This window comes from Cervus elaphus, chromosome 21 (assembly GCF_910594005.1).
Source record: "Cervus elaphus chromosome 21, mCerEla1.1, whole genome shotgun sequence".
Lineage (NCBI taxonomy): Eukaryota > Metazoa > Chordata > Mammalia > Artiodactyla > Cervidae > Cervus > Cervus elaphus.
In genome coordinates this window covers 74803393-74875481 of record NC_057835.1, presented here as the reverse complement: position 1 = coordinate 74875481, position 72089 = coordinate 74803393, and the positions used below count along the sequence as shown (strand labels likewise).

Sequence of the window (72089 nt, the reverse complement as noted above, 5' to 3'; positions counted from 1 at the left end):
TTTTCCCACATTTCATCCTCTGATTGATTTCTAGTTTCATCATGATATGTAGATGATACCACTTTAATGGCAGAAAGTGAAGATGAAACAAGGAGCCTCTTGATGAAGCTGAAAGAGAAGAGTAAAAATGTTGACTTAAAACTCAATATTCAGAAAACAAAGATCATGGCATCCAGTCCTATCACTTCATGGCAAATAGACAGGGACACAGGGGAACATGCCATATTTCCTGTTCTTGGACTCCAAAATCAATGTGTACTGTGACTGCAGCCATGAAATTAAAAGACAGTTGCTCCTTGGAAGAAAAGCTTTGACAAACCTAAACAGCATATGAAAAACCAGAGACATCACTTTGCTGACAAAGTTCTGCATAGTCAGAGGTATGGTTTTTCCAGTGGTCACGTACAGATGTGAGAGTTGGACCATAAAGAAGGCTGAGTGCAGAAGAACTGATGCCTTCAAATTGTGGTGCTGAGAAGATATTTGACAACCCCTTGGACTGTAAGGAGATCAAACCTGTCAATCCAAAAGGCAACCACCCCTCAATATTCACTGGAAGGACTGGTGCTGAAGCAGAAGCTCCAATACCTTGGCCACCTGATGTGAAGAGCTGACTCATTGGAAAAGCCCCTGATGCTGGGAAAGATTGAGGGCAAGAGGAGAAGGGGATGACAGAGGATGAGATGGTTGAATGACATCACTGATTCAATGGACAAGAATTTGAGCAAACTCAGGGAAACAGCGAAGGACAAGGAAACCTGGTGTGCTGCAGGACTCTTCATGGAGTCAAAAAGAGTCAGACAAAGCTCAGTGACTGAACAAAAATATTGTTGTCCAAAAAAAAGCTTGGTATAATTTCTGTCTTCTTATTCATTGAGATTTGTTTTGGAACATAGCATGTGATTTAGCCTGAAGACTATTTCATGTACCCTTAAAAGTAATATGTATTCTATTATTTTTGGATGGATTTCCTATAGATATCTCTCAAGTACATCTGGTGTAATGTTTCACCCCTATTTTCTTATTGATTTTCTCTCTGGATAATCTGTCCATCGATATAAGTGGGGTTATAAAGTTTCTTATTTTTATTACATCATTGTCAATTTCTCTCTGTGTGCCTGTCAAAATTTGTTTTATATATTTAGGTGCTCCTAATCAGGTTCTGAGAAAAGAAGAGAAGTGAAAGGCAAAAGAGAAAGGGAAGGATATACCCATTTGAATGCAGAGTTCCAAAGAAAAGTAAGGAGAGATAAGGAAACCTCCTTAAGTGATCAGTGCAAATAGAGGAAAACAATAGAATGGGAAAGGCTAGAGATCTCTTCAAGAAAATTACAGATACCAAGGGAACATTTCATGCAGAAATAAGGTCAATAAAGGACAAAACCAGAAAGGATTTAACAGAAGCAGAAGAGATTAAGAAGTGGTGGCAAGAATATATAAAAGAGCGTATGAAAAAGGTCTTAATGACCCAAATAACCACGAAGGCATGGTCACTCATCTAGAACTAGACATCCTGGAGTATGAAGTCAAGGAGGCCTTAGTGAGCATTACTACAAACAAAGCTAGTGAAGGTGATGGAATTTCAGCTGAGCTATTTCAAAGCCTAAAAGATGATGTTAAAGCACTGCACTCAATATGCCAGCAAATTTGGAAAACTCAGCAATGGCCCATGACTGAAAAAGGTCAATTTTCATTCCAATCTCAAAGAAAGGTAATACCAAAGAATGTCCAAACTACCATACAATTGCACTCATTTCTTATGCTGGAAAAGTAATGCTCAGAATTCTTCAAACTAGGCTTCAACAGTAGATGAACTGAGAACTTCCAGATGTACAAGCTGGATTTAGAAAAGACAGAGGAAGCAGTCACCAAATTGCCAAAAAATGTTGGATCATAGAAAAATAAAGAGAATTCCTGGAAAACATCTACTTCTGCTTCATTGACTACACTAGAGCTTTTGACTGTGTGGACCACAGCAAACTGTGGAAAAATCTTAAAGAGATGGAAATACCAAACCACCTTACCTGCCTCCTGAGAAACCTGTATACAGATCAATAAGTAACTGTTACAGCCAGACATGGAACAACAGACTGGCTCAAAATTGGGAAAGGAGCACGCCAAGGCTGTATAATGTCACTCTGCTTATTTAACTTATATGAAGAGTATAATGCGAAATGCCGGGCTGGATGAAGCACAAGCTGGAATCAAGATTGCCAGGAGAAATATCAACAACCTCAGATACGCAAATACCACACTACTGGCAGAAAGCAAAGAGGAACAAAAGAGCTTCTTGATGAAGGTGAAAGAGAAGAGTGAAAAATCTGACTTAAAATGCAACATTCAAAAAACTAAGGTCCTGGCATCCTGTTCCATCACTTTATAGCAAATAGATGGGGGAAAAGTGGAAACTGTTACAGATATCATTTTCTTGGGCTCCAAAATCACTGCCGATGGTGACTGCAGCCATGAAATTAAACAACACTTGCTCCTTGGGAGGAAAGTTATAACAAATCTAGATAGCATATTAAAAAACAGAGACATTACTTTGCCGACAAAGGTCTATATAGTCAAGGCTGTGGTTTTTCCAGTAGTCATGTATGGATGTGAGATTTGGACCATAAAGAAAGCTGAGTGCTGAAGAATTGACACTTTCTAACTGTGGTGCTGGAGAAGACTCTTGAGAATCCCTTGAACAGCAAGGAAATCAAACCAGTCAATCCTAAAGGAAATCAACCCTGAATACTCATTGGGAGGACTGATGCTAAAGCTGAAACTCCAATACTTTGGCCACCTGATGCAAAGAGCTGACTCATTGGAAAAGACTCTGATGCTGGGAAAGATTGAAGATGGGAGGAGAATGGGACGACAGAGGGTGAGATGGTTGGATGGCATCACCAACGTTTTAGACATGAGTTTGAGTAAGCTCCAAGAGTTAATGATGGACAGGGAAGCCTGGCATGCTGCAGTCAATGGGGTGGCAAAGAGCTGGACACAATTGAGTGACTGAACTGAACTGAAGTAATTCCTTGATGGCATGTTATGTTAAAGCTTAATTGAAGGACACTCTAAGTTTGATTCTGAAGCTTATCTCAGTAATCTATCATTTAAATGCAAATCTGATGCCCCATGACCTGCAACCAGGAGACATGCATGTTGGGAAAGACAAAATTTAAAAGACTATCTCCAACCTGGATAGAAGGACCCTTATCAGGTACTCTTAGCTAGCTCATGCACAGTGAAACTGAAAGGAATGGACTCTTAGATTAATTTTCACTAACAAAAGACCCCTTCACTGTACTGGCCTGTGAAGAGAGTGACTGAGTTCAAAATCACCTTAAAACAATGCTCAACCAAAGGAGAAACTATACTCACACCATGATGAGAAGAGGACATCAGAAATAGACAGATAGCCCAAGATCCTAGACCTGACTCATGATCATTTATTATGTTTCCTTGACTTCTTGGAGCTTTGCACGTGAATCAAATGTGGGCATGATCTTATGCTAGTTTTAAAAATCAATCCAATTGTTGAGTTTGTGGCCAATTACCTGTGTCTAATATTTATGGATGACCTTGGTGGATTTCTCCACTCCAAGGCTCTTAGGAAATTTATTCTATAATAAAAGAAAGAAATTATAGTTCTGTTTAGGCCAGTACTGATATTGCTATACGGAATCCCCTCCCCTAGCCAATCGTTAATGCTTACTCTGATGCTAGCCATAAATGTGAATTTTCCTCTATTACTTAGGCTCAATCAGAGCAACAAGAGAAATTTCAGCTAAGAAATAAGACCTCCCACAATTACGGGGTATATTTATGTAGTTAACACCAGGCTATGGTAATTTAAGTTTAAAGGCTCCTCTATGTTGGGAACAATTAAATAATACTAAGGTTAACAGTCTAGAAACACTAGGACACTGGGCTGGGTAGTGATGGACAGTACTAATATAATATTTCCTTAAATGTAAGAATTGATGCAGAACAGGCAAAGTCAGATGACGTGGGACATATGGACCATATCTAATGGAAGTTCTTGGCTTAATGCTTACTTATGACTTTTCTAATACTGCTAGCTATGTTGCTTGTATTTCACCTGTTTTACAGAATTGGTGGTTTCTTACATTGCCAAATTGTGTGATTAATCCTCTGACAAAATGATGATATATAGTTCCATGTAAGCTCAATGATGATAATACTGTAATTCTAGATATAGGAAGAAGCAACAAGAGGGAATATTCTTCTTGACCATAAGACAGGAGGTCCAGAGACTTTTTGGCAACTGTTAATGAGGCCTAGTTCAAAGATAGTGAATTGAGTAGTATATTAGAAAAATTTTCACCTGGCTTGGGAATGAGCATTCCTAGCACCATGGGACAAAATGGTCATGAAATGCCCCCCAAATAATAGTCAAATTTACTACCATGAAGGGGGCTCTCCTGATGGAAATGGGCACTTTCCATCTGCCTTTATACAGATTAAACCATGAGCTGCTGCAGCTGCTTGCCTTCAATACCCCCCTGAAGGGAGTTCAGGGTGGAGATCAGGAAAGTCACTACTCTGTTCTCTGGGGAAAACTAGCAGGACAGGCCTTCAGATAGTTACATATTTCCAGGAGAAGATATTATGAGCCCAAATTTTGCATCTTCTCATACCTAGAGATACACTAAGATCATTAACAGTGATATCTTATTTGGCTATTAGGTAGAATATTACAATTAAAAGTCAAAATGGAGTAGCTATGGTTCAGACATTCAAGGAAATAACAGATGATACTATGGGTGTGATTTCACACAAGCCTTGTATGGCTAAGAACTTGAGTCTTCTGAGCTGTGTCAGACTTATACTGAGAGCTTACACCTTGTCTTGGGATCCAGGATGAACCCCCAAGATGACAGATGAAAGCTTATGGTGTTCCACCAGATTCGTGGTCTCTGAAGGAGAAGCTTTAACTCCAGGACCAAAGACAGTCTCAGTCACTCAGAGCTTTGTGTAGTAGAAATTCTACTAAAGTGCTAGTGACATAAAAAAGCTTCTGACATAGACATCAGAAGTGGGTAGAAGGATTACCTGCCTTGCTTGTTTTAAGCAGGGCATTGTATACTTTTCTGCTACCTGTTGAGAATAGAAAAAAAAATACCTCAAGGCTGTGAAAATTTTGCCCAGATCCTTTCTCATAACATACATCCTGGGATGACATCAGCATGAGATTAGCCAGAAGGTACAGGTTAACCCAGAGCTCAAAGCTGTGGGAGTTTTACTTAGACCTTCTCCCATAACACACATTCTGAGGTCAAAATGTCAATCCTTGAGCAAGAGATACTGCTGCCTATGGGGCCTGTATGTCTGAGGCAAAAGAATGTGAAAAGGAGAGCATGTTCACCTCCTCCTTAAAGGGGCCTTAGGCTTGGACTCCTTATCAACCTGTCTGAGTTAACTCTCAATATGACATTAGTCATTCTCAGAACAGTGTCTGCTGGCAGCTGGTAACTGCAACCTTACTTTTTACAAGTTTCTTTTCGTAACTATGTCATTTTTAAGTGATGGAATTGCTTTAGATCATACATTAACAAAATGAAGCAAGTATGATGAACAATAGCATCTGTTATCTATGTGCTAATATCACATTAAAAGTTAAAACCTAGCTAGATAAAACTGGACAGGTGGCTTCCTGGCTAAAGGTCTCCCCAGCGTGCCCAGTCTGGACTGAGTTTTAGGCTTATTCTCCTGAAAAGAAATGAGGGGCTTTTTTTAGTCTATTAAAATTCCAACTGTCACTCCTCCAACTACTTCTATTGCAGGTCTGTTACACCAAAATGAGAGACCAATAGGTTGAGGTTTTAATCATACGAGATTCAGATCCAGGGCTTGGGACTCAGAAATATTTCCAATTCAGTGTCAAGTTTCCCAACTGAGGCTGGACTGTGCCCTATTTTTTAGCAGGAAATGGCCAGAGTCATCCCCACCCCACTCCTTGAGTTGAAAGGGTGCAGTCCACTTGGGGTTCCAGAACACAAACCCTTTCTGTGCCACTTGTTTCTTGCTGATAGAATATGGACTTCATTCAGCTTCGTTGACCTTCCCTGAGCTCCACAGGTCAAATTCAAAGAGTTATTCATCAGGGAAGGGAAGGAATACAGGAATAAAGGAGGAGAAATCAAATGGTGGGACAGCCTTGGGGCAGGGTCCTGGTTCCTCCTCAAGAAGCGTGCATAAGAATTTGTTGCAGTTCTTCTGCAGAGTTGAGGTCCCCACCTCTCGAGGATGGTAACTTCTGGCTGAGTTCAAGATTCCTAGAACACCACCCTATTCCTAGAGCACCTACCTGCCCAACAGCCAATCAGAAGATAGTCACACACCCTGAAACCCTCACCCCAAATTTTGCCTTCCTTTCCTGGGCCCCGTGATGATCATTCTGCTAGGCCTCATATCTGGCCTCTGTCTGTTTCAACTACTTAACGAGGTTCATCTCTGACAGGGTCCAACAATTACAGGCTAAATTTTCCTATGAGGGTGAATGCCAGTTTCAGGCACAGAACATCTCAACCTAGATCAAAAAGAGAGAGACTACAACTCCACTAGACAGGACTCCGCCCACTCTCATCAGGGAGTATTAATAGTTACAGAAGAAAGAAACAGAGGTATCTTGAGTATGAAGTCTCTCAGGGTGGAGTTGTTAGGTGAACCAGCTGAAACCACCCACCCTTGCCAGGCCCAATAGTGACTGCTTGCATAAGTTATCTTAAACAGGAGGTCCTGGTAAGGAAGGAGGAACCCATAAGCTACCACCAACCTGAATCGGAGAAAGGTCAGAAAGAGAAAGGAGACTACAGATTCTACGCCCTCTCAGATTCACAGAATTCTTCTTGCCGGAAGCCATCTTGGCTGAGGCATTGATGCGCCACCAAGAAGGACCCTGATTTTGGAGAAAACCCAGAAACTACCCCAATGACCATAAAACCAAGGCCTGGGAGCCTGTGACAGTGCCATCCTCCTGGGCTCCCCTGCCTTCCTGCCCTCCACCCGGGCGGCCTCCCCAGTAGCTTCTTGCTTTGTCAGCACGTGTGTCTCCTCGGACAGTTCACTTCCGAGTGTTAGATAGGAGCACGGTCTCAGGCCCTAGAAGTGGTCCCACTTTCTGCAACAAAGGGATAAACTGGATCACAGATCTTGGGGATAAAGAAGGCTAATTCAGATCAACATTTGAATCAAACGTCAAGTTTTGAATCTGGTGATTGATTGAATAAGGAAGAAGAGACCACATAGATTAAAATAGTATCTTGGATTTCTTCTTTGGTTAATTAGTTAGATGATGATGAGATGTTCTTTAGATTTGGTAACGTAAAAGCTTAGAATGAAGAAGAAAATTGTAAAGATGGATACTAAGATCTGTCATATATAAAGGAGATAGATATATATATATATATATATATATATATATATATATATATGGCCTTCCTTTTCTGGACCCAGTGATGATCATTCTGAATATACTAATATATACGTGTGTGTGTATATGTATAGGAGAAGGAAATGGTGACCCACTCCAGTATACTTGCCTGGAGAATTCCATGGACAGAGGAGCCTGGCAGGTTACAGACCATGGGATCACAAAGAGTTGGACGTGACTGAGCAACTAGCCACACACACACACACACACACACACACACCCTTTATAAGTGTCAATACCACACACACACACACACCCTTTATAAGTGTCAATACCACACACACACACACACACACACCCTTTATAAGTGTCAATACCACACACACACACACACACACGCCCTTTATAAGTGTCAACATGAAAAGACACATGCCATGTAAGAGCTGTGAGATGGGTCTTCCTGGGAACTATAGTCTGAGACACAGCCTCTCAGGTAGCTCTGAAAAACTGAAGTGATAGGAGGGGAACCACTATATGTAGTATAGTCAAGATCTCACTGAAATGTTACCACTAGTCACAAGGATCAGCTATCTCATTTAATAATTGCAGTGCTTTGCTAAGTATGAGAAGATGCAAAACTTTGGGTACATAAAAATTCCTCCTAGAAATATCTAACTATCTGAGGACCTGTTCTGTTAGTTTTCCTTTGACCTGAATTCTTTTCTAAGGTATGTGGTAGGTCAGTGACTACAATGACTAATTTCTCAATTCTTGTAGAACAGGATGGTAGAAAACATTCTCTGTTTTACTTGTGAAAACATTACTCTTTAAAGATATGTAGTCATAACAACAACGAACAGACAACCTTTTTCAAACACAAGTCACTGATCTAAACTAAGTGAACTACCAGTGCAATTTGGAAGCAATTTATTAGCAATGCAAATGTCAAGCTACTTCTGAATTTCCCAAAAGCAGGATAAACAAAATAAATGTACCATCAAGTAGCACAGGTGAGACACTCAAGCTTCAAGAACTCTCCTTTGATTACTTTAAAAACCAGAGAAAGGCAGCATAACAAGTTTCCACTTGATCAGACTATGTTTATTCATCCTGATGCAAGTCAGAGGAAGCAGGCCTAATAGTTTTGAATTGCTATAAAAGGTTGTATGCACTTGCCAGATTTATGCATTTAGGCCATAAAAGCAAAAGAATCTTACAGAGGCACTTTCTTAATTAAGCAATTTAGGTATAAAATCAGGGAGAAAGAAAAATATATATATTACAGCACCTGCCCCAAATGACCTCACTATCCTTTTTTTATCCAAAGATTTCCTTTTCAGCTCCCCACACTAGTTCAAAGATTTCTGCCTCAAGTAAAACATCTCCTGAACACCTCCACCCATCACTTCCACCAACTAAAGACTTCCACCAACTTGTACATACTTCTGTTGGAATACTAATTCACTTCATAATCATTTATCTATGTCCCCTTGTTCTGTGGTGTTTTCAAAGGCAAAGCTCAGGACCTTTCACAGAAAGATTTTAACCATATATGATCACAACCAAAATCTGGAAGAGAAAAGAGGGAACCCTAATCCTTTAATTTAGAGAATTTTTATTGAGCTCATTTATATTAGCTTATAAATCTGATAATATAATGTTATATTACTATGTTAAAGAATAATTATCTGAAAGGGGTATAACCAAGATTCTCATGAAGATACAAAATGATCACATGTAAAATATTTCATTTAGCTAATTATTAATGAGGAAATTAGGTATATGTTACAACTGGTTCAAAGGAAAAGTCAAACAAGTACAAATTTTTATGGAGTAAATGTTCCTTGGTGAAGAAATGTAGAAAAGAATTTACAAATTAATATAAAAAACTGACCCCCCCCCCACCCCGGGAGGAAAGGGGAAGAGTCAATTGAACCTCCACCAAACAGAATTTATTTGCATGTCTAAGAACAAGAATTATTTTGCATTGCTATCAGTTACCGGCAATTCTCAGAGTTGTAAAGTAGCTCAAAGGCAATGAAACACTAGACTGCTAGGCCCAAAAACTCAGGAGCTGTACTCTAAACAATGAAAAAATTTCCATTGGATATAGTGATCTTCTTAGTTTATTGCAAATTGGCTTACAATTATAAGCAAAAGATGGGATGGGGGTTCCCTGTTCTCTGATTAAAGATTAACCCATCATCAAAACTTGGTTTCCTCAGTTTGTAAGAAAATATTTCTGACCTCCCTCACAACACGTTCAGTTATATCATTAACTATTCTTTTTTGATACAAAAATGACTACAAAATCTAGCATCTGTTGAGTACACACTACTCTGGATAATACAAACAAGGTACAAAGATACAGTATACAGCACAGAGCACACAGCCAGCATTTTATAGCAACTATATATAGAGTATAATCTATAAAAATTTTGAATCATTATGTTGTACACCTGAAACATATTGTAAATCAACTATATATTTAATGCTGAGTACTGCTATAATCTTACACTGGATTGGAAAAGCAAAATACAGCTATAGAATTTTTTTAATCTATTTATTTAGAAATTAATGACAGGGTGGGGGGTTGGCCAGATGGTGTGATGAGTGCTTTACCTACAGAATTTCTTTAATCCTCATGTCAAGTTGATAAGGAATTCTATTATTCTTATTTTATAGAAGAGGAATCTGAACATTAGTCAAGGTTTTAAATCCCAGAGGTAGCATGTGATAGCTCTGGATCTGTGCTGTCCAGGATGGTAGCCAATCGCTATGTGTGATTATTGAGACTTAAAATGTGGCCAGTTCAAACTGCTATGTGCTATAGGTCTGTTGACTAACATATTGCACAGCCTAAAAGCTGAAAATTATGTTTACCCAGCAGACATCCTGAGGACTTCAAGACCAGGACACAGCTTCTCAGATCACTCTGAGAGACTGTTCTGAAGAGGCAAAGGAAGGAGTCAGGATATATAGGAGTTTTGCAACAAAGACTAGGTAGTTAGACCATCAAAGGATTGCTGTTAATTAAAGAAAATCAATACCTCAAGATGGGGAGAAAATGTAAACAGTAACAGACTTTGTTTTCTTGGGCTCCAAAATCACTATAGACAGTGACTGTGGCCATGAAATTAAGACACTTGCTCATTGAAGTGGAGACCAAAAGAAAGCGGGAGAAACAACACTTATATCAGATAAAACAGACTTTAAAATAAAGACCATTACAAGAGACAAAGATGGACACTACATAAAGATCAGGGGATCAATCCAAGAAGATATAACAATTATAAATATACATGCACCCAACATAGGAGTATCTCAATAGATAAGGCAAATCCTAACAACTATTAAAGGGGAAATTGACAATAACACAATAATAGTGGTGGACTTAATACCCACTCACACCAATGAACAGGTCATCCAGACAGAAAATTAACAAGAAGACACAGCTTTAAATGATACATTGGACCAGTTAGACCTAATTGATATCTACAGAGCATTCCACCCAAAAACAATGGATTTCACCTTTTTCTCAAGTGCAAATGGAACATCCTCCAGGATAGCTCACATCCTGGGCCAGAAATCTAATCTTGGTAAATTTTTTTTTAATTGACCACTTCAATCACATTTTCTGATCATAATGCTGTAAGATTAGATATCAATGACTGGAAAAAAGTTATTTAAAAAAAAAACCCAAATATATGGAGGCTAAACAACATGCTTCTGAATAACCAACAGATCACTGAAGAAATCAAAAAGGAAATCAAAATACACATAGAAACAAGCGATATTGAAAACACAAAAACCCAAAACCTATGGGATTCAGTAAAAACAGTGCCAAGAGGGAAGTTCATAGCAAGACAAGCCTGCCTCAAGAAACAAGAGAAACATCAAATAAACAACCTAACCTATACCTAAGCAACTAGAAAAAGAAGAACAAAAATCCCCCAAAGTAGTAGAAGGAAATAAATCGGAAAAATCAGAGAAGAAATAAATGAAAATGAAATGAAGTAGACTATAGCAAAGATTAATACAACTAAAAGCTGGTTCATTGAGAAGATAAACAAAATAGACAAACCATTAGCCAGACTCATCAAGAAAAAAAAGGAAGAAGACTCAAATCAATAAAATTAGAAACGAAAATGTGGAAGAAGACACATGTATCCCATTGTTCATTGCAGCAGTATTTACAATACCTAGAACATGGAAGCAACCTAGATGTCCATCGACAGATGAATGGATAAAGAAGTTGTGATACATATACACAGTGGAGTATCATTCAGCCATAAAAAGGAACCATCTGAGTCAGTTCTAATGGAATGGATGAACCTAGAACCTATTATACAGAGTGAGGTAAGTCAGAAAGAGAAAGATAAATATTATATTCTAATGCATATATACAAAATCTGGGGAAATGGTACTGAAGAATTTATTTACAGGGCAGTAGTGGAGAAACAGACATAGAGAATAGACTTATGGACATGGGGAGAGGGAAGCAAAGGATGAGATGTATGGAAAGAGTAACAAGGAAAGTTATATTACCATGTGTAAAATAGATAGCCAATGGGAATTTTCTGTATGGCTCAGGAAACTCAAACAGAAGCTCTGTCTCAACCTAGAGGGGTGGGGAGGGGAGGCAGATGGGAGGGAGGTTCAAAAGGAAGGGGATATATGTATACTTACGGCTCATTCATGTTGAGGTTTGACAGAAAACAACAAAATTCTGTAAAGCAATTATTCTTCAATTAAAAACTAAATAAATTTTTTTAAAAGAAATGAAAATGGAGAAATTACAACAAAGCACAGAAATACAAATGGTCATATGAGACTACCATGAGCAACTATATGCCAATAAAATGGACAACTTGGAAGAAATGAACAAATTCTTATAAAAGTATAACCTTCCAATACTGAACCAGGAAGAGACAGAAAATTTGAACAAACCAATCACAAGCATGGAAATCAACTATAATCAAAAGTCTTCCAAAAAAATCAAGTCCAGGACCAGATAGTTTCAGAGGCAAATTCTACCAAAAATTTAGAGAAGAGATGGCACCTATCCTACCCAAACTCTTCCAGAAAATTGCAGAGGAAGAAAAACTCCCAAGCTCATCCTATGAGGCCATCATCACCCTGATGCCAAAATCAGACAAAGATGCCACACAAAAAAGAGAAAACTACAGGCCAATATCACTGATGAACATAGATCCAAAAATCCTCAACAAAATTCTAGTGAACAGAATCCAACGGCATAATAAAAAGATCATACATTATGATCAAGTGGGCTTTATTCCAGGGATGCAAGCATTCTTCAGTATTCTCAAATCAGTCAATGTGGTACACCATATTAACAAACAGAAAGATAAAAACCATATGATCATTTCAATAGATGCAGAAAAAGCCTTTGAGAAAATCCAACACCCATTTATGATAAAACCTCTCCAGAAAGTAGGCATAGAAGGAACATACATCAACATAATAAAAGCCAGATATGACAAACCCACAGCAAATATTATCCTCAATGGTGAAAAATTGAAAGCATTTCCTCTAAACTCTGCTGAACAAGACTTCTGAGAGTCCCTTGGACAGCAAGGAGATCAAACCAAAGATTTCCAAAGTCAATCTTAAGGGAAATCAACTCTAAATACTCATTGGAAGGACTGATATTAAAGCTGAAACTCCAGTATTTTTGGCCATCTGATGTGAATAGCTGACTCATTGGAAAAGTCTCTGATGCTGGGAAAGATTGAGGGCAGAAGGAGAAGAGGGTGTCAGAGAATGAGATGGATGGACAGCATCACTGATGCAATGGACATGAACTTGGGCAAATTCAGGAGATGGTGAGGGACAGAGAGGCCTGGTGTGTTGCAGTCCATGGGGTGGCAAAGAGTCAGACATGACTGGACAACTGAACAACAACCTCTAAAATCAGAAAGAAGACAAGGATGCCCACTTTCACCACTACTACTCAGCATAATTTTGGAAGTCCTAGCCACAGCAATCAGAGAAGAAAAATAAATCGAATCCATATTGGAAAAGAAGAAGTAAAACTCTCACTTTTTGCGGATAACATGATCCTCTACATAGAAAATCCTAAAGATATCCACCAGAAAATTACTAGAGTTAATCAATGAATATAATAAAGTCACAGGATATAAAATTAGTATACAGCAATCCCTTGCATTCTGATACACTAACAATGAAAAATCAGAAAGAGACATTAAGGCATCAATCCCATTCACCTTTGCAATGAAAAGAATAAAATACTTAGAAATAAATTTACCTAAAGAAACAAAAGACCTTTACACAGAAAACTACATATTCTCTTAATAGGGAAAGAAAAAGAGAATGTTGGCAACCAAGGGGAGCATAAATGAGTTTTAGAAAGGACGAATGGTCATTAGAAGAATAGATGGGGGACATGATAATTTGTGACAAAGTCTGTCTGAGTGTGATGTCTATTTCTAGTGTCCTCTTCTGTGGTAAGAGTCAATCTGCTAGAAAATTCCTTCTAGGGAATTTATGACAATTGAGTTCCTTTTGGAGGATCTGTCTTTAGGTAACAAGGCAAGTTCAGAAAAAACATTTCCCTGAATATGTTGTTTTTATACCCAGGTTGGTATTCAAGAGGTGAACTGAAAATTTGGAAGTTTTTAAACTTTTTTTTTCTTTTCTTTCTTTCCTCCTTTCTTTTAATTGAGGATGTCTCAGATTTGCATTTTCTCATCCATAAAGGAGAAAACTTAGCCATTAATGGCTTCCTTACCTGCTTGCATTTAGACTTTCTTACATGGAATTTATGCATTTTAAAGAGAAATGTAAGATCAGATTCTGAACTTTTTCAGTGACTTGAATTTTCAGTAATTATTCTTTTGTTCTAGGAGAAATGACTAGGTGGTGAGCAAAGTCTTTATCTATAATACTACATAACAGAGACTCTTAAATCTTTACTTCTATGAATGACCTGATGTAGAATATTTTATTTTCAAAGAGAATTCAATAATAAGAGGAATGAATTTCCTCCTTAATATGCTATTTTAAATTTTTATTTATTTTTAAGTCTGCTTTATGCTTTTTGGGATAAAATCAACTTGTTCTAATTAAAAACATCTCCTGTGTCCTCGATGCTTGAACATTTTATTTCTTAACATCTGCATATTTTTAGGGCCTAATGTTCAACTTCATGCTCTGTGAGAATACCAACAGATTGTAGAAATATGCATTAAAATAGTGTGAATTGTCATTTCCGTGTCCAGACAATGCTGATAGAAGCACTGTGCATATGGGATGGCCAATATGACTTTTAAAATAATAATAATGACATATACTATTACCTAGCTAGGAAAATAATATGGATGATTTTTCTTATTGCCCTTTGTTCTATTTTGTTTTAATAAGTTCACCACTAAATATTAGTAAAAGTGCTATGGCTAAGAAATCATGGATCCTCTATTTTAATTTCTTTATTTAAAAAAAAAATTTTTTTAATCATCCATAAAAAGCCTTGCAGCTTCTGTTAATTCTTCTGAAGGATTCTAAGCCTCAAATATGTTAGAAATGAAATTGATTAGATCTTCTTTTATTGGCAGATAAGTTATAAAGTGATGGCAGGTGTTCTTAAATCAAACTCACTAATTTAGAATTATCAGGAAAATTACAAAGCGAGTCAATTACCAAGATGTAATGATGTGGTTAAAACAATCAATAATGTCTTTTGTTATGTTTCTATTCTTCATCTGATGTATATTTTATGTGGATATAATCTTTATCTCTACTTAATATTATAGCCATTGTGAAACTTACTTTTAAGCTTTAGTACTTACGTTTTATTGTCCCCTGTCCTCATCATTAATAATGGCTAACTGCACCTGTTTTCCTTTAGCCAGTTGAATGATTTCACTTTATTATCATTATTTTTTGAAAACAGCACTTTTAATGCTATACCGAGACCAGGAAAAAACCTGCCTCAGATAATTATGGAAGCCTTCTGAAATTTAAAATTTTTTTAAAATGTCCAAGTATTGTAATATTTATTTCAGGCACGTATTCACAACCATTTTTAAATAACAAATATTAAGTAAAACACATTTACTGAAACAAATTTTTTTTAATCTGAAATCAATTTTTTTTAAAATCTGAAATGAACAAAATCATTGAAACACTTAACACTTAGGGGTTCCCTGGTGGCTCAGATGGTAAAGAATCCACTTGTTAACGCAGGAGACCTGGGTTTGATATCTGGGTTTGGAAGATCCTCTGGAGAAGGGAATTGCTACCCATTCCAGTATTCTTACCTGGAGAATTCCATGGACAGAGGAGCCTGGCGGGCTGTAGTCCAGGGGGTTGCAAACAGTCAGACACAGCTGAGCACCTAACACTCTCACTTGGTGTTCTAACTCTGTTATTCTGACCAGACCCCCAGTTAGAGCTAAAGCTCATTATTTTTTCATATGTCCTCTACTTTTGCTCTTTCTTAAAATTTAAAGTAAACTTGGAAGTAAGGAGAAAAATGAACCATATTTTGCTACTTAATATCAATGATCAGGACTAACGTCTACACATTTTGTCTCTGTTTACAGAGTCTCCTAATGGGCAACTTTTTCTTAATATTTTGAATTCTCTAAAGGTCAAATTTGTGTTCTATGGCACCAAATAATGCCTTTCAGCTCTGTATTTCCCATTGTCTCAAGTCTTTTTACTCATGGCTTAAGATTTGTTCCTACTCACAGCACTTCTGACACCAAAAATGTAGAGGTTTTCTTCCAAATCAACCAATTCAACAACTCTCCAGACACCACTGAGTATCTTACAATTCAATTCAGATCTGACCCCAGCTACTTGGATTTAGAACAGACCCCCACATGTTAAATGATCAGTCCCACAAGATTTCCCTCCACTTCAGATGCCAGTTGCAAATTCTGCACCACATGTAATTCTGACCAAATAACTGTAAACCAGGAGTTCCCATGACTGCCTCCTCTGTAATTTGCTAGAACGGCTTACAGAACTCAGGAGAACAGTTTACATACTACTACCAGTTTATTACAAAGGATATAACTCATCAACAGCCAAATGGAAGAAATGTACATTATAGGGCAAGGCATGCGGGAAGGGGCACCCAGCTTCCCTGCCCTTTCTGGGTAAGCCACTCTCCCTGCACTCCAACACATGCTTCAGCCCAGAAGCTCACCCATCCTGCTGTCTAGGTCTCTTTTTATGGAGGTACCAGTTCATGATCGTGTAAATCATTGGTCATTGGGGATTAACACAATCTTTAGCCTAGTGCCCCTTCTTGGAGGTCAAGTACATAGAATTGAAAGTTCTGACCCTCTGCTCACATGACTGGCTCCTCTGGCAACCAGCCTCCATCTGGAAGCTATCTAGAGGTCCACCAAGAGGGACCTTATCAACCCAGGACCTTAAACCCCAGTATGATTGAAAGCACTCACAGCACTTCTGTGAGTTTATTATAAATAAGGAAGAACTTTCCTCTAACTGTACCACTAAGAAATTTCAAAGGTTTTAGATGCTCTGTGCCAGGAACCAGGGATGAAGGCCAGATACATATTTCTTATTATATAACCATATCATATACATTAAACATTTTAAGGAATAGGTAGACTAAAATTTCCAAATTAAAAGTAAAAGCCATAGAAGTTTCAGAATTACACTTTGAGCACCACTGGGCCCCTGATAGCTCAATTGGTAAAGAATACGCCTGCAATGCAGGAGACCCCGGTTTGATTTCTGGGTAGGGACAATCCACTGGAGATGGGATAGGCTACTCACTCCAATATTCTTGGGTTTCCCTTGTGGCTCAGCTGGTAAAGAATCTGCCTGCAATGTGGGAGACCCGGGTTCAATCCCTGGGTTGGGAAGATCCCCTGGAGAAGGGAAAGGCTACCCACTCCAGTATCCTTGCCTGCAAAATCCCATGGACAGAGGAGCCTGGTAGGTTCCCAGTCCATGGGGTCGCAAGAGTCGGAGACGACTTAGCGGCTAAACCACCACCACCATTGGGCCCTGTAAATCCAATCTGGTAAGCTGATGCACTCTGCCTTATCAATCAATGGGGCTATAATACAACTCATTTGATGTTATGTCATATCCTGCTATCCCCAAACAGCCACACTGAACTGATCAAATATGTCTACTATTTTCCTTTCTATTATTACTGCTATGAATGTTATTAGGCTTCCCACTTGGCACAGTGGTAGAAAATCTGCCTTCCAGTGTAGGAGATGCAAAAGACATAGGTTTGACACAGGTTTGATCCCTGGGTTGGGAAGATGCCCTAGAGTAGGAAATGGCAGCCCACTCCAGTACTCTTGCCTGGAAAACTCCCTGGACAGAGGAGCCTGGAAGACTGAAGTCCATGGGTCTGCAAAAGGTAAGACATGACTGAGTGCGCACACACATGCACACATACACACACACACATGCATGCACATATTAATATCATTATTACTCTTTTCAACAAAGACATTCATGACGAGTATATGATGTGTACTAGGCAATCGCCTAGTTTCCATTTGAAGTTAAGCCTGATAGTCTTAAGTGAGAATCAGAGGAGAAAATGGAGCTGTGCATCTAGAAAATCTAGAGAGCTTTTAAAAATTGACACTATAATTCTAGTGTTTTATAGACAAAATCTATGTCTATAATTATGATTATAATTGCAGACTTTCATTACTCATTTTGAATATTCTGACCTTCCACAATTATTTTCCATGACTCTGATTTGAAAGGTCTGGGATTGGGTCCAGGAATGTATAGTTTTGAAAGCTCATCGGGTGATCCTTCTGTGCAACTAATTTGCAAACCCTTTAATCACACAGGTGGAGGGATTAAAGCCAAGAGGGTAAAGTAACTTATCCTTTTGAGGTGAAGTTTCACCATTACAATTTACATGTTCAGAACTTCAAAACTTCTACATCATTAATATTTTAACGGAATATTTTCAAGAATGGCTGTGTCAACTAAGGACAGGAAGATCAAGGAGTAAAACTCAAGATATGTAATTAGGGAGAGACGAGATTCCCAGAGGAACAAAAATAATGAGATTAATTCATTTTCACTTGCATTATTGTCTTTCAGAGAGCCAATGACCCAGAAAGGAGGTAAAACAGGTAGTCTTTGCACTGTTATAGGTTATAAAGATAAATATAAAGATACCGTAACTGAAGGTCTTAACATTTCAGTGACTACCCGCAATCACACAATTTTGTTGCTAGAACTCTGTCATAAACCCCAAGTCAGTACATCAAACACCACATTCTTCTGACATTTGACGCTGAAGTGAAAGAAAGTGGAGTCACTCAGTCGTGTCCGACTCTTGGCGACCCCGTGGACTATAGCCCACCAGGCTCCTCCGCCCATGGGATTTTCCAGGCAAGAGTACTGGAGTGGGCTGCCATTGCCTTCTCCAGGGGATCTTCACGTTGCAGGGATTGAACCCAGGTCTCCCACACTGTAGGCTTCTGAGCCACCGGGGAAGTCCATTTGATGCTGATTGTGTAATTTCCAATTTTACCTCAGGTTGAACACTGTAGTGGGGAATGTATACATAAGGGAGCTCATACTGGAAAAAAGAAAAATCTTAAAGAGCTCTATCTGTACCTTGTAGAAATCTTAAAATATAATGTGTTTTAAAAATATTTGATATTTCATAGCTGCAAAAGGGACTTCCCCAAGGGCTCGGTTGTGAAGAACCCTCTTGCAATGCAGGAGAGGAGGGCTCAGTCCCCAGGTTGGGAAGATCCCCTGGAGGAGGGCATGTCAACCCACTCCAGTGTTCTTGCTGGAGCATCCCATGGACGGAGGAGCCGGGCGGGCTACAGTCCACGGGTGGCGAAGAGTCAGACGTGACTGAGCGACTGAGCACAGCACAGCACACAGATGTCAGAAACGTCCCATAAGCGTCTTCAGCGCAGCCTCATCCTTTGATTTATTTTTTGCTGTCTTTCCTTCAAGCAAGTTTACTTTAAAACTGTAACCATATTATTTGTCAACTTTTCTCCATAGCATGGATATTGTGTTTATTTTTAATACAGTTTCATGGGTACTTTATTTATTCAATCCCACTCCCAGTGCATCCTACCTTCCCTCTCCACCTCAGTACCCATATGTTCCTTCTCTGCATTTGCTCTCTACATCTCTCTACTTAGGCTTTGCAAATAAGTTTATCTGTATCACTTTTTCTGGATACTATGTTAAAAACCAACCTCTATCCCATTGGCATGCCATAATTTAGAAACCAAAACAAATCCTAAGCATAAAATAAAGGAATAAAATGTTTTTTTATTGTATTCTATTTTCTTTTCTAGCAGAATATGTCAGGTAATAGCAATAACAGGGTAGAACTCCCAAAAGCGTTCATAGAATTTCTTAGCCAGAATCCTTAATCTGACATTCAAGCCCTCTATGATGTGTCTCAATACCTTTATTTCCAAACTTCTTCCTCACTGCTCTTCTCATATCTATCACTTTCCCCTCATGAACTGAATATTTGTGCCCCCCACCCCAGTCATATACTGAAACCAAATGCCCAGTGTGATGGTTATTAGGAAGGTGAGACTTTGAGAGGTAAGGAGCATTCAGTTCAGTTCAGTTCAGTTCAGTCGCTCAGTCGTGTCCGACTCTGCGACCCCATGAATCGCAGCACACCAGGCCTCCCTGTCCAACACCAACTCCCGGAGTCTACCCAAACCCATGTCCATCAAGTTGGTGATGCCATCCAACCATCTCATCCCCTGTCGTCCCCTTCTCCTCCTGCCCCCAATCCCTCCCAGCATCAGGGTCTTTTCCAATGAGTCATCTCTTCACATGAGGTGGCCAAAGTATTGGAATTTCAGCTTCAGCGTCAGTCCCTCCAATGAACACCCAGGACTGATCTCCTTTAGGATGGACTGGTTGGATCTCCTTGCAGTCCAAGGGACTCTCAAGAGTCTTCTCCAGCACCACAGTTCAAAAGCATCAATTTTTCGGTGTTCAGCTTTCTTCACCGTCCAACTCTCACATCCATACATGACCACTGGAAAAACCATAGCCTTGACCAGATGAACCTTTGTTGGCAAAGTAATGTCTCTGCTTTTAAATATGCTGTCTAGGTTGGTAATAACTTTCCTTCCAAGGAGTAATAGATGAGGTCATAAAGGTGAAACCCACATGATTGGGGTTAGTGCCCTTGTAAGGGTCACAAGAGAGTTTGTTTCCTCTTTCTACTCTCTTCCATATATGAGACTACAACAAGTCAACAGTTTGCAAATCAAAAGAGGGTTCTCATCAGAATCCAACTATGCTGGCACCCTGATCCGGGATTTCCAGACTCAGAAATACAAGAAATAAATTTCTGTTGTTTATAAACCTCATCTATGGTGAATTAAGACATTTCACCTGAGCAGTTCAGGCTACCCAGGTGGTACAGTGGTAAAGAATCTGCCTGCCAATGCAGGAGCAGAAAAAGACACCCAGAGATCAAAAAAAAGAAAAGAAAAGATTCCACCCCTGGGTAGGGAAGATCCCCTGGAGAAGGAAATGGCAATTCACTTCAGTATTTTTGCCTGGAAAATTCCATGAATAGAGGAGCCTGGTGGGCTACAGTCCACAGGGTTGCAAAGGTTGCAACTGAACATAGGAAAAATGCACCTGAACAATTCCGTTTTCCCATGTAGTTCCTGGTCTTTTTACAAGAATATTTTTCCACATTCTGTTCATCTTCTCAATTTCTGGGGTATTTAAATGCTCCCTGTCCTTCCAAGTGTGTTGCAAGCATCACTTCTTTATTTCCCTCAGTGAAGGCTGTTCTCTTCCTCTTATATATGACATTCATAATTTCTACCCTAAACTATAGTTCTTTCTGATCATTGTTTCTCTTACAGAACGCTGCTTCATACAGTTGTCAATTATTCCTTGAATAAATTACTGAATTGATGAAATAACTAGGGGCCAGATTTTTAAATTTAGGATTCAAATTTAACTTTGTTCATTATTAAACATCTTAGTATAAACCCCAGTTTCCATGTCTGCCAAAAAAAAATTTTGCAAGAAAGTAAATCTCTTTGATTTCTGACATTTTTTATATATTTTTTTTCTTAAAGTGATTACTATGAAGGTCACTAGGACCTATTTTTTAAGACCATAAAGAAGAGAGTGAGCAATTCGTTTTGACAGTTGTGGTACTTGAGCCAATATTTTCCAATTCGCTTTTCCCATGCCTGTATTCTAAATTAACTAAGCACAAGGAGATGCCTCAGATATAGCACTTTATTTAAAATAAGACACTGCTGTCTTAATAATTAGTAAAATGCAATAATTGTCCCTTGTTATGGTTCCATTTTATTTAAATATGATAAAAGATGCAGAATTATCTCACTCAAAATAAAAATTGAAAAAAAGTACTTATTTTAAAAAACTTAGAAATTCCCAGTTATTTTTCAACATTTTCTCTTAATGATTTTTCTTTCTGAATCTGAAATTGAGGGAGATATGTTTTATAAATATAGCGTGTTTAAACAGTTATTTGTCTAATGTTTAACAGTTAGTTACAAAAGGAGCTAAAATTATAAGGGTGTGTATGATTTTTTCTAAACATTCTGCATTCGCCAAGAAATACCTTAAATTGTGTTTCTAAGAATTTTCATGATAAGTGAGAATCTTAACTTTAAATATAAAACACTAAAATAAGTTAAGAAAATTAGAGGAGAACAGAGAAGCCTGGTGTGCTACAGTCCATGGGATCTCAAAGAGTTGGACATAACTCAGTGGCTGAAAAACAAGGGCGTCAGATAATATAACTTGTTATATTATGTTGGGAAAATACTGTGCTGGTAGGGAAATTGCTGCTGTGTACTTAGGATTCTTTTGTCAGTTTTAAGTCAGTTTAGTCACTCAATTGTGTCCAACTCTGCAACCCCATGGACTGCAGCATGCCAGGCTTCCCTATATATCACCAACTCCCGGAGCTTACTCAAACTCATGTCCATCGAGTCAGTGATACCATCCAACCATCTCATCCTCTGTTGTCCCCTTCTCCCACCTTCAATCTTTCCCAACATCAGGGTCTTTTCCAATGAGTCAGTTCTTCACATCAGGTGGCCAAAGTATTGGAACTTCAACTTCAGTATCAGTTCCTCCAATGAATATTCAGGACTGATTTCCTTTAAGATTGATTGGTTTGATCTCCTTGCAGTCAAGAGTCTTCTCCAACACCACAGTTCAAAACCATCAATTCTTCAGTGCTCAACCTTCTTTATGGTCCAACTCTCACATCCATATATGACTACTAGAAAAACCATAGCTTTGACTAGATGGACCTTTGTCGGTAAAGTAATATCTCTGCTTTTTGATATGCGCTCTAGGTTTGCCATAACTTTTTTCCAAGGAGCAAGCGTCTTTTAATTTAATGGTTGTAGTCACCATCTGCAGTGATTTTGGAGACCAAGAAAATAAAGTCTGTCACTCTTTCCATTGTTTCCCCATCTATTTACCATGAAGTGATGGGACTGGATGCCATGATCTTAGTTTTTTGAATGCTGAGTTTTAAGCCAGCTTTTTCACTCTCCTCCTTCACTTTCATCAAGAAGGTCTCTTTGCTTTCTGCCATAAGGGTAATGCATCTGCATATCTGAAGTTATTGATATTTCTCCCAGCAATCTTGATTCTGAAAATATTTCTCCTGGCAATCTTGATGATAAGTTTTAAGTTATATTTAAATAAACTGATGGAGTGGGGTAAGTATCTGTGTGTAAACTAGAGTATGTCTTATTGATGCTATGGGATAAAACTAGTTATGTGACAAATTCTGTAGTAATATTAACATGAAAGTGAAAGCGTTAGTCAAAAAATGAAGTAAATAACAGCAGGCCTTAAATCAAAATGCCAATTTGTTTCTACATATTTATTCTAAAGAAAAAAATCCCAAATGTGAACAATGATTTAGCATCTCGGCAACATTTAAAAACTCAACAATGTTTACCACAGGAAAAAACGGAAGCAGCCAGTCGCTAACAAAAGTAAAACCTTTAAATTATGACTTCTATATAATGGAATAGAATGCAACATAATGGTTCTTCCCAGGTGACTCAGCAGTAAAGAATCTGCCTGGCAATGCAGGAGATGTAAGAGACACAGGTTCAGTCCCTGGGTCAGAAAGATACCCTGGTGGAGGAAATGGCAACCCACTCCAGTGTTCTTGCCTGGCAAATTCCATGGACAGAGAAACCCGGTGGGCTACAGGCCATGGGGTCACAGAGTCAGACATGACTGAGTGACTATGCGTGCACATGTGCATGCAACGTAAGATCACAGAGAACTGCTCATGTTATATCAAGTTTAAAATCAGATTCTACTTATATTTTCCTCTAAAAGTTTTATAGTTTCTGACCTTACATTTAGGTCTTTAACCCACTTTGAGTTTACTTTTGTGTATGGTGTTAGGGAGTATTCTAATTTCATTCTTTTACGTGTAGCTGTGTGGTTTTCCCAGCACGATTTATTGAAGAAGCTCTTTTCTTCTTTGTATATTCTTGCTTCCTTTGTCAAAGATAAGGTGCCCATAGGTACATGGGTTTATCTCTGGGTTTTCTATCTTTTTCCATTCTATGTTTCTGTTTTGTGTCAGTACTATCCTGTCTGGATCACTGTAGCATTTTAGTATAGTTTGAAGTCAAGAAGGTTGATTCCTCCAGCTCCGTTTTTCTTTCTCAAAATTGCATTTGCTATTCAGGGTCTTTTATGTTTCTATAAACATATGTTCTAGTTCTGTGAAAAATGCCCTTGGTAATTTGATAAGGAATGCATTTAATCTGTAGACTGCTTTAGGTATTATAGTCATTTTCATAACAATGATTCCTCCAATCCAAGAATCTGATATATCTCTCCATCTTCTTGTGTCATCTTTGATTTCTTTCATGAGTGTCTTATAGTTTTCTGTATACAGGTCTTTTGTCTCCTTAGGTAGGTTTATTCCTAGATATTTTATTCTTCTTGTTGCAATAGTGAATGGGATTGATTCCTTAACTTTTCTTTCTGATTTTTCATTGATAATGTATTGTAGTGCAAAGGAATTCTGTGTATTGATTTTGTATCTTGCAAAGTTACTATATTTATTAATTAGCTCTAGTAATTTTCTGATGATTTCTTTAGGGTTTTCTATGTATAATATTATGGCTGCAAGCAGTGAGAGTTTATGTCTTTTCAAATCTGGATTCCTCTTATTTCTTTTCCACCTCTAATTGCCATGGATAGGACTTCACATCCTCCATCTTCTAGAGTAATGAAAATAAAAGCAAAAAAAAAAAAAGGCAACCTAGTTAAACTTAAAAGCTTTTGCACTACAAAGAAAACTATACACAAGTTGAAAAGATAACCCTCAGAATGGGAGAAAATAATTGCAAATGAAACAACTGACAAAGAATTAATCTCCAAAATATACAAGCAGCTCGCTCATCTCACTATCGAAAAACCAAATACTCCAATAAAAAGAATCACTGGAGGAGATAAAGACATTTCTTCAAGGAAGACATGTGTGTGTGTGTGCGCTAAGTCACATCAGTCATGACTTTGAGAAGCCCAAAGGAAGCATATAGATAAACAGTAAACACACAAAAAAAGTCTCAACATTGCTCATTATTAGATAAATGCAAATCAAAACTACATATGAGGTATCACCTCACACCAGTCAGAATGGCCATCATCAAAAAGTCTACAAAAAATGAATGCTGGAGAGAATGTGGAGTAAAGGTAACCCTCCTGCACAGTCGGTGGGAATGTAATTTGACACAATTTTTATGGAGAACTGTATTTTCATCCCAATCCCAAAGAAAGGCAATGCCGAGGAATGTTCCAACTACCGCACAATTGCACTCATCTCACACACCAGCAAAGGAATGCTCAAAATTCTCCAAGCCAGGCTTCAACAGCATGTGCACTATGAACTTCCAGATGTTCAAGCTGGATTTAGAAAAGGCAGAGAAACCAGAGATCAAATTCCTAACATCTGTTGGATCATCGAAAAAGCAAGAGAGTCCCAGAGAAACATCTACTTCTGCTTTATTGACTATGCCAAAGCCTTTGACTGTGTGGATCACAACAAAATGTGGAAAAGTTTTAATGAGATTGGAATATCAGACCACCTGATCTGCCTCTTGAGAAATCTATATGCAGGTCAAGAATCAACAGTTAGAACTGAACATGGAACAACAGATTGGTTCCAAATTGGGAAAGGAGTACATCAAGACTATATATTGTCACCCTGCTTATTTAACTTATATGCAGAGTACATCATGAGAAATGCTGGGCTGGATGAAGCACAAGCTGGAATCAAGATTGCCGGGAGAAATATCAATAACCTCAGATATGCAGATGATACAACCCTTATGATAGAAGTCAAAGAACTAAAGAGCCTCTTATGAAAGTGAAGAAGAGAGTGAAAAAGTTGGTGTAAAGCTCAGTATTCAAAAAACTAAGATCATGGCATCTGGTCCCATCACTTCATGGCAAATAGATGGGGAAACAATGGAAACAGTGACAGACTTCATTTTCTTGAGCTTCAGAATCACTGCAGATGGTGACTGCAGCCATGAAATTAAAAGACACTTGCTCCTTGGAAGAAAAACTATGACAAACCTAGACAGTATTAAAAAGCAGAGATATTACTTTGCCAACAAATGTCCGTCTAGTCAAAGCTATGGTTTTTCCACTACTAATGTATGGATGTGAGAGTTGGACCATAAAGAAAACTAAGGACTGAAGAATTGATGCTTTTAAACTGTGGTGTTGGAGAAGACTCTTGAGAGTCCCTTGGACTGCAGGAGATCCAACCAGTTAATCTTAAGAGAGATCAGTCCTGAATATTCATTGGAAGCACTGATGCTGAAGCTGAAGCTCCAATACTTTGGCTACCTGATGGAAGAACTGACTCATTTGAAAAGACCCTGATGTTGGGAAAGATTGAAGGCAGGAGGAGAAGGGGATGACAGAGGATGAGATGGTTGGATGGCATCACTGACTCAATGGACATGAGTTTGAGCAAGCTCTGGGAGTTGGTGATGGACAGAGAAGTCTGGCGTGCTGCAGTCCATGGGGTTGCAAAGAGTCAGACACGACTGAGCGACTGAACTGAACTGAAAGCTGCAAGGGAAACTGAAAATATAATAAACTTTACCTGGGAACTTATGTGTCCACTTAAAACGGGAGAGAACCACTGGTCTGTTACTAAAGTGAAAATGAGGAAGAGAAGAATGGGTTCTGCAAACATGTAGAATTTTGCCAAGAGTTGCATAAAAATACTATTTTTATGTATCAGATAGTCATAATACTTATGGCTAGATGATGAGATAACAACTTATTTTTAGATTTTTTTCCAACCACTTTATTTTTCCAATTTTACTTTATGTTATTGAATATTTCTCTAAAACCCTTCTGAAATTCCTTAAGATATCCTTTTGGGTCTCAGTCAGTCCAGTTCAGTCACTGAGTCGTGTCTGACTCTGTGACCCCATGAACTGCAGCACGCCAGGCCTCCCTGTCCATCACCAACTCCCGGAGTTTTGTGGAAAATAATTGTAAATGGTTCATATGTGCTGTTAAAGAATATGTTTTCTACTAATTGGGTTCATATATATCTTTTTTCATGTATATCTGGTGTATCAAGTTTGGTATTATGCTTTTCAAATCTTCAGTTCCTGTACTAATTTTTGCTTAAGAAAGAAGTACACAAAATCTTCTACAAAAATTATGAACTTAAACGTTTTTTGTTACCATAACATAAATATTTGTTTTCTATATTTTGAGGCAGTGTTGTCATTTCAAATACGTGTATCATTGCTTTATACTCTTAGTGAAATTTTTCTTTTGTCATTATGTACTAAGACCGTTACTATTAATGGTTGCATTTAATTCTTTTTTGTCTGAAATTAATATTGCTACACAAACTCTTTTGCCTAGTATTTGCTTAGAAAATATTTTTTTTATTTCTGTATTTTTAATGTTTCTAAGTCATATCGCTTTGTATGTGTGGGTGTGTGTTGCTCAGTCACGTCTGACTCTGTGACACGGTGGACTAACCTGCCAGGCTCCTCTGTCCATGCAATTCTCCGGGCAAGAGTACTGAAGTGGGTTTCCACTTTCTCCTCCAGGGGCTCTTCCCAACCCAGGGATCGCAACCAGGTCTCCTGCATTGCAGGCAGATTCGTTACCATCTGAGCCACCAGGGAATGTAACTTTATATATGTAAGTGTATATACACATATATGTGCATATATCTTGTTTGCTATGTAATTTCTTTTCTTACATAATCTAATTTCTGATAAGTATACTTCTATCAGTTTTTGTCTTTTATTTTTCCTTGTATTGTTTCTTTTTCTGCAATCTATTGGATTGAGTTGCTGTTTCTAATTCTCCCAAAGGACCCACTTATTCAGAAATGGTGTACTTCCTATTCTTTATCTTTTTTCACGTCTCTAATAGATAAGTAGGGTCTTTTAGATCATCTTTGTTTCCACAAATCAATTTTGGTAAGCAGATTGCTTTGATCTATTGAATTTAGCAGCATTAAATTTTTCACAACATATCACTTTTCCTTGAAATGTTTGTGGCGTTTGGAGAGGGTGGAACTCTAACATCCCAAGCACCTCTCAGCAGCAGGTATCTTAATTGTGCTCTGAGCTTCTCCATAGCAACCACGACCTGGAAACACAGCTTAGTCCCACTTTCCATTCTTTAAGCAGCTAAGTTTAATTTTTTAACATGGATACTTAACAATGTTTGGAGTTAATCAATATCTTTATTGTCCTGTTGAATAATAAAATGACCTTCAAGTCCTGCGGCACTGATTTTCCATCCTCAACTACTTCTGTATCATTGCAACCCAGTAAGCAACGTAATCTATGTCTGAATTTTAAAACAGAGTTTTCCCAGCTCGATCTGCCATATTGACATGAGGGTTATTTTAGAAATCTTCTCTCATAAACTTTTATATTGTACAACAAAAAAAAGTAGATTATTTTATAGGGAGAGTTCAGTTCAGTTCAGTCACTCAGTCGTGTCCGACTCTTTGCAACCCCATGTACTGCAGCACACCTTGCTTCCCTGTCCATCACCAACTCCCGGAATTTATCCAAACCCATTTCTATTGAGTCAGTGATGCCATCCAACCATCTCATCCTCTGTCGTCCGCTTCTCCTCCTGCCCTCAATCTTTCCCAGCATCAGGGTCTTTTCCAATGAGTCAGCTCTTCACATCAAGTGGCCAAAGTACTGGAGTTTCAGCTTCAACATCAGTCCTTCCAATGAACACCCAGGACTGATCTCCTTTAGGATGGACTGGTTGGATTTCCTTGCAGTCCAAGGGACTCTCAAGAGTCTTCTCCAACACCACAGTTCAAAAGTATCAATTCTTCGGTGCTCAGCTTTCTTTATAGTCCAACTCTCACATCCATACATGACCACTGGAAAAGCCATAGCCTTGACTAGACGGACCTTTGTTGACAAATTATAGGGAGAAAAGACAGTTAAATAAGATTTTATAATTTGTGAGAGTCAAGAGATATAAGACAAAAGACAATATGTCTTATGTGAATACGAACTTTCAAATTGCTAGTACTAATTTTAGACAACTGCTTAAGCAATCAGTAAACAGCAAACAATTTGAAGATAGAAAATGTTAAAATTAGAAAAGGGTAGGGTGTCTCTCTTTTTTGTTTTTTGTTTTTTTTCTTTTTCTAGAAGATAAGTGTCAAAGTTTTGTTTCAACTATGATCATCATTCTTACTTCCTGATTATCTTATAAGAGTATACTTTGGAGCATGATTTATAGATTTCAAGGCCTAAAGCTGAGGATCATGAAAAAGAAGGAAGAATCTAGAAGCTAAGCCTCCCCATCTCATCTCAGCTGTATTTCCATCTAACCTCAGAGCTTAAGCAAAGGATTGCCTACTGAAGCGACATTGTTGAGAGGTTCCAAAAGCTCTGCCTACTACCAGATCTGCCCATTCCCCATTCAGCCTAAAATCTAAAAAAAAAAATCATCGAAACACTTCACTTCTATCATTTTGTTTCAAAACACCAAGTATGTAGTGGCCCAACATAAAACATATTCTGCATATTAATACATAGAATATAATTCATAATGTTTTCTACTTATCGTCATCTGGGTTTAATCAATACATTCATTTTTCTTTTTTTTCCCTAGAGTTCCTTGTCAAGAGAGCTGAGCTGGAGTCCACTATGATAATCACAGTCAGGAATCAATTTACATCTGAAAGGTATATTTACTAAAGTCGAGAACCTAAAGTAGAGTATGTTTCTGGTAATATATAAACTAAGACTACATAATTGAGATTTACCCTTTTTGACTGCAGCATTTAAGATAAACTTCTAGATATCTCAATAATGATGATGATAATTTTAGAGTCATTTCTGTGAAAGTATAAGAAATGGCATTTATATTCATCACATTCTTATAAGTGACTACTATAAGGCCATCTTACAGGGGAAGAAATTGAGACTATGAGAAAACATGTAACTTGCACAATATCATACATTAAAATATGGCAGTACTGGAATTCAGTCTTCCTGATTTCAAAGGTATGCATTTAGCAATTAAACTAAGTTACCTCCTTACTCTGAAATGTTCACACAGCATCTATACCTTTCTCTGTTCCATCCCCAAAAGGACTCCAAGAGCTCATCCCCTTTGTTTGCTTTTCCTGTACAAAATACATATGATACAGCAAGACCATGGTGTATAATTCTCACATATGCCTCAACATGGGTGCAACTGAAACCTTCTTTAATTACTGTGAGCACCCTCTAAGTGATACTGTTCAATGTGAAAGGCGATGTTGAAATCAAAATTGTCACCAGGTCTGAAATAGCTGATTTTGTAACAAGTGTAACATGAGCAGTTGGTGGCAGCTTTTGGATCTTTTCCAACACAGAGGGCCCCATGCGAGTGGCAACTTCTTGTCTATTGCTTACTTTAGATAGCAGTCAGTAAGAATTTGGATAGTTAAAGAGTGTTCAATTTTTTCTTGGCATTTAGCAAGTAGAAAAAATGTCAGCACATTTCTTGACAATACCAATTTTATCATCCTCAAAGGGCTAAGATAGTCTGCTTTTTGTTGAAATCATTTGAAAAGAATCTCTAGCACTCTCAGTTTAAAGAAAAATACTTCTTTTTCACTTCTTATGTAAAAGAGTTACTGAGTGAAAGAGATGACGTTGTCATTTTTAAGACTGTCTTTTGCCTCTTTCCCAAGTGTTAGCAAGAATCAACAATAAAAAAATATTAAAAAGTAAACACTGTTTAGAAAAGACCTGCTTTCTAGCACTACAATGGCGCATATTTAGGACCCACTGGATTCTTACCTCTCTTCTCATTGTTCTCCTTATCTGACTTCTTTTATATTTTTAGCCCACTGATTACCTAGCATATTTCTGAATAAAAATATCCATGTATACAAATACCTGGATTTCTTTTTACTTCCTTAAACATCAATACACAAATATTCAAAGCAAGTGCTGTTAGCTTCTCTTCAGAAAATGTTTGTAAACATTCAAAAAATGTTATGCTTCATGTGTAATCTTATATTAGAAAAAAAATTGATGACAGTAAATTCTATTTTCTCTTGTGGATAAAAGGATTCTTACTCTTAGCATTTATTAACAAAGGTGTCCAATGGCAATAAAGTGTTATAACTCGTTCACACAGAATTTCATTCTCATAATATATTTGTTAATTTGGTAAAGATTAAAGAATTTTTTAAGGGAAAAGCTTATTTTCAAGGAGAAGCATTATACACAAAATGCTTCAGTGAATTAGTGCTTTGTAGTTCAATGACTGCCATAAAAATTGCTGGAATATGTTAAAAATTAGAGAAAAGCAGAAAGTGTTTGCTATGGTGAGAAGGCAACTGTTCAATTAAATAGTTGGTTTCATAGAAACAGAAGCTTAAATAAATCAGTTCATCTTTTCTAATAAACTCTGTCCAACTCAAAACAGTTTGTTTGGTCAGGTTTTTTCTTATATTTAGAGAAATTAGAATAAGTTCTGAGATTACGTTGAAATATGAGAACAAGGGAAACATCCAACCAAAGCAGAGCAGGTGACCTAATCTAACATATACACAGACGCCCCTTTGCACACAAGCATACCCTCAAATGCCCCACAAATGATTATGAGTCTAAAATTCAAATAATAATCAAACATATGCATGCTTCCCAATCTTTGATAGTCAATATTTAAAAAAACAAAGTAAATAAAATATTAACGTTTCAAAATATACACAATGAAAAGTACAATATCTGGCACACTGGTAACTACAAAAATCATTCACATATTTGTCATATTTGAGAAATTAAGCTCAATAACTAGGAGATCTATGAATGACTCATGATGTCATGTATTTTGACTGTACAAATGAACAAAAACCTTGAAATGATGCAAAAATAATCAGCCTACAACTGTTGTGATGTCTGCTCCTTTACAAAAATTTGTGACAATTCAGAAAAATATACTGGTGTCCATTTAGCTCAACTGTCATACGACCTAGATGGTTACTAAGCAGTAAAATTAATCCTCCCAAGATAGGACTACACAGATTGTCTTATCTGCTTCTGCTGTCTGGGTTACCCTTTCAAAAATATTCTGACTGAAAGAAAAATTGTCAGTTTTTAAGATAACATTTGATGCAATTGTTTATGGAAAGTATAGATTTTTTAGGACGTTCGTTCAGTTAAACAAAAATTGCATGTTTTCAAGAAATAACAATTGAAGGTGAAATATTTGGAAATCCTTGGGAGTTATCTAAAACAAATGTAATTACTGACTCTTGAAGAATGTGTTTGATTCTGTGCAGTATAAACTGGAGTGCCTATCTTGCCATTATCCACTAATTTGATCGTGAGGCTATATTGTGATACCCAGACAGATCAAACTTGGAACTCATATTTTCATTCTTGGCAGTGACTCAGACATTTAGAATTGAGAACATTCTGGCAAGGTTTCTGGATGAGGCCAAGCTGTATCTTTAAATGACAGACATAGATTTAAACATTTTTAAATCATTCAAAGTCTTTTAAATTTATTTTAATTTCATATTTAGAAAAAGTGAGGAAGTCACCTGTTGGGTATTGCATTACAGAGAAGAAACAAGTAGCCAAAGCTCTGATGTGACGTAGGAAAGGGGAGTACAGGTTTTGGAATTAAATTTGGGTTCTAACCATGACTCACTTCTCACACTTCTCACATGTAATATTATACCAGTCCTTCAATTTCATTAGATTTAATTCACTCTCAGTGAAATGGCAATAATAGCATATGCCTTAGAGAGTTCAACCAGCTATAAAGGGAACATGTTAAGGATAAGCATTAGTCTTCTAAGGTGTTTGATAACAAATAGCTTGACTTTGCTGTTTTCATTGAACTGATTTTGGTCAACTTCAGGAAATTCCAGCCAAATCGGTTCTTGAGATCTATATTAACACAGATTTCTTGGTTCCAGGTGCTCTTCTCTAAGTTTTTATAATGTTGTTTAAGTCATGTCTCTTTTGTGACCCTATGGACTGTAACCTGCCAGATTCCTCTCTCCATGGGATTTCCCAGACAAGAATACTGGAGTGAGTTGCCATTTTCCTCTCCAGGAAATCTTCCCAACCCAGGGATCATACCCACAGTCCCTGCATTGAATTTTTTTACCACTGAGCTATCAGGTTTATCTAATATCTGAAGGTAAATAGAACCAAAGCCCAGATATGTATATTGAATGCTAACAGTTTCAATTATTTTTAATATTCATTCAATGACAGAAACAAAGGATACTCAGCAGATACCAAGAAGAGAACTAACTTGACTTTTATAAATTGCAGTGCTATATTTTAGAGCCTCGTGGTAGCCACATGGCCAAAGTTAAAATTTTCAGCCTTGCAAGAAAGTCAGGGAACAGGCTAGATAGAAGGGTAGCTTTTTGTGGTTTTGTTTTTGCCTGGCCACGTGGTTTATGTGATCTTAGTTCCCCGACCAGGAATTGAACTCTGGTCAAAGCAGTGAACATCCAGAATCCTAACCACTAGACCACCAGGGGACTCTAATAAACAGGTAATTATAATTTCATTCCAGGAATAACACTCACTTGAAATTAAATACTAGTCTACAAACTAAACTTTAAAATGCAACCAAAGACATCACTATGAGTCTGGAAGAATACTTTAACATACAATTTAAAAATATAATTATGGTTACATCAATTTCGATTAGATAAAGCAATAGAAAATCCAGCTTTGTTCTTACAGAGGAGCCAGTCAGGCAAAAGAAGTGTGTTTTAGTTAAATGTTGTATTTAGTGAATACAATTAAAGTATCTGAACATTAATAAGCACCTACTTGGATTTCAGAAAGATTTTGCATAGAAATTTTCGTATGAATTAATCCTGTTGCCAGCTGAGATATCAATTTCAAAAAACATATTAAAAATAAAATAGTTCTTTCAAATAGTGGAGAAAAAACAATTTGCATACAACCAAGACAAGTAATGATATAACCAATTGCTTTGGAAATCAATCAGCCCTCTATATTTGTTTAGCAAATGTTGCTATATTTTAGCAACGTTGCCAAAGCTTCCCAGATTTGATTTCAATCCAAAATTTTTAGCAGAACTCAGCACTTGAGAAACAAAGGGAAAAGGTAAATCCAGTGCAGATGTACATTTCTACAATATTTAATGCGTAACAGCATAGTTACAGCATGTTAGTCATCAAAGCAATCAGCCTACCAAAAAATACTAAAGAAACCTGAAGGCAAGCTGAATATTTCTGTCCCGTCCTCTCACAACACATATTACAAAGGCTTAAATATATATAATAAATATACTCATTTCATGAGTATTAATAGTTATATTGGAATGGGTGGTGGTGGTGACCAGTTAATCAATCGTCAAATACTTAACCATACCCCCAACAAACTACTAAGCTATTTGAGTGGGAAAACAGAATAATATGATTAGTCTCTTATTTCAGGGACATAACAATTATATTGTTTTTTGTCATTCATTTCAGTTCAGTCACTTGATGGTATCTGACTCTTTGCAACCCCATGGACTGCAGTACACCTTGCTTCCCTGTCCATCACCAACTCCTGGAGTTTACCCAAACTCATGTCCATTGAGTCGGTGGTGCCATCCAACCATCTCATCCTCTGTTGTCCCCTTCTCCTCCTGCCTTCAATATTTCCCAACACCAGGGTCTTTTCTAAGGAGTCAGTTCTTCACATCAGGTGGACAAAGTATTGGAGTTTCAGTTTTAGCATCAGTCGTTCCAATGAATATTTAGGATTGATTTCCTTTAGGATTGACTGGTTTGATCTTCTTGCAGTCCAAGGGACTCTCAAGAAAAAACATCAGTTCTTCATCACTCACTTTGTAGTCCAACTCACATCCATACACGACTACTAGAAAAACCATAGCTTTGACTAGACGGACTTTTGTTGGCAAAGTAATGTCTCTGCTTTTTAATATGCTGTCTAGGTTTATTATAGCTTTCCTTCCAAGGGGCAAGCTTTTTTAAATTTCATGGCTGCAGTCACCATCTGCAGTGATTCTAGAGCCCCCCAAAATAAAGTCTCTCACTGTTTCCATTGTTACCCAATCTATTTGCCATGAAGTGGTGGGACTGGATGCCATGATCTTAGTTTTCTAAATGTTGAGTTTTAAGCCAACTTTTTCACTCTCCTCTTTCACTTTCATCAAGAAGCTCTTTAGTTCTTCACTTTCTGCCATAAGGGTGGTGTCATGTGGATATCTGAGGCTATTCATATTTCTCCTGGCAATCTTGATCCCTGCTTGCATTTCATCCAGCCCAGCATTTCACATGATGTACTCTGCATATAAGTTAAACAAGCAGGGTGACAATATACAGCCTTGATGTACTCCTTTCCCAATTTGGAACCAGTCTGTTGTTCCCTGCCCAATTGTAACTATTGCTTCCTGACCTGCATACCGATTTCTCAGGAGGCAGGTCAGGTGGTCTAGTATTCCCATCTCTTTAAGAATTTTTCTCAGTTTGTTGTGATCCACACAGTCAAAGGCTTTAGCATAGTCAATAAAGCAGAAATAGACGTTTTCCTGGAATTCTCTTGCTTTTTCGATGATGCAACAGATGTTGGCAATTTGATCTCTGGTTCCTCTGCCTTTTCTAAATCCAGCTTGAACATCTGGAAGTTCATAGTTCATGTACTGTTGAAGCCTGGCTTGGAGAATTTTGAGCATTACTTTGCTGGTGTGTGAGATGAGTGCAATTGTGCAGTAGTTTGAACATTCTTTGGCATTGCCTTTCTTTGGGATTGGAATGAAAACTGACTTTTTCCAGTCCTTTGGCCAGTTCTGAGTTGCTGTCATATTTAGTGCCAAATGCTGGTCACTCCCCTTCATAAGTTACATTTCAGTAATCGGCAATCTTTCAGGAAACGTTTATTAAATAGCTACTATGTGTCAGACTAACTACGTAAAGATGCTAAATAAGACATAGCCCTTCAAGCGTTTAAAATTCAGTGAGCGAGGACTCCCTTGGTGACTCAGTGGTAGAGATCCAGCTGGCCATGCAGGAGACACAGGTCCAATCCCTGTGTCTGGGAAGACCTCACATGAAGCGGAGCGACTAAGCCCATGCTTACTGCAACTGCAGAGTAATTCCCACTCGCCATAACTAGAGAAAAGCCCAACAAGGAATGAAGATCTAGCACAGCCAAAAACAGATAAGTAAATAATTTTCAAAAATTCAGTGGGAGAAACAACTCAAAAGGGATAATTGCAGAATTATCTATTGATAGAGATAGAGACATAGAGATATACAAGAGGAACTCCTCCTTAAATGTGTCTACACAGATCTCAGTAATTTCCCCAGTACCATGTGAGGTAAACAATGGGGTTAGTCATCCTGCCTTAAAGATGAGGAAATTGAGACTCAGAAAGATTAGGTAGTATGCCCGTGGTCATATAAGCCTAAAGCAGAAATATGAGTTTAACTTCCTTTCCATTTTATGCTTCATGAGCAACACTTCTCCGCATAGCACAGAGGACTTAGGAAGCAAAGGTGGGGCTCTTTCCTACTCTGTATGGATAGAGAACTATTATTAGTAATTGCTCTCTGCTCTTCCCCAGTAGAGCACCTTTTCACGGGGTTCATGGGGTTATCATGGCAAGAATACTGGAATGAGTCACCACATCCTTCTCCAGTGGATCACAATTTGTCAGAGCTCTTCACTATGACCTGTTTATCTTGGGTGGCCCCGCATGGCGTGGCTCATAACTTCATTGAACTACGCAAGCCCCTTTACCGCAACAAGACTGTGATCCATGAGACACAGCTCCAGAAAGAATTAAGTGAGGAACAAGGCTCAGCTGTGGGTGTGTCTGGTGGTGAAATTAAAGTTTGATGCTGTAAAGACCAATATTGCTTAGAAACCTGTAACATTAGGTCCATGAATCAGGTAAACTCAATGTGGTCAAGCAGGAGATGGCAACACTGAACACTGACATCTTAGGAATCAGTGATCTAAAATGGACAGGAATAAGAAAATTTAATCCAGATGACCATTATATCTATTACTGTAGTCAAGAATCCCTTAGAAGAAATGGAGTAGCCCTCACAGTAAAAATAATAATAATAATAATAAAGAAGAGTCTGAAATGTAGTATTTGGGTGCAACCTCAAAAATGACAGAATGATCTCAGTTCACTTCCAAGGCAAACCATTCATATCACAGTAATCCAAGTCTATGGCCAAACAATAAATGACAAAAAAGTTGACTGGGTTCTCTGAAGACCTATAAGACTTTCTAGAATTAACACCAAAAACATAAGTTATTTTCATCATGGAAGATTGGAATGCAAAAGTAGGAAGTCAATAGAATCCTGGGATAACAGACATTTTGCCTTCAACTACAAAATGAAGCAGGGGAAAGGATAACAGAGTTTTGTCAAGGCAGCGTGCTGGTCATAGCAAACACTCATTTCCAACAACACAAGTGATGACTTTATACATGGATATCACCAAATGGTCAATACTGAAATCAGATTGATTATATTATTTTCAGGTAAAGAAGCTCTATACAGTCAGCAAAAACAGGACGAGCTGACTGTGGCTCATAACATGAGCTCCTTACTGGAAAATTCAGGCTTAAACTGAAAAGAGTAGGGAAAACCTAGGCTATTCAGGTATGACCTAATTCAAATCCCCTGTGATTATGCAGTGGAGGTAACAAAAAGACTAAGGGATTAGATCTGATAGACACAGTACCTGAAGAACTATAGATGGAAGTTTGTAACATTGTACAGAAGGCAGTGACCAAAACCACCCCAAAGGAAAAGAAATTCAAGAAGGCAAGGTGGTTGTCTGAAGAAGTTTTACAAGTAGCTGAGGAAAGAAGAGAAGTGAAAAAACAAGGGAGAAGGGGAACGATAAACCCAACTCAGTGAAGAGTTCCAGAGAATAGCAAGGAGAGATAAGAAGTTCTTCTTCGATGAACAATGCAAAGAAGTAGAGGAAAACAATAGAAAGAGAATGACTACAGATCTCTTTAAGAAAATTAAGGGTATCAAGGAAATATTTCATGCAAAGATGAGCACGATAAAGGACAGAAATGGTAAGGACCTAGCAGATGCAGAAGAGATTAAGAAGTAGCAAGAATACACAGACTTTTCAAAAAAGTCTTAATGATCCAGATAACCACTATGGTGTGGTCACTCACCTAGAGTCAGACATCCTGGAGTGTGAAGTTAAGCGGGCTTTAGGAAGCATTGCTACAAACAAAGTTCATGGAGGTGGTGGAATTCCAGCTGAGCTAGTTCAAATCCTAAAAGACGATGCTACTCAAGTTCTACACTCAATATGTCAGCAAATTTGGAGAACTCAGCAGTGGCCACAGGACTGGGAAAGGTCAGTTTTCACTCCAATCCCAAAGAAGATCAATGCCAAAAATTGTTCAAACTACCAGACAGTTGCGCTTACTTCACAGACTTCAAGGTTATGCTCAAAATCTTTCAAACTAGGTCTCAGCGGAATGTGAATCAAGAACTTCCAGATGTACAACATGGATTTTGAAAAGGCAGAGGAATCAGAAATCAAATTGCCAAGATCCATTGGATCATAGAAAATTCAAGGGAATTCCATAAAAATATCTACTGCTTCATTAACAATGCTAAATCCTTTGACTGTGTGGATGGATCACAGCAAACTGTGGGAAATTCTTAAAGATACAGGAGTACCAGACCACCTTACCTGTCTCCTGAGAAACCTATTTGCCAGTCAAGAAGCAACAGTTAGAACCAGACATGGAACAATGAACTGGTTCAGAATTGGGAAAGGAGTAAGATAAGGCTGTATGATGTTACCCTCCTTATTTAAATTTATGCAGAGAACATCATGCAAAATACTCGGCTGGATGAATCACAAGCTGGAATCAAGATTTCTAGGAGAAATAACAAAACAACCTCAAATGTGCTCATTAATGGCAAAAAGTGAAGAGGAACTCAAGAGCCTCTTGATGAGGGTGAAAGAGGAGAGTGCAAAAGATGGCTTGAAACTCAACATTCAAAAAAACCATGATCATGGCATCCAGTCCCATCACTTCATGGCAAATAGACAGGGAAACAGTGGAAACAGTGACAGACTTTATTTTGGCGGGGCTCCAAAATCACTGCAGATGGTGACTGCAGCCATGAAATTAAAAGATGCTTGCTCCTTGGAAGAAAAGCTATGACCAACCTAGACAGCATATTAAAAAGCAGAGACATCACTTTGTCCACAAAAGTCTGTATAGTCAAAGCTATGGTTTTTCCAGTAGTCATGTATGGATATGACAGTTGGATCAATAAAGAAAGCTGAGCACCAACGAATTGATGCTTTCAAGTTGTGGTGCTGGAGCAAACTCTGTAGAGTCCCTTGGACAGCATGGAGATCAAACCAGTCAATCCTAAGCAAATAAACCCTCAATATTCATTGGAAGGACTGATGCTGAAGCTTCAATACTTTGGCCACCTGATGTGAAGGGTTGATTCATTGGAAAAGACCCTGATGCTGGGAAAGATTGAAGGCAAAAGGGAGAGGCAGAAGATAAGATGGTTAGATATTAGCACTCACTCAGTGGACATGAATTTAGCAAAATCCAGGAGAAGTTGGAGGCCAGGAAAGCCTGGTACACTGCAGTCCAAGAGGTCGCACAGAGCCTAACAGGACTTTGCCACTGTTTAACACCAGATAGAGAAGTAGGGAGAGAAAATGCATTAATTCAGAGAATTTCATGCACTGCTACCAAGTATTTTAAGTATAAACTTAAAAGCCATACATTTATGACAGACATAAATAAAAATAGCCAAGTTAGAAACTTAGAACATTAACTCGTCTACTTATCAAGAATATAGTAGTCTCTTTTAAATAAATTGAAAGTCATCTGAAGGTACCTTGTCTCATTACTGAATACTTTTTATGGTCTTTCATTTCTCAGATTCAAAAGAAAAATGCTACTACTTCAGGAATCAACAAACAAGCCCTCCAGGCATGCAGGAGTACCTGAACCCAAGTCCAGGTTCCTCTGAGGTGAGTGAAGTTAGGCCATACAGGACCAAATAAAAGACAGGGGGAATCATAAGACTGCAACATTCTAAGTCTCATTTTTCCTTAATAATTGACTGCAGTTGTGTCAGCTTCTCAGCTTTTAAAATCCATTCTAGCAAACTTCATATTCATGAAAAAAAGTTGCTCTTATTAAATACAGTCTCCTACCCAAGCAGACACTCCTTCCACGCCAGTTTGATTGAAGAATGCACTCTCAAACAGCTTTGCACTCAAGTTTCCAACAATCAACTGCAGATTTCCAAGAGAGCCTTAATTTGTAGATAGACAAAAGAGTTTTGTGTGTTTGTGTTCATGTGTATGTGTCTGCCCTCTAAAGTAAAAACAGACATGGTAAATTATGAAAACAAGAAAATATAAAGATGTTTCATTAATAGTGATATCATTATTTTTCATTACTTAATGTTAATAATACATGTTTTATTCTAATATAAAAATTCAAATGAAAGAAGATATGCTCAGTAGTAAATCCAGAGGTCCTTTGCACTCAACAACTACAACCACAAGTTCTCTCCCTCTCCATGACTTGTACTCAGCTTTCTGTTCTACTAATCAATACTTTTGCACACCTATATGTGTACTTACACATACGTATCTTCAGAGGTTTTTTTTAATAAATTAATCATCCTTACAAGTTTCTCTGCAACCTGTGGTTTCATTTTAACAATGGTTTTAAGCTCTTACTTTATCAATGGGTACAGATCAAATTTTTGTAAGGATTGCTTGTTATTCAAAGTATTAATGACTCATAATATATTTGCTTACTTAGTAAGTTCCTTTTATGGTGCCACTGCAAAGTGTTTCACAAAAAATCTGCCATCTTAGATCGGTTTCTTTTCAGCTCATGACTCGCCTTTAAATAATTTAAACACCAGTGTTTGACACTAGAAAAACATACTAGTAAACTAGGATGGAAGTTTCTATTTATTAATCTCATATTAGTACTGAGCTACACAGTCAGACAAGGTTTAGTGACAGAATAACAACAACTGAGCTACACATTTATAGGAATGAAATCTGTGACACCTGAAAAAAAGCCAATAAAAAATTCATGTGTTTTAATATGATTGATCCCTAATTTTCAACTAAAGTGGTACATATAAAGAAAAAACAATATCATGACCTATTCTCCTTGAAATGACATTCATAAATTACCACTGAGAGTTTTATTGCTAAAAGGATTACAGAGCATGTAATCATAACCATTATAAACAATGAATTTTCCTTGGGGTTTACATTTCAACATTTTACAAATTTCTTAAGCACTCTCTCACAGCCAAAACAGCCTTATTTTTTATTTCTATTGAGAAATCATGTCAGGACTATCTCTGCTTTCATGCATTTGTGCTCAGAGGGGGATAACCCTCCAGTCCCAATAAATTGTCATCATTTGAAGTTAACATACAAGACTCGCTAAATGGGAGGAAATTAATGATTCACAACCAAACCCCTATACCACGCTCTTTCTAGTCCAGAATTTAGTCTCAGATCTCATCCATACCAAAGAATGATCATAAATTCTGCATTGAAGAAATCTTCACAATTATACTCAGAAAAACAGAATGATGTATTGAGGGTAACAGACGGTTGGTTGACAAGGCGCTGCTTACTTTTTAAAGGCACATATTTAAAAAAAAAAAAAAAAACAGATCACAAGATCAGAAGAACCGATTACTAAATTGACCAGGAACAAGTTAAATGGCCCAGCATGATCAGTACACAGAGCTAGAAAAGTCATTAGACATGGACCTTGTTTAATTGCCTCAATTCTACTTTTGCTAAGAATTACACAGAAATGACAAATCTTTATTTAAATATTTACTATGGTAATATTGTGGTTTAGTTGCTAATTCATGTCCAACTCTTTGCAACCCCATGGACTGTAGCCCACCAGGCTCCTCTGTCCATGAGATTTCCCAAGCAAGAATACTGGAATGGGTTGCCATTTTCTTCTCTAAGAGATCTTCCCGAACCCACATGTCCTGCATTGACTGGTAGATTGTTTAAGATTGCATTTCTGTGAAATATAATACTGCTTTGCTGTCATCTTTCCCAGAAAAACATGAGAGGACTGAACACAAATGTAGGTTAATTTGTCCCTCCCTCCATCCTTCCCTTCCTCTCTTACCTCCTCCCTTTCTTCATTCTTTCCTGCTTTCCATTCCTCCTGTTGCTTTTTCTTTTTTTCATCCCTGTAGCACACGGTTTGTTCATCTCAACACTACTGGCATTTGAGACCACATCATTCTGTCTCGTAGGAGCCTGTCCTGTAAACACAGGAAGTTTAGCAACGTCCTTGGCCAATACCGACAAGGTGCCAGCCGTCCCTCTTCAGTTTTGGCAACAAAAATGTTTCAAGACATCGTCAGATATACCAAGTAAAATCACCCCAGTTGAAAACCACTGTTGTAGCATTTGTGAAGTATGAATCTCCTACAGCAAATTCTTAATCCTACCCATTCTATCCACATACCTTGCAGCCCATAAACTGAGGTAACGCCTCATTGCCCACTGCACCAGGTGACGCTGCCTTAACCACTGTTCTCAACATCCTCCTCACCCCAAGGAGTAGGAATATAGCAAAACTATTAATAATAAAAATAATCATCAGCACCTGTTCTAAGAACTTTAATATATTTTAACATAATTTGTTTGAGTCAGTTTTCTCTGGTTTAAGAAGGAGATAACAATACTCACTACCTAAAGGATCTTTGTGAGAACTCAATGAATTAATGTAGCTAAAGCTTAAGTTGAGCACTTATTAAATGTCACTTTAAGTACTAATGATCTTTATTTTTACTGCTATTATCATCTTCTCATTCAAGTCTCTCAGCTGCCCTAATAAACAGAAGAACTGGAATGCAAACATGAATCTGTCTAATACCAGAGCCTGGGCTTGTAAATATTAATGTTGTTAAAAGATGAGGCACTAAGAATGGCATATTAAGACAATTAAATCTGTGATTTAAATTTTTTTTTTAGGATTCAGAGTTTAAGAAGTAAAAAGAAACAAGAGAAAATAATTTTATAATAGCTATTTAATCAGGTACATCAAAATACTGTCATTTCAATGTGTAAATAAAATTGTTGATGATACTTCTTTTTTTAAGTGCTCAAAGTCTGGTGCTTGCAGCTCATCTTAATCTAAACCACGCTTATTTCAAGGGCTCAATAGCCAAATGTGGCTAGGGTACTCTATTGAACAGTGCAAGTTTAGACTAAGGAATGTCAAGGATATTATGTTTGTGCAAACCTCACTGCCTCCTCATCACATGTCAGTCATGTGGTTGAAGGTCTTGCCTTCCTTGTTCGGTTAGATCTCCTTTAGTGAAGAAGACTATAACTTGTTAATAATAGTGTAGCACACACAACTGAATGTGCTATTTATCTAACAGAAGCATGAACCAAAAAATAAGCAAGCGAATGAGTGAAATAAAATGAAAATCAAACAGCAAAACTGCATATTTTTTATTCAGAAGCATGTTATTTAGCCTCCATATGTTTGAATTTTTAATAGTTTTTTCCTGAAATTGAGATCTAGTCTTACTGCATTGTGGTCAGAAAAGACGACTGGAATGATTTGAATTTGTTTGAATTTACCAAGGCTAGATTTATGGCCCAGGATGTGATCTATTCTGGAGAAGGTTCCATGTGCACTTGAGAAAAAGGTGAAATTGATTGTTTTGGGGTGAAATGTCCTATAGATATCAATTAGGTCTAGCTGGTCCATTGTGTCATTTAAAGTTTGTGTTTCCTTGTTAATTTTCTGTTTAGTTGATCTATCCATAGGTGTGAGTGGGGTATTAAAGTCTCCCACTATTATTGTGTCATTGTTAATTTCCCCTTTCAACTCATTAGCATTTGCCTTACATATTGTGGTGCTCCTATGCTGGGTGCATATATATTTATAATTGTTATATCTTCTTCTTGGATTGATCCTTTGATCATTATGTAGTGTCCTTCTTTGTCTCTTTTCACAGCCTTTATTTTAAAGTCTATTTTATCTGATATGAGTATTGCGACTCCTGCTTTCTTTTGGTCTCCGTTTGCGTGTATTTTTTAACCTCAGAGAAGCAGAGAGTTTGAAAATCCACAATATCTATAGTAAGAATCATTTGGCTGCTGAGAGAAGAGTGCAGAACTATAACAGATGCACAACTCAGATCTCCTGCTGTCAATCTGATAAAACCCTGAATATTTTCACATTAAAAATGCACTTTAATTTTTTCTGTATTCACATCCTGCCTGTAGAATTGCATGATTTTACACAATTCTTTTTAAACTTTCTTAAGAACAGAATTTAAGCAAAGTATCTTTAGAAAAATTTACAGAAATATTACAGAAGAATGGACAAGTGATACGAATACTAAAGTCTGGATTGTGCATAGCATAGCATATCCATTTGTCAAAGGATGACTAAACAGTCTCAATTGTTTGATCCATTTTGAGCACTAATCCTTAAACACTGTTTTTTTCTTAAAACATGAAGCCCAAACCAAGTATAATGTTCTGGATAAGTGAACAAGCACAGATACAACGAAAGTATTAACTCTCTTAATAGACTTTGCGGTTATAAACCTGTTCATTACACTACATTTTAAATCAATCTTTGTCCGATTTCTACATTATATATATGGACATGAGTATACATACATAAAATTGAACTTTAACATAGAATCATATGAGTTCCTTTTAGACCTTCTTTTCTTAAGTTTCTTAAGTCATATTTCAAAATTTTTAGGTTAAAATTCATTTTAATTCTAACATCTACTACATTAACTAACTTTCCTAGTTTTATGACAACGACAAATCTGATCACCACATTGATGTCTTGAGCCAAATGTTTATGAGAATATTAAATGACAGCGTTTGGAAGTTCTGTGGAGCACCACCAGTTGTAGTAGTTCTCAAAATTCAAGTGCAGAAGAATTGCCCTGTGGAGCTTTAAAATAGACAGCTAGGCCTGCCCTCCATTAAATCGGATTCAGTTGGTCTGGATGAGGGCCTAGGAATACAAAGTTTTAAAAAGCACCCGCAAACATAAATGCTCTGGAGAAATGAGAAATAGCAAAGGAGGAAAGGCATGCTCTATTCATTCAGAGCTTACTACACCGAGGCAGTCAGCCCTGTCTCTCACATGTAACAGAGGCAGGCGTGGAGGATAAAAGGCCTTATAATGAGGGGGAAACAGAGAAAGACGTCAGGTGTTACGGACTGTGTATTTGTGTCCCACCCAAAACTTCTATATTGAAATTCCAACCAGGAATATGATGGTTTTAAAAAGTGGGGACTTTGGGAGGTAAGTAGGTCATGAGGGTGAAGCCTTCAGGAAAGAGACCCTAGGGAACTTTCTCACCCTTCCTAGTGCATGAAGACACGAAGAGTCTGTCTGCGAACCAAGAGGCGGTCTTTCACTCTGAATCTGCCAGAGCCTTGATCCCAGCCTCTAGCACTGTGAAAAATAATGTTTATTGTCTAATCTCCCCAGTCTATAGTGCTTTTGGAATAGCAGCTCCAAGAGCCTGAGAATTCAAACGTGGCCTGGTTGGAGGCTGTTGGCCTAAGGAAACTGCAGGCAGGGTAAGCGGACGTGGGACGTCCTATGTGACTGGTTGGGTGCTTTGACTTTCTCCTGTTGATCCTAAATTGGAAGCAGGGGCAAAATTAGGTCAGTTATTGACCAAGTCCTGGTTACCTGAAGCCAATTTTTAGAAGGGCTACTGTCTGGCTTCCTGGACTGTCTGACTATAGGCAGTAGTCTGACTTCCTGGACTAGTTACTCTAAGTAGGAGGTTGGCTTTCTAGGCTGATGGCCACACATTGTGGATCAGAATTCTATTTTTATATGTAGTCTAGTCATTGTCCGTATGTGTATTGTCTTTCAAGCTCCAGGAAATCCCGATACAAGAGTTTCTGAAACCGTACATGCTAGACATTTAAAGACCTACTCCTTGGTCTCCTGGTTGACTCATTAAACTTATGGTCTCAGAAAGCTGACATTTCCTTGTATGGCCCCAGTCCATAAAGATATTAAGACCTAACGACCAATTGAAATACAATCTCTGACTTGTGTAACTGTTCACAATTTACAGTATTTCACATTCTTTTTCACATTTAATCTTCATATTGCCTTTCTTTATGGACATGATTGTATTAACATGTGATAACTTGCAACAGGCTACAGATTACACCAATTAGACATAAATGAACAAAAAAAAGCACAGAAAGTTTTTCTAAACCTATTTTGCCACCAGAAGGAAGAGGTATGTGTTGGGGGGGAATTTATCCCAATACAGTCACAGAGAAGAAAAAAAAAAAATATATATATATATATATAATTTGGTGAAATTTTTGATGACTACATACCTATTAGAATGGCATAAAGAAAAACAAACAAATAAAAAAGCCTGACAATTCTAAGTAACAGAGGGAATGAAAAGTAATCGGTGCTTTCACATGTTGCTAGCGGCAATGAAAACTGGCCCAGGCACTCTCATTGGCTTCCACTTTGGAAAAACTGTTCAGAAATTTCTTGTAAAATTAGATATACACCTACCATCTGGCCCAGCAACAAAACTACAGATATTTACCCTAGAGAAATGAAAACTTATATTCATGCAAAAACCTATATGTGAGCATACATAACAGCTTTATTTATAAATGTCAAGAACCAGAAACGACTCCGATGTCCTTTAAAATTAGGGAATGGATAAATAAACTGCTCCATCCATGTGATAAAATAATACTCAGCATTTAAAAAAGAATAAACTAATGATTCAAGAAACAACGTGGATGTATCTTAAATGCATTTTGCTAAGTGAAAGGCCACATAGTTTATGCTTCGATTTGTTTGACATCCTTGAAAAGGCAGAGTTATAAAATGGAAAAATCAGTTCTTGGCAGGGGGTTGGGGAGTGGGAGGGAGAAGTAAACTACAGAGGTGCAACTGAAGGGCGTTTTGAGGATGATGAAACTGCTCTTTAAAAAGCGATCGTGTTAGATACACGACTCCGTACATTTGTTAATCTCCGTAGAGCTGTATTCCACAAAGGATAAATTTTACTATCTGCAATTTTTCAAGTAAAACAAGATATAGAGGGAATCCAAGACAGAAAGAAGTCTGTGAAAAATGAATTTAAATGTGCTATAAATGAACAACACGGGGAGTGGGGAAGAAAGGAGCTGACCCAAGTAACTTTGGGGGAATGGTGGTAGGACTGGATACTGTAAAGTCAAGGATAAAAAGAACTGCATATAAAAATTTTTGTTGTTCCGTTGCTGTGTCCAATTCTTTGTCTTCCCACGGACTGTAGCACGCCAGGCTCCTCTGCCCTCCAATGTCTCCCAGAATTTGCTCAAAATCGTGATCCTTGATTTGGTGATGCTATTGGACCATTTCACTCTCTGCCACCCCCTTCTCCTCCTGCCCTCAATCTTTCCCAGCATCAGGATATTTTCCAATAACTCAACACTTCGCATCAGATAGCCAAAGTATTGGCGCTTCAGCTCCAGCAACAGTCCTTCCAGTGAATATTCAGGACTGATTTCCTTTAGGATGGACTGGTTGGATCTCCTTGCAGTCCAAGGGATTCTCAAGAGTCTTCTCCAACATCACAGTTCAAAAGCATCAATTCTTCAGTGCTCAGCTTTCTTTATGGTCCAACTCTCACATCCATACATGACCACTGGAAAAAGCATTGCTGCTTTTCAATTACCGAGTGGTGTCCGACCCTCTGCCACCCCATGGACTGTGGCAGGGCTTCCCTGGTGGCTCAGCTGGTAAAGAATCTGCCTACAATTCAGGAGACCTGGGTTTGATCCCTGGGTCGGGAAGATCCCCTGGAGAAGATGGGATGGGCTTCCCATCCAGGTGAGACAGACTTCCCAGGTGGTGCTAGCGGTAAAGAACCCACCTGCCAACGCAGGAAACATAAGAGATGTGGGTTTGATCCCTGGGTCAGGAAGACCCCCCTGGAGGAGTGCATGGCAACCCACTCCAGTATTCTTGCCTGGAAAATCCCATGGACAGAGGAGCCTGGTGGGCTATGGTCCAGCACACACATGAGAAAGTGACACAGGACAAATTCTTATTCAACTGAGGAATAAAGAAGCTGACCTCAGGAATTTATATTTTGGGGGTTTCCCAGGTGATGCTAGGGGTAAAGAACCTGCCTTTCAATACAGGAGATGAAAGAGACATGGGTCTGATCCCTGGGTCAGAAAGATCCCCTGGAAGAGGGAATGGCAACCCACTCTGGTATTCTTGCCAGGAGAATCCCATAGACAGAGGAGCCTGGCGAGCTACCGTCTATAGGTTTGAAAAGAGTCAGACACAACTGAAGCAACTTAGCATGCAGGCACAGATTACAGCACACCAGACCTCCCTGTCCCTCACCATCTACTGGAGCTTGCCCAAGTTCTTGAATCAGTGATGCCATCCAACCATCTCATCCTCTGTCATCCCCTTCTCCTCCTGCCTTCAATCTTTTCCAGCATCAAGATCTTTTCCAATGAGTCAGCTCTTCACATCAGGTTGCCAAAGTATTGGAGCTTCAGCTTTAACATCAGTCCTTCCAATGAGTATTCAGGGTTGATTTATTTTAAGATTGAGTGGTTTGATCTCCTTGCTGTCTAAGGGACTCTCAAGAGTCTTCTCCAACAGCACTATTCAAATGCATCAATTCTTCAGTGTTCTGCCTTCTTTATGGTCCAACTCTCACATCTGTACATGACTACTGGAAAAACCATAGCTTTGACTACAGGGACCACGGTCAGCAAAGTGATGTCTTTGGTTTTTAATATGCTGTCTAGATTTGCCATAACTTTCCTTCCAAGGAGCAAGTGTCTTTTAATTTCATGGCTGCAGTCATTGTCTGCAGTGATTTTAGAGCTCAGGAAAAGAAAAGCTATCACTGTTTCCACTTTTCCCCTTCTATTTGCCATGAAGTAATGGGATTGGATGCCATGATCTTAGTTTTTTCAATACTGGGTTTTCAGCTGACTTTTTCACTCTTCGCTTTCACCCTCATCATGAAACACTTTAGTTCTTCATTTTCTGCCATTAGAATGGTATCATCTGCATGTCTGTTTGTTAGTATTTCTCCTGGAACTCTTGATTCCCGCTTGTAACTCATCCAGCCTGGCATTTTGCATGATGTGCTTTGTATAGAAGCTAGATAATCAGTGTGACTATATTCAGCCTTGTCATACTCCTTTCCCAATTTTGAACCAGTCTGTTGTTCCATGTCCAGTTCTAACTGTTGCTTCTTGACCTGCATACAGGTTTCTCGGAAGACAGATAAGGTGGTCTGGTACTCCCACCTCTTTAAGAATTTACCACAATTTGTTGTGATCCACACAGTCAAAGGCTTTAGCATAGATGTTTTTCTGGAATTCCCCTGCTTTCTCCATGATCCAATGAATGTTGACAATTTGATCTGTGGTTTTTCTGCCTTTTCTAAATCCAGCTTATACATCTGGAAGTTCTTGGTTCACATACTGCTGAAGCCTAAATTAAAGGATTTTGAGCATAACCTTGGTAGCATGGGAAGTGAGTGCAATTGTCTGATATTTTGAACAATCTTTGGTCCTGCCCTTCTTGGAAATTGGGACGAAGATTGACCTTTTCCAGTCCTGTGGCTACTGCTAAGTTTTCCAAATTTGCTCACATATTGAGCGCAGCACTTTAATAGCATCATCTTTTAGGATTTTAAATAGTTCTGCTGGGACTCCATCATCTCCACTAGCTATATTGGCAGAGTGCTTCCTAAGACCCACTTAACTTCACACTCCAGGATGTCTGGCTCTAAGTGAATGACTACACCATCATGGCTATCCAGGTCATCAAGATACTTCTTGTGCAGATTTTCCATGTATTCTTGCCATCATTTTTTTATCTATTCTGCTTCTACTAGGTTTTTATTGTTTCTGTCTTTTATTGTGCCTGTCTTTGCATGAAATGTTCCTTTGATATCTCCAATTTTAAAAAAATTTAAAACTTTAATCTCTCTTATAACAAGACCCTATTACAACCTGTTATGAAGTCAGTGTATGGATTACAACAGGAAATAGTAAAATATATGTGCCAGATGATCAATAATGATAGCTTTCCTAAAGACTGCACATTATAAAGTGAAAATAAAGAGCTTCTAACTCACAACCAGAATGAGCTTACTCTTCTTCTTTTCAATGGTACTGAAGTAGATAAAATGAAGAAATTGTACTGTGGGATCATTTTCAACCTATCATAAATGAGGAAGACTCCTCCCCTCATTTAATGTAATGTTTCACAGGTGGGATCTTCTTTGCAGAGTTGCCTTACCACTTTTCACATTTATTGATAATCTACACTGTCTATAGTACTGAGTATTCTCACTGAGTTTTGTGAGCCATGTATCCTATTTTGAGTCACTCTGGCTGAATAGAATTAATGAGTATTTTGTAACTCCACAAAACTTTTCTTGGGTAGTGCTCATGATTTTTAATCAGAAATGCAAAGTAGTCAGTAAGTAAACCACAGCATCTTAAGAGTGACAGAATTAAAGTCATAATATTGAGTCCCAATCTTGCCACTTCCTTGTGTGGATAAAGAACTTACTTACTATGGGCCTGTTTCCTTGGTAGCCAAATGTTATAATAATCCTTTCTTTGATTATTCCACAGGGTTGTCATGAGGACCATGAGAAATTATGAAAGCATTAAGGTTTTATAATCTCATTACATAAAAACTAAACAATTGAGAGTTGCCATGATGACTACAAGTAGTAATCAGGAAATTCTTAAAATGAATGAAAATCAAATAAAAATTCTTTTTATATTGATAGGAACAGTACATTACTGACTGTGTACCCTGACCAAATGATATGATTCTGAAAACCATAAATATAATCATTGAAATGTCTTCTTCCAATTATAAAATATTCAATAATAAGGAAAAGAAAAGTAAATTATAATGTATTGTTTAGTCACTAAGTTGTGTCAGACTCTTTCCTGACCCAATCAACTATAGCCCATCAGGCTCTTCTCTCCACGGGATTTCCCGGGCAAAAATATTGGAGTGGGTTACCATGCCATCCTCCAGGGAATCTTCCCAACTCAGGGATCGAACCTGCATCTACTGCATTAACAGGTGGATTCTTTACCACTGAGTCACCCGAGAAGCAAATAGTGTAGCAAATCAATTAAATAATTTTCCCAAGGGATCTACCTCTCTGCTCTTCTGTCTCAGCAACATCATGAAGCAGTTGAATTTCTTTTGTGGAGCTTTTTCTTCAGGACCCTGTCAAGAATTTAGGTGTTTTTCCATTGTTCTAGGGAACTGTGGCAACTTACTGTTCACTTCTCCATAAGTCAGCTGCTGAAACAAGACTTACAGACCTGATGAAGCCATGATCACTTTCAACTTCCGTTTCATTACCTGAAAAATGAGGTTGTGTTATATTGACAGGCAGATTCCTTACCACTGAGCAACAAGGGAAGCCCAGGGAAGCCTTCAATTTTGAAATTAAAAAGAAAAAGACTCTTCTTAGGGCCTTGGAAGGCACCAGGTAAGAGCCCCTCAAGAACAATTCATTAGCTTCACGCCAAATCTTGTCTCTCCAGCCAGCCTGAGCCTGCCCCTGGTCACCTGCCGGCTGAGTAGAAGGGAAACCCAGACTGTGATACAGAAGATGACACTTGAGGATTGAAGCTGAAAGGTCATGGGAAGGAACAAACTCTAGAATGCCTAGAAAAGCTCCTAGATGTAGTGGAAATGTAGTTACTACCTCAATCTTGCATTAATGACAGTATGAAAATAGACATCCGCTTTCCTCGACAGAAGAATAGGAAACTGGACTGAAACCAAATTCTGCTAAAGAATCCAGAGCACGTGCACGCCCCAGGGGATACTGCCAACTGCACATCGGAGGCAGAGTGGCAGTCACGATCAATGAATTACGGCTGTCAGGGCGCTGAAGTCTAAGGTGACCCAGAGAGTTAACGGCCTCAGCCTGACTGTGTCAGTCCAAACCAGAGAACTCGGGTAAGCTGAATCGGAGATAGCGAATAGAGATTCAAACTACATTCTTCACAGTTGGAAGAATTCAGCAAATCTTCTGGTTCTAGTATATATTTTTAAAAAGATAAAAACACAATCTCTGCCCTCATGGTGTATATATTTACATGGAAAATTGTTTTAGGTCATAGACCTTGACATGGAGATTTGTTTATGAAAATCTTATTGAGCAGTGTTCTCAGGAGGACTTCCCAGGTGGTGCTAGTGGTCAAAGACCCGCTTGCCAATGCAAGAGACATGAGAGATGCAGGTTGCATCCCTGGGTTGGGAACATTCCCTGGAAAAGGGAAAGGCTACCCCCTCCAGTATTCTTGGGTTTCCCTTGTGGCTCAGCTGGTAAAGAATCTGCCTGCAATGCAGGAGACCTAGGTTCAGTCCCTGGGTTGGGAAGATCCCCTGGAGAAGGGAAAGGCTACCCACTCCAGTATTCTGGCCTGGAGTCCATGGGGTCACAAAGAGTCGGACTCGACTGAGCGGCTTTCATTTAAAGACCATTCACCTCTGATCTCCCCAGCAAAGAACTAGCAGCCTTGTGTTTTAAAATGTAGGTTATGGTTTTTGCCATACATTGACATGAATCAGCCACGGATTTACATGTATTCCCCATCCTGATCCCCTCTCCCGCCTCCCTCCCCATCCAAAAGTAATTAGCCTCCAAATAATAAAAATAAATGAAAATAAATATATTAATTAATTAATTAAATGTAGGTTATTATTCAGGTATGGGGAATAATAGGAGGTGATTGCCATTGAAAGAATAGCTTGTTAAGTTCCCTAGAGGAGGGGCAGACACAGGGGAACACCAGTGTCAGCCAGGAGGCAGAGGAAGTGGGAGGAAAGGCATGCGGGAGCCTTGACTGTGGTTTCCTCAGAAAAGAAAGGGCTCGGCAGGGTAAGCAGAAAGCGAAGAGGAACTAAAGAGCCTCTTGATGAAAGCGAAAGAGGAGAGTGAGAAAGCTGGCTTAAAGCTCAACATTCAGAAAACTAAGGTCATGGCATAAAAACTCAGTCACTGAGTGACTTTCACTTCACTTCTCTGAACTGAGACTATAGGGCTTTCAAAACTTCCCGCCATAATATAAACAGGCCCCTTGAAAATTATAAGGCACAGTTCTAAAGACACCAATGGCCACTTAAAGAGCAGAATGAAGGTAGGTATGTTTAGATGGAGTGCGCTGCAAATGAGTATCCTCACTGGATTACAATGGAAGACTGTGACTCACCAAAGTGCTTGGTGAGAAAGAGCCCACCTGCCGATGCAGGAGACCGGGCTTCGATCCCTGGGTTGGGAAGATCGCCTGGAGGAGGAGATGGCAACCCACTCCAGTGTCTTTACCTGGAAAATCCCATGGATGGAGGAGCCTGGCAGGCTACAGTCCATGGAGTCGCAAAGAGTAGGACACGACTGAGCAACTTAGCATAAAGTGCCTTGTGAGGCCGCTGGCTACCCCATAAGGACATAGTGAGCTGAAGGAGTCATCTCCAGGAGAGAAAGAGCATTTCAGTAGAATGTGTTATCCCTTCCTACTTTACTAGTCCAGTCCTGCTGCTCATGTCCTGTTTTAAATATTCTATTTCTGTTTGACTACATTCTGTGATTCTATCCCCCCATAGCAGATGGTCCACACTTGGCAAATTCTGTGGGTAATTCAAAGATTTGTTTACCTTTGCTCTGAAGCTCTGTGACATTTGTTCTTACATTCCAGTAGAGGCAACAGAAGGAGAATAAATGCATAACATAGAGACTCAACTACTGTTCTCAAAAATAGGTTGGCTTGATATGTTTTCCCTTAACTACCGTTAAATATTTTTTATAATAGTGAAAGCCAAATAAGTGCAATGGTCCAAGAGAAAATAGGGAAAACAAATGCTAACAGGCTTCATGTATAATGCCAGTTGTATTTGGATATAATGCAACTTTGCTTTTTGAAAACTTAGAGTGGAAAATGTTATTTTCTAACATTATTCAGAAACCTTGCAAATAAAGTTTCTGTCAAGTCCTTTCAAGATTTGTACTTAAGATTGGTGGATAAATATTAGGAAGTTTTCAGGGTAGGACTGAGAAATAGTATCTGTTTTTTCACCAAGACAGGAGACACAAGAGACATGGGGTCAAATCTGGGTCAAGAAGGTCCCCTGGAGGAAGAAACAGCAACCCACTCCAGCATTCTTGCCTGGAGAATCTCAGGGACAGAGGAGCCTGATGGGCTGTGGTCCATAGGGTGGCAAAGAGTTGGACACGTGACCTAGCATGCACACATCTGTTTTTTTCAAAAACATATTCAGCCTCTCTTCTAAAGAAAACTGAGGCTAACACAGGACAACTTTTCAGTTCACAATCTATGGTTTTATAAAAATGATTTTCCTTGGAGACCATGATTTGAACTACATCATTTCTATGTTAGGGCTTCACAGGTGGTCCAGTGGTAAAGAATCTGCCTGCCAATGCAGGGGATGTGGATTAGGTCCCTGGGTCAGGATGATCCCCGGAGGAGGAAAGGGCAACCCAGTGTCCTCACTGGGATAATCCCATGCACAGGGGAGCCTGGTGGGCATCCATGGGGTCGCAAAGAGTCAGACACGAATGAGAGACTGAGCACTTCTATGTTATGTATATAAGCTGAATTCTTAAGTCAACTTTCAATTTCCAGACACAAATAACCTCTTATTTAGAGCACTGAAACTGCTTGTTGTCTTTCCTTCCTAAATTGTACCTTTTTATTTTCACAGAGCCAACTAGATCTGCCAAGTGCTAAAGTTCAAACACATTTGTGGGTTTCTGGCCAAAATAATCTTAGATCTATTTGTACTTATTTCATACATGAAATAAGGATTACTTTATATACAGCTTGCATGGTTTTTTATTATTAATAAAAAATATTTAACAAGCGTGAGAAGTCACTGCAGTCGTGTCCAACTCTTTGTGACCCTACGGACTATAGCCCACCAGGCTCCTCTGTCCATGGAATTCTCCAGGCAAGAATACCAGAGTGTTAGTATACTATAATGGTCTTTATCTTTCTGGCTTACTTCACTCTGTATAATGGTGCACTAGGAAGACCCAGAGGGATCGGGTAGAGAGGGAGGTAGGAGGGGGGATCGGGATGGGGAATACATGTAAATCCATGGCTGATTCATGTCAATGTATGACAAAAACCACTACAATATTGTAAAGTAATTAGCCTCCAACTAATAAAAATAAATGGAAAAAAAAAAAAAAGAATACCAGAGTGGGTTGCCATGCTCTCCTCCAGGGGATCTTCCCAACCCAGTGATCAACCTGGGGTCGTGCCTTAATTATTTCTTTCAATTTACTTTTAAATACTATTCTGTTAAGTATTTCCTTCCCAGAGAGTTAGACAGATATGCTTAAATATAGTGTAATTTTATACACTTCCATCTCAAATTAGATGGTTTTGTTTACTTTGGGGGATCCTGATTATACTCTGTTTAGTTGCTCAGCTGTGTCCGACTCTTTGGAGCCCTGTCCATGGGATTTTTCAGGCAAGAATGCTAGAGTGGGCTGCCATCTAGGTTATTTATATTTCACTTCAGTTGAATTTTTTAACATTTTTCTCAGAGTAGATGAGACTGGATCACGCTGGTCCAAGCAGGACTTTGAGAAGAGAACAATCACAGAACCGATATCCCCAAGAGTAAATAGGCACTTGTAATATAAAATTCCTCTGTCAATTATAACTGCCCTTTTGTGGTTTGTGAATCATTTTATATGTTTGAAGTAGGTCTCTATAATAAAGTCAAACCTTAAAGTTCTTTCCACTTGCTCTTAAGTGTCAATCTTTTGGGACTATAACTGAACGTAAGTTTCTCAAGAAAAGAATTCAAATTCTAGCACAAAGAGTCTCCTTTAGACATGTTAGATAACACTTAATGAAGCATTTTATATATTGTTAAGGCTTTATGCTATGCAGCCTGTGTATAAAATGGTTGTTGAAATGGTTTTAATATTTTAAAACTTATATAATTTCTCATCTAAGTACTAAAAAGTCAGTACTTACACTCTGGCCACAAGTAATGTATAATATGTGTTATTCTTAGTCACTGTATTAATATTAATAATACTCATAAGGAATTAAACTATTAATTTTTGATTAGACCCCAAAAAGTCATATTATTGCACTAATTCAATCACAGGAAACACAAAGGGTGCTGGATTTAAGCTGAATGCAAATAAAATTTAAATATTTATTGTTTGCTTTAACCACACTGGTATATGCTCTAGATGTGGCTTTGCTTTTATTCTAGTTATAGAAAATAATTCAAACAACTCTCTTATTTGCATACAAAGGGAATATTTTTCCAACATGATTTTCTGTTCATCTGACCTAAAGAAATCTCTTCTACCCTGTCTTTAATCCATCTTTTAGAGCCATATCATAGCCCAATCTGAAGTGAATATTATTCCTAGGCAACCAAGTGTTTTGCTAACTCCAAAAAGTCAACTTTTTTGCATTTACACAATCTGGAGAATTTTTAATTAGAGAGAGCAACTGGCATTACCATAAACACACCCAAGCATACCCTCTTGTAGGGCTAATAGCTGTCTGTGCCTGAGGTACAGTATTCCGCTAGCAAGCAAATGTAACTGAGTCAGACACTTCTAATAGTGGAAGAGGGGGTTGAAACACACAGCAGTACCAGAAGTCAGTTGATCCCAAAGTGAGCTCTTTCCACTCACCTCTCTTAACTGGGGCTTCCTTGATGGCTCCGTGGTAAAGAATCCACCTGCAGCGTAGGAGTGCAGGAAACTCAGGTTTGATCCCCGGGTCTGGAAGGTCCCCTGGAGGAGGGCATGGCCACCCACTCCAGTATTCTTGCCTGGAGAATCCCATGGAGAGAGGAGCCTGGCAGGCTACAGTCCATAGAGTCACAAAGAGTTGGACACAGCTAAAGCAACTGAGTGTGCACACACACAGCTCTTTCAACACTGGTCAATTCCAGGTAACTGTTGATGATCAACTGAGGTAGCATTCAAACATGACTTGTCCGGCCTGCTTAAGTCATCTCCATGCTTCACTCACATTCACTAGGGTAGGGCCTGCCTCTAGGACACTTGCCATTTTCCCACCTCCTACATCAGCAAAGTATTTCCTACTATATCAGTCAGGATGAGTTAGGTTGGGCATTGTAACAAATTAGCCCTGAAATCTCAATGGCTGAATAGCCCAAAGATTTGTTTTGCATTCATATGAAGTCTGATAGATATCAAGTGATTTTCCAGAACATCTGACCTCTAAACACTAGACTCAGTGTGATCCAGCCATTCTATCTTGTGACTCTGCTTTCTCAACAATTGCAGAGAAAGATATCACCTAGAGATCACAGTTGCTCTTTGCACTTCAGTCCAAAAATGACACAAGCACTTGTACTCAATTTATTGGCCAGAATTAGTCGTTCAGTGCTTAATCTGAAGCCAGGACAGGTGGCCCAGAGTGTCATTTTCTGCTGGTTGAATTCCCTTTATACTCATCACTTTACCACTGTGTAATAGCATAAAAAATTTACAAAGATCAATCTTTTTTGACCCTTTAAATGAAGACAGGGGACTGACAGTATAGGCATTTCTTGAAATAACTCTTTAGTTTTGTTCTGTTGTTTTATTTCTTTATGAAATAAGTGCAGTTGCTGAATAAAATATATAATTTGAACCTTCAATTAGATATAAAATATTATTTATAGAATCTGATTAAATGCTTTAGGGCTTTAAATTTACTTTAAAATTTCATTTAGAGGGACTTCCTTGGTGATCCAGGGGTTAAGACTCAACATCCCCTGTGCCCAGGTTCCATCCCCAGTCAGGGAACTAAATCTCACATACTGCAACTAAGAGTTTGCTTGCTGCAACTAACAGCCTAGGTACTGCAACTAAGACCTGGTGCAGTCAAATAAGTAAAAACAAAATAAAATACAGTACACTCCTACACTATTGGAGAGAATGCAAATTGGTACAGCCACTATGGAAAGCAAGATGGAGGGTCCTTTGAAAACTAAAAATAGAGTTACCATACGATCCTGCAACCCCACTCCTGAGCATATTTCTGGAGAAAACTATAATTCTAAAAGATGCGTGCCTCTGAACGTTCATTGCAGCATTACTTTCAATAGCCAAGACGTGGAAACAAACTAAAACTCCCTCCACAGATGTATGGATAAAGAAGTTGTGAGAGAGATATATATATAAAATATTACAATAATGGACAGAAACGGTATGAACCTGACAGAAGCAGAAGATACTAATAAGAAGTGGCAACAATACACAGAAGAACTGGACAAAAAAGGTCTTAATGACCAGGATAACCACAATGGTGTGATCACTCACCTAGAGACAAACATCCTGGACTGCGAAGTCAAGTGGGCCTTAGGAAGCATTCCTACAAACAAAGCTAGTGGAATTGATAGAATTCCAGCTGGATTACTTCAAATCCTAAAAGATGATGCTGATAAAAGTGCTACACTCAATATGCTAGCAAATTTGTATAACTCAACAGTGGCCACAGGACTGGAAAAGGTCAGTTTTCATTCCAGTCACAAAAAAAGAGCAGTGTCAAAGAATGTTCAAATTACCACACAATCGCACTCATTTCACATGCTAGCAAGGTAATGCTCAATATACTTAAAGCTAGGTTTCAGCAGTACGTGGAGAACTTCTGGATGTACAAGCTGGATTTAGAAAAGGCAGAGGAACCAGAGATAAAACTGCCAACATCTGTTGGATCATAGAAAAAACAAGGGCGTTCCAGGAACACATGTGCTTCATTGACTACACTAAAGTCTTTGACTGTGTGGATCACAAAAACTGTGGGAAATTCTTAAAGAGATGGGAGTACCAGACCACCTTACCTGTCTCCTTTGAAACCAGTGTGCAGGCCAAGAAACAACAATTAGAACCATACATGAAAAAATAACTGGTTCAAAATTGGAACAGGAGCACGACAAGGCTGTATATTGTCACCCCACTTATTTAACCTCTGTGCAGAGTTCAGTTCAGTTCAGTCACTCAGTCGTGTCCGACTCTTTGCGATCCCATGAATCACAGCACGTCAGGCCTCCCTGTTCATCACCAACTCCCGGAGTTTACTCAAACTCATGCCCATCGAGTCGGTGATGCCATCCAGCCATCTCATCCTCTGTCTTCCCCTTCTCCTCCTGCCCTCAATCCCTCCCAGCATCAGGGTCTTTTCCAATGAGTCAACTCTTTGCATGAGGTGGCCAAAGTACTGGAGTTTCAGCTTCAGCATCAGTCCTTCCAATGAAAACCCAGGACTGATCTCCTTTAGGATGGACTGGTTGGATCTCCTTGCAGTCCAAGGGACTCTCAAGAGTCTTTTCCAACACCACAGTTCAAAAGCATCAATTTTTCAGTGCTCAGCTTTCTTCACAGTCCAACTCTCACATCCATACATGACCACTGGAAAAACCATAGCCTTGACCAGACAGACCTTTGTTGGCAAAGTAATGTCTCCGCTTTTTAATATGCTACCTAGGTTGGTCATAACTTTCCTTCCAAGGAGTAAGCGTCTTTTAATTTCATGGCTGTAGTTACCATCTGCAGTGATTTGTGGAGCCCAAAATAATAAAGTCTGACACTGTTTCCACTGTCTCCCTATCTATTTCCCATGAAGTGATGGGATCAGATGCCATGATCTTAGTTTTCCGAATGTTGAGCTTTAAGCCAACTTTTTCACTCTCCTCTTTCAGTTTTATCAAGAGGCTTTTTAGTTCCTCTTCACTTTCTGCCATAAGGGTGGTGTCATCTGCATATCTGAGGTTATTGATATTTCTCCTGGCAATCTTGATTCCAGCTTGTGCTTTTTCCAGCCCAGCGTTTCTCATGATGTACTCTGCATATAAGTTAAATAAGCAGGGTGACAATATACAGCTTTGACGTACTCCTTTTACTATTTGGAACCAGTCTGTTGGTCCATGTCCAGTTCTAACTGTTGCTTCCTGACCTGCATACAGGTTTCTCAAGAGGCAGGTCAGGTGGTCTAGTATTCCCATCTCTTTCAGAATTTTCCACAGTTTATTGTGATCCACACAGTCGAAGGCTTTGGCATAGTCAATAAAACAGAAATAGATATTTTTCTGGAACCTCTTGCTTTTTGATGATCCAGCGGATATTGGGAATTTGATCTCTGGTTCCTCTGCCTTTTCTAAAACCAGCTTGAACATCTGGAAGTTCTCAGTTCACGTATTGCTGAAGCCTGGCTTGGAGAATTTTGAGCATTACTTTACTAGCATGTGGGATGAGTGCAATTGTGCAGTAGTTTGAGCATTCTTTGGGATTGCCTTTCTTAGGGATTGGAATGAAAACTGACCTTTTCCAGTCCTGTGGCCACTGCTGAGTTTTCCAAATTTGCTGGCATATTGAGTGCAGCACTTTCACAGCATCATCTTTCAGGATTTGAAATAGCTCATTTCATCACATCCACATAATGCAAAATGCTGGGTAGGATGAAGCACAAGCTGAAATGAAGATTGTAGGGAGAAATAATAGTAACCTCAGATATGCAGATCATACCAACCTTATGGCAGAAAGAAAAGAGGAACTAAAGAGCCTCTTGATGAAAGTGAAAGAGGAGAGTGAAAAAGTTGGCTTAAAACTCAACATTCAGAAAACTAAGATCATGGCATCTGGTCCCATCACTTCATGGGAAATAGATGGGGAAACAGTGGAAACAGTGACAGACTTTATTTTTCTGGGCTCCAAAATCACTGCAGATGGTGACTGCAGCCATGAAATTAAAAGACGCTTACTCCTTGGAAGAAAAGCTATGACCAAACTAGACAGCATATTAAAAAGCAGAGACCTTACTTTAACAACAAATGTCTGTCTTGTCAAAGCTATGGTTTTTCCAATAGTCATGTATGGATGTGAGAGTTGGACCACAAAGAAAACTGAGCACCAAAGAATTGAAGCTTTTGAACCGTGGTGTTGAAGAAGACTCTTGAGAGTCCACTGGACTGCAAGGAGATCAAACCAGTCAATTCTAAAGGAAATCAGTCCTGAATATTCATTTGGAAGGACCGATGCAGAAACTGAAACTCCAATACTTTGGCCACCTGATGCAAAGAACTGACTCATTGGAAAAGACCTTGATGCTGGGAAAAATTGAAGGCAGTAGGAGAAGGGGACAATAGAGGATGAGCTGGTTGGATGGCATCACCAACTCAATGGACATGAGTTTGAGCAAGCTCCGGGAGTTGGTGATGGACAGGGAAGCCTGGCGTGCTGCAGTCCATGGGATCGCAAGGAGTCATATACCACTAGGTGACTGAACTGAACTGAAAAATTGTGTAGGATTATGAGATTACAGTTTACATATTCATTACTTTTATTCTCTTTTACTTACCCTAAAATGTGCCATGAGAATATAGCATACTTTGGAGAGGAAAGGGAAAATAATGAATTTCTCTGGTCTTATTTCTAACTGTTGCCTTAAGCAATGGAAGTTTCTGAATGTTTGAAACAATGAAGATCCTTAATTGCATCAAATGATTTGGCCTAAATGAAATTTTATCTATTATACCTGGTGGAATGATTTCATCTCCCTTCCTGAAGAATGAGGTAGTTAATAAGCATAGATTGAATGTGGATTCAAGTTAAATCATACATTAATATTAAATTGTATTTCCTTTAAAATTTTTTAATTTATGAAATCATCTTGTTTTTAGGAAAAAAAGAATAATTAAACTGATTTCCACCATTGCTCAGAGAATACTCCCAGCTGCAGGCAAAACCCATTAAAAAAACATCTCTATTAGAATGAAACACAAATCCAGTGAACATTTATATGCAACATTTGGAAATTCATGCTTTAGGCTTATGGAAGTGATTCAAATGACTGCCTCTCATTAAATGTTGAGAGCAAAACCGAACTGATATGCCATTCTAATGAGCAACTCTTTCAACTGTTATAAAGGGTACTATGGTGGGTATCTCAAGCATTCAGAGGCATAAATCAATCATTACATAAAGCAATGGAGGCAGGCTTAACCAGGAAATGCAAGAAATATATACATATAGCCACATTGCTAAAAATGGAATCAGTGGCTGCCATAATAAGATTATTTTGGAGTTGCGGGTCACTCTTCGGCCTGAGTAGACCAAGACAATGCTACGTGGGTTGGGTGGACGGCTGGGGGATTGGGCTAGAGAGGAAACAGTAAATTGGGAAGAGGACTCACGGGACAGCCTGGGCGCTTGAACCAGCGTAGGGAGGGTTGAGGACTGCAAGACCCAAGGTTAGAAATGTAACCTGAGAATATTGGATCCAGCCAGGGCTGGGAGAGGAACTCCGCTTGCCGAGTTACGGAGCAGTAACTTCGAGGAAATTCAGCGTCATCCTTTATACCAGAAAGCTGGCGGGCGCTATGGGGAAAAACAAAAGAAGAAGAAAGTGGAGGAGATGCTAGAAGAAGAGGAGGACGAGTACGTGGTGGAGAAAGTCCTAGACCGCCGAGTGGTGAAGGGCAGAGTGGAGCACCTGCTGAAGTGGAAGGCGTCCTCAGATGAGGATAACACATGGGAACCAGAAGAGAACCTGGATTGCCCTGACCTCATCGCTGAGTTTCTGCAGTCACAGAAAACAGCACACGAGACAGATAAATCAGAGGGAGGCAAGCGCGAAGCTGATTCTGATTCGGAAGATAAGGGGGAGGAGAGCAAACCAAAGAAGAAGAAAGAAGAGTCAGAAAAGCCACGAGGCTTTGCCCGGAGTTTGGAACCAGAGCGGATTATTCGAGCTAGGGACTCCAGTGGAGAACTCATGTTCCTGATGAAATGGAAGAACTCTAATGAGGCTGACCTGCTTCCTGCCAAGGAAGCCAATGTCAAATGCCCGCAGGTTGTCATATCCTTCTATGAGGAAAGGCTGACGTGGCATTCTTACCCCTCAAAGGATGATGACAAAAAAGATGATAAGAATTCACTTTCTTGAATACCAGCCCCTGTCACATCTGACTGTGGGTTTCAGGTAGGGAAAGGAGGAGTTCTACTCGTCTTGACACCATAAAGGTGGCTTGAGAAGATGTCCTTTGGAGAGCCAGTATAGTTTCTCTGCCCTGCAGCAGCCCAAGTGCTTTAAAGCCGTTCCATGCTGTATAGTTTGCACACCCATCCCGGTGGAGGGGAAGGAGGGTCAATGTTTCAAGCAACCCATTCTGAACTTTGCTTAAAAAAAAAAAAAAAGCAGAGGGCCTTCTATGAAGGACAAAACGCAGAATGGGATGTGGGAGAGCAAGAGATACTGTAAATCTTCAAAGAGCGTCTCCACAACCCACACAGCCTTCTTCCCGGTAGTGTTAACTCTGCATTTTACAGCGTAGCATGTGTGTAGTTTTTGGCTATTACTGGTGTATTATTTGGGGTGGGTGGGGTAGGGTGGGAAAGAAGGGAGGTGGGTTAGGATCATCTTTGTTAAAATTTGGGGAAATGGTGAAACAAAAGAAAGAACAACTAATGATGATTGGGTTCTCTGTCCAGAATATTATTTAAAAAAAAAAAGATTACTTTGCTCACATTATTACTCCCACAGTATTACTTCACTTTTATTATAATAGAATGATGTAATATATTTTTAAAAAGATTCTCCTGATTGATTTTTAACTTGTGTATTTACTGTATTTATTTATTGATGGAAGTTATTAAACATGTCTCAAAGAAAAACACTTTCTTTTTTCAGTTTTGAACATTTAACCAAAAATTATCAGTTATTCTCAAAATTATTTCAATAATATCAAACCCAACTAGTCTGTAGAAAAAAAGGATAAAAATCAGTTAGCTCATATATAAAGAGTGGTCAAATTATGATTTAATGACAGAGGAAGTTTATTGCATCAATTTTTAAAATAATACATTTTCATGTCAGTCAACAAAGAGAATTAAGGAGGACAGTTCTCCCTAAAAGAATATAAGGGAGGAATGGAAGAGAAAGAGTAAAAATAATTTGATGGGTATGACCACTAAAAGGAGTGGTAAGTGAGGGTAAGTAAAGTAAGTAAATATCAGTTTACAATGGCAAGAAACCCAGGCAGAGTACTCAGAAGTTTGCCCCTCTCCTCCTGCAAGTCCACCATCCTACATAAGGGGATACCTCCATATCCAATTGTTTTACAACTCTCTTTATTCCAGGGACTTTGCCCTGTCCATGCTTCATAATATCCACTAGAGTAGTTTCCTACCCGTGACTCTCAGAGTTTTCTAATTATGCTTCATGTATGGCTTTCTGATGCCCACGAAAATCTACCAACAAAGAAAAATGTCAGAACCCTTAGGTCAATCAAAAGGATACTTAAGGGGGTTCATTCTTGTGTTTTCCATTTCCAAGTGTTCTTTCAGGCTTGAGGTGATGATCAAGAGCAATGATTCAAGCCAGTTAAAGTAGATATCACGGGGAAGCAGGGGCAACTTGGAGTAAAAATGGTAGGGGACTTTGGGTGTCCATTGCCCCAACCCTACCACCAGATCCACTGTCTTCCCTTCACGACCATGCTCTCTACCACAGGAAGTTGCGTTTCGTGAACTTTATTATCCAGGCTTCTTTACCCTCTGGCTTCCATTTTGGTTTGGCTAAAAAGAGTCACCCACAGGAAAATTGGAACATAAAAGGAGAAATACTAATGGGCATTTCTGTCCCTCTTCCCTGTTTTGGCACTCTACTGTCTTCATTCTTCAATTGAACATAAAGCTCCCATCACTTCTAGTCCTCCCAGGATCTAAATTCTTTTCAGATCCAGCATCACATTCTCTCTTATTGTCCCTTCAAGCCTTTAATAACCATAGTGTCCCTTATAGCCAGTCCCTGAAACTTCAATAGTCTTTGATCATCCATTTAACTCCACCCACACCACAGTATTTGTTCTACTCCTTAACTTCTCTCTGCTCAGCCTCTTTGCTGTCAGAACCCTGACACAGCCTGGAGATTGTCTTACATTTCACATCACACACTTTTCCCTCAGGAACTCTAAGAAGTCAAAGAACTGGTCACTCTAGACCAACGCTAGAACTGAAACTTACAACTCTATAACATCTCTCCACCTTCTTCCACTGACCGGGATTCATCTACCTGAGAAATTTGTCAGAGATGATTGCAAATAGCTACAACATTTGTCTTTGTGTCATTGACAAAGAAGAGGATATTCCTAATAAAATACAGTGTGAGAACAGTGGATATTGAAATAAATGAATACAAATATGACCCATAATTTTTAATCCCCTCAAAAATGTTAAAGAAATAGTCCCTTTATGATCATTCTATGACAGTTCCCTATTTCTTTCCAGCAATATATTGAATAAGTTTGCTAATCTGCTTTTATTTATTTTTGGCTCCCTCACTGCACAGAAGCCACATGAAGGCCCATGTCTGCACTTATTATTGTGTATGCCTGGTGTCAGAGAAGAGTAGAGCACAAAATAGTCATTCAGTAACAGTATTTGTGAATAAATTAAGAACTTTATTTTCATTATTTCATGAAATTGTTCTTACCATCCTTCAATGGGTCCTGTATTACTATTATTCCCATTTACAGATGAGGAAACATTATCAGAAAAGATAAGTAACTTGCCCAATTTCACACAGTTAGTAAGTAGTCAAGTTAAGACTGGAGCCTATATTTGTCTTATACTTCCCTATTCTAGTTCATGGAAGCTCTGAGCATGGTACCAATTAATTCAATTAATATTCATGTGAATACAATACTTATTTTGTATCATATACTAGTTCTGAGAGCTAGGTATATTGCAGTAAACAAAAGAGAAAAAATCTCTTCCTTCACTGAGCTAGTCAAAATTAAAATTACAAAGACAAATAACAGAAACAAATCAATAAGATATATAATAAGATATCCAAGTGATCATTTTTTGAAGAAAATTAAAACAGAGTAAGGGGATAAAAATAGTGAGTGGGTTGCTATTTTACCTTGCATTGTCAGTGAAGGCCACCCGGAGATCTGGGAAGTTGCTGGCCTATATACTATCTTTTGAGCACATTGGAAAAAGGCAGACCTTCCTTCAGGCACTTGCAACCCTTCTTGTGAACCACCATGGCTCTCTGCTTCCATGGCAATTACCACAGTCCAGCCTCTCATTTCTCGCTTTAGGTTTACTGCAAGACTTTTCTGATTTGTCTGTCTACTCCTTCTGCCCTCTGCTATCAGACTAACCTTAATTACTCTGGCCTAGCAAACCACGCAGAGGCTGGATTCTGGGCTCCATTTCAATCTCTTTCAGACAGCTTTGTGTAGAAGTCAACTCAATGTGGCAGCCTGTTTCAGGAGGTGATGTTTGACTAAAGGCCTGAATAAAATTAGGGATCAAGCCATGGGAACACGGGGCAGGAAGAGCATTCTTTAATCCCTAAAACTAGAGCATGTTTGGTATGTCATAGTAGAGCAAGATCAGTGTGGTGGAGGGAGCAAGGAAAATATTAGAAAAAGGAGTAGCTCTGGTAAGGACTTTGCATTTTATTTTAAGGGTATGGGAAGCCCATTAAAGTACGGAGTTATGAATTCTCTCTCTTAACATGAAAAAACTCCTTTACATAGGAGATAAGATTTGACCTGAAAATACGAAAATGAGTTGGAGTTGTCCCGTGCATAGAGATTCCATGTAGAAGAAATCTACAAATCTGCAAGGTAAGATCATATGAAAGAAACAAAAATAGTTAGGGAACCTAATCCTTGCTACTGAAAATTTCTAACACAGATGAACCTCATCCACATCACCATAGAAGCTGTTAGCAATGCAGAATCTTCGACTTTTCTCTAGATCTACTGAACCATAATCTGCATTTTAAACAAACTTAGAAGTAAATTGTAAGCCTGGCAAGGGATAGTGGATGAGAGGAAATAAATTATAAGTGATCTAGTGTTCTCAGATTATGTGCATTAGGCAATAAGGGATGTAGAAGTTTATGAGCCTGGATAGTTAGGTTGAACTCATTGGGACTCACTATACTTTGAGTATAGTGATTGAGGTTCTGGAACATTCTGACAAAAGAAAACATTCCCATAACAATAGTCACCTCACAATGGTTGAGTACTATTGTCTGTGAAATTTAGTATGTTAAAAGTAGAGAAATTTCTTGTAATATTTCATGTAAATTTCAGTTTAAGATACTGATATAAATATGTATTTTTTTCTTTAAAAGAGGCCACATTGTCTATATGAAATAAAAACTATTATCTGGTTATATATGGATATTTATCCCATGTTAGTTTATATACATTCCTTAGAAGCCCTTAAACATGCTGAACAAACTGAGAAACAAAATAGTCCTTGTAGATGTACATCAATGAACTGTTTATTCTTTTCATTTCTCATATTCCAAAGGCCAGGCTAAATTGCAAATGTGTTATTTCTAGGAATGTAAATGTGATCAATTACACGACTTCTCTACATCTTTGTTTTGGCAAACATCCTGTTCCATCTTCTCTTGCTTATTAAAAATAATAAATAGGGACATTCAGAATTCACCAAAAGGAGCAAGGGTCAATATAGCAGATAAATTGACACATCCCCAAAATGACTTGAATATTAATTTTGCCAGAATGTTTCACGGGGTGATTTTTATTTTTCCTTATGTCTTTAAATCTTTTCTTAATGCTATTTTGGCAATCTTGTGCCTCAAGAAGCATTAGGATGGACAGAGGTAGTAGGTATCCAAGGGCCTGGAAGATACACAGAAAGGAAGTATGAAGGACACAGTTTGCAATTTATGATAAACAAGAAGTTCCAGTCAGATTCCTTGTCTTCAGAGAAAGCTGATATCAAAAGCTGGCAGAGATTCAGTGTGAAGGAATGAACAGAAATTCCCTAGAGGAAAACCTGAGCGCTGAAGATAAAGGAGTAATCAAGAGCCAGACCTGGAAGAGTCTTATGTACGCAATGAAGAGTTTGTGCCTTGTCTTGACCTCTGAGAGGAATTTATCTTCTCTTCAAAAGCAAACATCCAAGCTATGATCAATTTTCATCCACAGTCACCTTTATTCTTGCCCTGTCCTTTGGCCCCAACTTTACTCCATTTCTCATAAAATAGCTAGAGGGGGAATCTTTTCATTTCGCTGCTAAATATTCTTCAAAGACTTCCCTGTGCACTGCAAATGAAATCCAAATTCCTTATGACTTGGTCCAACAATCTACATATGGAAAACACAACTCTACCTCTTGCTTATATAGTGACCTCCTTTATTTCTTCCAATGGGTCAAGTTATTTCATATTTCACAGCATTTCCATCATCCATTCTCTCTGCTGAAATGTCTTTCTACCTTCCACTCCACTCTTAAGATTGCTAACTCCTCTTCACTCTTGAGTTTTGGCCAATGGAACATCTCCTCCTGATTGTCCCATCCAAAGTATGTAGTATCTCAATTTTCTATCTGTAATAGCTCCTTAATTATTTCCCTCACACGTCTTAATTCAACACTGCTTATCTGTTGGGAGTGGAGATCCACATGGCAGAGTGGGAAGACACTTAGCTCACATCCCCGCCATGAATTGCTCTTCTACTGAAAACAGCATGGAGACTAGAAAGACGCTTATGCAACCAAGGAAGCAAAGAGACCCACAGGAAAGGGAACGGTCTGAATCTGCACCCACAGAAAGGGACACAGAAGAGGAGGGGATGTCATGGTCTCAGGGGTCTTCCCTGGGAAACAAGGAATCTTGAGTCACACCCGAGGCAAGCCAGCCCTGGGGTCCCACAGCAGAGAGACAATCCCCCTCAGCTGGTTTGAAATCCGCGGGCGGACGAACTGGAGGGCTGTCAGAAGCCGAGACTCTGCTCCTCAGCACAGACACAGCCGCTTACTCCGGGTAACGGCAGGGAGGCGCGGGCTGAAAACTGCCTCGGGCCCGGGTGGTTCCCTGGCCCACCCCAGGGCGCACCCCAGCCCGCACCAGGTGCCAGCTCCAACGCTTGGCTCCAGCCCTGCTCTCAGCAGGGCAGAGGCTGCCCTTGCCAGGGGAGGGCAGGCACACGTGGAGGGAATGATCCCAGCCTGGACTCGACCCTGCCTCTGACCGCGGCAAAGGCAGCCCTTACCCGCGCACACAGCCCTGCGCGTGCCCACGCCCGCTCGCTCCAGGCCGCAGCGTGCAGGCCGCAGGTAAAGCTGGTGCTCTCAATGGCTCTCCACGACTGATCACTGAAACGATAACTACTGTAAGGAGCTTTTCCAAGAGGGTGGAGGACGAGGAGGATCCGGAGCTCATCTCTCCCCACAGACTCACCAGGAATACATATGCTGGCACTGCGTTGGTGCTTTGGGGATTAAGAATCCAGCTCCCAACGTGGGAGACTCGGGCTTGATCCCGGGTCAGGGAACTAAGACCCCAGACGCCGCAGAGCAGCCAAGCCCGCACATCCCAACTAGAGAGCCCGCGTTCTACAAGCAAGACCTGATACATAAAGAAAAATAAATAAATAAAAATATTTATTCACAGCTAGGTGAATAAATATTTGTAAAAATACATATACACATGAAAGGATTCTCGCAGAACACCTGCTTCACGCTAGCAGAGGACTGCAGAGACCCAAAAGGATAAGAAAGATCCCCATGCTACCAGGATGAAAGATAAATGCAGGGACAGGGAAGGGATGAGGAGGTAGGACAGGACTGGCGCCCTGGCAAAAAGCTGAAGCGGGGGCGAGGTTCCTGCATCCGGAGAAGCCCTGTCCCCAGCCCGGGAGAACAGCTGGGCCGGAAGGGGAGCTGCAGGGGCTCACGGCGGAGCCCAGCCCCGGGGCGATGGCAGAAAGGACGGAGGGAGACCTACTCAGATGTTCTGTGCAACAAACCTGTGCGCCCCACCCCTACGACGAGCGACTGCCAGGGCGTACAGGGGGCTTGGGGCAGGAACTTAGGGTTTGGAGACTAGACCCAGGGAGGGGACCGCTGCTGGCTGTGAGGGAACCGGAGGGAGGACCCAGGAATGCTGGCGGAGGAAGCCTGGACAGTACCGAGGCCAAGAGATGCAGAAAGGGCGGGGTCACCATGGCAACATCTCTTCTCGCGCTCCATACCCGCCTCCACAAGCACTAGGGAGGGCTCCCCCCAGAGCTGGCTCACCCACACCAGCCGCCCCACTCTGCCCAAAAAGGGCGACCCACTCACCCCAACCACCGCCCGATGGGCTGTCTAGTTCTAACCGCTACCCCGCACTCTTCTACCAAGGCAGCTAGCATATCTCAATCACTACCTCCTCTCCTTTCCTCCCAACTGGTTCATGCTTGGGAACCTCTGAAACGGATTTTGGTAGGAGAAGCACACGCAGAGGTGGGGACGAAACCCTAGGGGCTGAGTGATTAAAGAAGAAGAGATGAAATCATTATTCATGTGTGCACAGACGGTGAAGTGACGCCTCCTAAGTGTACAGCTTCCTAAGTTGAGGGCCCATGAAACATCTGAAAGAACAACTGCTTCTACAGTTGGGACAGGTCTGGCTTTAGCAGCTGTGGGTTTGTGGTCAGTTTTGTTGTTGTTGTTCAGTCACTCAGTTGTGTCCGACTCTTTGCAACCCCAAGGACTACAAAACTCCAGGCTTCCCTGTCCTTGAATATCTTCTGGATTTTGCTCAAACCCAAGTCCACTGAGAAGATGATGCTCTCCAAACATCTCATCCCCCTTGTACTCTAATTTTTTTAAAAACCTGTTTATCTATTTGTGCACATTCCTTCTTCATATATTAGTTTTCTACTGCTATAGATCAAGCTTAGCAGCTTAACACAGCACACATTTGTTATCTCACAGTGTCTGTGAGTCAGGAGTTCAGACAGCCTAAGCTCCAACCACTGCAGGCCTGATCTTAAGGATGTCTGCAAGTATTTTTGTCACATCTGGACACTTGGCTGAGGAAGACTTCACTTAGGCTCACTTAGGCTGTTGGCAGAAGCCAGTTCCTTGTAACTGTGAGAATGAAGATCTCAGTTTCTTTCTGTCAACTGGAGACTGCTTCTTGCCACATGGCTCCCTTAATTCTTTAAAGCCTGCAAGAGAGAAAAGTCTTTAGAATAAGTGTGCTAACAAAATAGAGCTTTATATAACATAATCATGAGAATGCCCTCCCATCACCTTTGCCATATTCCATGGTATAGAAGCAAGTCACAGGTACCACTCACACTCAAGTGGAGGGGATTATATAAGGGTAAGAACATCACTGGTTGGAAATAATTGGGGTCGTCTTAAAGTCTGTTCTCCACAGCCTGCCCTTTGACCTCTAATGATTTATTGATACACCCCTCTCAAAAGCAAAATACATTCAATCCCCTCCCAAGATTCTTCTTATAGCATCCTGTTATGGTATCCTAACATAACATCAGTTCAAAGCCAAAATTTCCATCTCTAAATCAGGTCCAGGTGAAGATGACAGTCCTGGAACTAATTTGTCAAGTATAGTTCCCGGGACATAATTCCTCTCCATCTGTGGATCTGTGAAACTAAAGAACAAGCTGTTGTTGTTCAGTCACCAAGTCAAGTCCAACTCTTTGCAACCCCATGGACTGCAGCATGCCAGCCTCTCTGCCCCTTACTGTCCCATGGAGTCTGCCCACATTTATGCGCATTGAACCGGTGATGCCTCCCAGCTATCTCATCCTGTTACCCTCCTCTCCTTCTGCATCAGGGTCTTTTCAAATGAGTCAGCTCTTCATACCAGGTGGCCAAAGTATTGGAGCTTCAGCTTCAGCATCAGTCCTCCCAATGAATATTCAGGACTGATCTCCTTTAGGATGGACTGGTTGGATCTCCTTGTAGTCCAAGGGACTCTCAAGAGTCTTCTCCAACACCACAGTTCAAAAGCATCAATTCTTCAGTGCTCTCCCTTCTTTATGGCCCAGCTTTCACATCCATGCATGACTACTGGAAAGACTGCCTCAACTGCCTCAACAGGCAAGTTATCTACCCCCAGTTTCCTCCAAGAAGCATCTTTGCTCTATGAATGTGGAGACTAAGCCAATCTTGTTCAGCACTTTATGGTCAAGAATGCACTATACTTAAA

The 72089-nt window shown here is 39.2% G+C and overlaps 1 protein-coding gene across 1 annotated transcript; it reads left to right on the top strand.

Moving 5' to 3' along the window:
• Positions 1-36648: 36648 nt before the first annotated feature.
• LOC122679122 (chromobox protein homolog 1-like) lies at positions 36649-63206 on the top strand. Its single transcript, XM_043879350.1, has 5 exons — positions 36649-36790; positions 39889-39980; positions 44809-44934; positions 45526-45596; positions 62375-63206. Exons 1-5 carry the CDS (start codon positions 36649-36651, stop codon positions 63030-63032), a joined length of 1089 nt encoding a protein of 362 aa, XP_043735285.1. The 3' UTR covers positions 63033-63206.
• Positions 63207-72089: the final 8883 nt, after the last annotated feature.

Excerpts from the sequence above, each read along its gene's own strand:
- LOC122679122 (XM_043879350.1), top strand. The coding sequence starts at position 36,649 with ATGACCTGTTTATCTTGGGTGGCCCCGCATGGCGTGGCTCATAACTTC. Across the intron at positions 36,791-39,888 it reads GGAACAAGGCTCAGCTGTGG|ATTCAAAAGAAAAATGCTAC; the intron begins GTGTGTCTGGTG and ends TTCATTTCTCAG. Across the intron at positions 44,935-45,525 it reads TAGTAGTTCTCAAAATTCAA|CAGCTCCAAGAGCCTGAGAA; the intron begins GTGCAGAAGAAT and ends CTTTTGGAATAG.